This window comes from Sciurus carolinensis, chromosome 1 (assembly GCF_902686445.1).
Source record: "Sciurus carolinensis chromosome 1, mSciCar1.2, whole genome shotgun sequence".
NCBI classification, from domain to species: domain Eukaryota; kingdom Metazoa; phylum Chordata; class Mammalia; order Rodentia; family Sciuridae; genus Sciurus; species Sciurus carolinensis.
The window spans coordinates 1,766,233-1,824,876 of NC_062213.1; the positions used below are offsets into that span (position 1 = coordinate 1,766,233).

The 58,644-nt window shown below is 58.1% G+C and overlaps 3 protein-coding genes and 1 non-coding gene across 19 annotated transcripts; all 4 read right to left on the bottom strand.

The window, feature by feature from the left end:
- Positions 1 to 3,612: 3,612 nt before the first annotated feature.
- Positions 3,613 to 14,571, bottom strand: Rhpn1 (rhophilin Rho GTPase binding protein 1). 11 transcript variants are annotated; one of them, XM_047516202.1, is made up of 17 exons: positions 14,490 to 14,563; positions 12,942 to 13,931; positions 10,396 to 12,290; positions 8,889 to 9,004; positions 8,501 to 8,629; positions 8,309 to 8,384; positions 7,565 to 7,642; positions 7,138 to 7,262; positions 6,890 to 7,056; positions 6,605 to 6,798; positions 6,062 to 6,218; positions 5,878 to 5,988; positions 5,428 to 5,622; positions 4,901 to 4,977; positions 4,534 to 4,680; positions 4,289 to 4,450; positions 3,613 to 3,949 (listed from the first exon to the last, which is right to left on the bottom strand). In XM_047516202.1, exons 4-17 carry the CDS (start codon positions 8,915 to 8,917, stop codon positions 3,758 to 3,760), a joined length of 1,839 nt encoding a protein of 612 aa, XP_047372158.1. In that variant the 5' UTR covers positions 8,918 to 9,004; positions 10,396 to 12,290; positions 12,942 to 13,931; positions 14,490 to 14,563; the 3' UTR covers positions 3,613 to 3,757. The 11 variants fall into 11 exon arrangements, 10 of the variants coding, with proteins under 10 accessions (XP_047372158.1, XP_047372109.1, XP_047372101.1 ...); XM_047516153.1 differs by lacking the exon at positions 10,396 to 12,290 and having other exon boundaries at positions 6,062 to 6,188; positions 13,222 to 13,931; positions 14,490 to 14,568; XM_047516145.1 differs by lacking the exon at positions 10,396 to 12,290 and having other exon boundaries at positions 13,222 to 13,931; positions 14,490 to 14,565.
- An 11,053-nt stretch (positions 14,572 to 25,624) lies between these two features.
- Trnaa-cgc (transfer RNA alanine (anticodon CGC)) lies at positions 25,625 to 25,697 on the bottom strand. The gene has a single exon. It is a non-coding gene; the product is annotated as a tRNA-Ala (tRNA).
- Positions 25,698 to 30,530: 4,833 nt separating this feature from the next.
- Znf696 (zinc finger protein 696) lies at positions 30,531 to 45,096 on the bottom strand. 4 transcript variants are annotated; one of them, XM_047562414.1, is made up of 5 exons: positions 42,144 to 45,096; positions 39,146 to 39,435; positions 38,171 to 38,266; positions 36,247 to 37,318; positions 30,531 to 32,065 (listed from the first exon to the last, which is right to left on the bottom strand). In XM_047562414.1, the coding sequence occupies exons 3-4, from the start codon at positions 38,184 to 38,186 to the stop codon at positions 36,258 to 36,260; spliced, it is 1,077 nt and encodes a 358-aa protein (XP_047418370.1). In that variant the 5' UTR covers positions 38,187 to 38,266; positions 39,146 to 39,435; positions 42,144 to 45,096; the 3' UTR covers positions 30,531 to 32,065; positions 36,247 to 36,257. The 4 variants fall into 4 exon arrangements, with proteins under 4 accessions (XP_047418370.1, XP_047418351.1, XP_047418364.1 ...); XM_047562395.1 differs by having other exon boundaries at positions 38,842 to 39,435; XM_047562408.1 differs by having other exon boundaries at positions 38,409 to 39,435.
- Positions 45,091 to 52,767, bottom strand: Gli4 (GLI family zinc finger 4). Of its 3 annotated transcripts, none has more exons than XM_047562385.1 (4): positions 52,689 to 52,767; positions 51,225 to 51,382; positions 49,083 to 49,178; positions 45,091 to 48,405 (listed from the first exon to the last, which is right to left on the bottom strand). In XM_047562385.1, exons 2-4 carry the CDS (start codon positions 51,343 to 51,345, stop codon positions 47,480 to 47,482), a joined length of 1,143 nt encoding a protein of 380 aa, XP_047418341.1. In that variant the 5' UTR covers positions 51,346 to 51,382; positions 52,689 to 52,767; the 3' UTR covers positions 45,091 to 47,479. The 3 variants fall into 3 exon arrangements, with proteins under 3 accessions (XP_047418341.1, XP_047418332.1, XP_047418324.1); XM_047562376.1 differs by lacking the exon at positions 52,689 to 52,767 and adding an exon at positions 52,133 to 52,168; XM_047562368.1 differs by lacking the exon at positions 52,689 to 52,767 and adding an exon at positions 51,913 to 52,147.
- Between the last annotated feature and the right edge of the window lie 5,877 nt (positions 52,768 to 58,644).

Sequence of the window (58,644 nt, forward strand, 5' to 3'; positions counted from 1 at the left end):
TGCCATTGTGCTGGTGAACGTGGTGAAGGGGTTGGTGCTGGCCTGAGTGACAGTGGGGATGGAGCTGTGATGCTGGCTGGGTGACGAGTGGACTCCGGGAGGCTGAGGGTGGTGGTGGAGGAGGCTCTCCACCAGGAGGAGGGGAGACGCCATGAGGGGCAGGAGGGGGAGGGAGGCGTTCTCAGCAGCGGGGCAGGGCCAGCGCGGGCAGCCAGAGGACTCTGGGCGCTGCCACAGCTGGTCCAGGAGTAGGTGGGCCCGGCTGGGGACTCCTGCCCAACCCCACTGCCCGTCACAGCCCAGCAGTGTGCTGCTGCCGTCTTTGGGTTGTGGGGCCTGTCCTGAGGGCCCTGCTCCTCCTGGACATGCTGGGGTGACTGGCCTTGTCCCTCCTAGGGAGCCAGGTCTCCTCTGCCCCCAGGAGTCTGCCTGCTGTGCCCAGGCAGGGCTCCAGGAGAGGCCGTCTGTGTGGCCGGTGGCAAGGGGACAGTTAGCCCACCCCCACTGGCTTCACTGGCCTTCTGGCCAGGCCAGTAAGGCCTAGAATCCTACTTCTTCCCCAGGAGGAGCCAGAGGAGCCAGAGGGGCAGAGAGGGAGGCCGCCATTGGCTTTACCAGCCTCTCCCAAGGCTGGGAAACGGGGGCAGAACCCAGACTTCTCGAGTCTGTCCTGCCCGCAACACTGGCACCCTTCACTCCCAGGTGACCTGGGCTCCCTCTGTGGTCCTCACTCCACTGTCCGCGGCCTGGACGCTGGCTGAGGGCTTGCTGCTCCTCCACCACGTCCCGTGCCCTCTCCTTCAAAGGGCACGTGGGCCCCACTCCCCAACTCAGCCTGTGGGTGTGGAGTCCATGGCCGGCTGGGTCCTGTGCCAGGGGCACCTTGGCCCCACATCCTCAGACGGCATTCATTCAGGGATACTGCTCTGGGAGCCACGTCCCTCAGGAAGGAGCTCGGCGGACGGCCCACCTCCCCATGGCCACTGTGGCCCACCAGGCACTCGCCAATCCCTGGCCATCACGAGGAAAGGCCAAAGCAAACCGCTCAGGGGAGGCGGCCGGAAGCCACAGGGTGCAGAGCGGGCTGGGGGCGCAGGGCTGGGCCACGGGCGGCCGGCCCACACTGGGGAGGCCGGGGTGCGGGCTGGGGTCCTACCACTGCTGGCAGGCTGGCCGGGTGGTGAAGGGCGCCCTGCAGCCTCCGCCCCCAGCGGCCCTCGCCCCGCGCCTGCCCGCCGCACTCGCTGTCCCCACATCAATCTCCGGCTCACTGCTGACCCAAGCGGAACAGTCTGCCTTTCCCCTCTCGGCAGTTTTCTGTTGGCAAAGCAAAAAGGATCTGCGCACACTCTCCTCAACCTCCCGCCCAGGGAGCCCCAGGAGGAAGCCTCCCTGCCCACCAAGCGCTGGGGCTGCGCACAGCGCCACGCGTGCAGCGACCCCTGGATCGACCCGCACTCTCCCGTCCTCCGTGGCCCTGGTTCTGCGTGGGCACAGGGGGAGAGAAAGGAGGCGTGGGCACACACTCGCGTCCTCCCACAGGTGTGCAAGGGCCTCGAACACCCAAACTCCCTGAAGGCGTGGCACTTGCCCACGACCCAAGGGCCGTCTGACCTGCAGTGACAAATGTGACATGGCTGGGCCAGAACCTGGGAGCGAAGGCCCTGGAGAAGGTTGGCAGGCAAGGCTGCCTCAGGAAGGGGCACTGACCTGCCCCTGGAGACTGAAGGCCAAGGGAGGCAGGGCAGGAGCTGTGCCGCAGGGTAGAGACGTCAGGGCGGAGAGGTGGCGCCAGGCACAGGCGGGCACCCTCGCCCAGGCTCACGCTGCAAGGACGCCTGTGAGCCCGGCTGTCAGGCAGCTGCTCCCCTGGAAGGCCTTGGCCGGGCAGCCTGTCCCACCCGAACAGCTCCCCTGCCAGCACACGGGGGCCGCCTGTGCCACTGGGCTGTGTCTGTGTGGTGGGCACCTGGGCCCACGCCTGGAGTGCCGGCCGCCACCCCAGGGAGGGCAGCTCTGCTCCCTGTGGGGCACAGCCCACTGGTTGGCATGCACTGCCCGTTCTGCTAAGTTGCCTGGTCCCCGAGGCCTCCTGTCAGCAGCCAGTGATGCCACCCACTGCCCAGTGTCTGGGTGGGCAGGAGGCACCTGGGAGGCTGGACAGTGCACTCCAGCCCTGTACGCCCTGAGTGGCTGGCTGTGCCACCTGTGAGGGAGGACGGGCCAAGGCCTCTCTGACTGTCCCCTCACCGTGGCCACGACTGCGCAGGCCTCTGTAGCGTGGCACTACAGTCCAGCTGGAAAGGGACTTCCTCTCTGCCTGTGCAGTGCCCCGAGCCGGAGGTGTGGGCCGCCCGGCTGGCTGGAGCTCCTCACTCACACTTATCCACACACCCACACGCTCACTCACCCCCACTCACCCACATAGACACCCACTCACCCACACTCACATGCACACTCACCCACACACACTCACACTTATCCACTCACCCACACACACTCACCCACATAGACACCCACTCACCCACACTCACATGCACACTCACCCACACACACTCACACTTATCCACACACCCACACACACTCACCCACATAGACACCCACTCACCCACACTCACATGCACTCACCCCCCCACACTCACACTTATCCACACACCCACACTAGTCTGAGGCTGTGTCCACACTTGGGACCTGGCCGTCAGTGCTCACATGTGCAGGGAATGGACAGAGGGCCCAGGACTGTGGAACCAGAGCCAGGGTGCAGGGTGGACGGCATCCACCAGGGACCCTCAGAAGGGACTGGACAAAAGGACAGGGGTCTCTCGAAGGGGGCTGCCTTGCTTTCCTGTGTCTGCTCGTCAGACACTCCCCTGCCGGCAGACCCACTGCCTCTACGGCTGTGTGAGTGGTTGGTGGCTGCCCCCTGGTGGCCTTAGAGAATAACACCAGTGACCAGAGTCGCATCCTCGATCCCCAAGGCCCCTGGTGGCCCCTGCCAACCCATCTCCCATGCTCCCATGCTCCCCTTCTCACTCCTTCCTTTGGGGCCTGGGTCTGAAGCCCACCCCTCCAAGGGACCTGGGCATTAGCGCTCCTGCCAATGGCCCTGGGGGCCCATGCTCCCCGCAGGGCCATTGGGGCCTGGGTGGGGGCAGGTGGGGCTGGCTGCAGAGACAGCAGGGCCACCAGGAGGCCTCTGTCTCATTGCCAGTGCTTCCTGGGCAGCAGGGGAGAGCGGGGGGCCATCAGCCTTGCTAGAGCCCTGCTCAGAGAGCAGTTGATCATGAGGGAGCTTAGCTTTGTCCAGCTGGGGTGGGGACGGTCCAATGTTCCCGAAGCAGAACTACTTGACCTTTGCAGGGCTGGGCCCTGAGGTTCAGTGCCCAGGGCAGCTGGAGGTGAGGCTGCAGCCAGGGCATCAGCAGGGTGGACAGGATGGTGCGGGGCCAGGGGAACTGCTGCAGAGCAAAGCCCCAACCCAGCGCGGAGGGCACCTCATCAGGGAGACGCTGGTCCCACCCCGTGCCCTCCTCAGGGAGGTGCTGGTGCGAGCACTGGGGTGCTTCCCCTTGGTGAGGTGGCTGTGGTCCCAGCACTGGGCGCAGATCTGGCTGACCAGAGTCTTTAATAGGTAGCTCTGGCACTGAGCAGGACAGGCACAGCCCGAAGGTCCCCAAGGGCGAGAAATGGGATGGCTGGGTCAACTTCCAGTCCTCAGACACGCTGGGTATTGGAGGGTGCAGGGGGCACGCCTGGCTCAGGGACAGGTGCCACAGTCCCCACCAGTACAGGGTGGGCAGTGGCCCCGGGTCTTGCCCTGCTTGGCCTTGCGGCTCCAGACAAGGAGGGGCCGGTGACTGGCACGTGTGGGTGCGGGCATCTCGAAACCACACTCTCTCTGGCTCCTCAGAAGCCTCCCTGGGCCCAGCAGAGCTGGTTGGTGGTCCCCCTGCAGGCAGGACAGAGATGTGGTCAGTCACCACCTACCCTGTCTGGCTAGCTGGGGAGGAGGCAGGCATGCTGGGGGCATGTCCAGGGGTTCTGTTCCATTTGCTGTTGTCACTCAGTCCTGGGTTGGTCATACTAGGTGGACAGGTGGACATAACCTCTGGGATGAGCCCAGCTGGAAGCTGAGGTGGGCAGCAGCACAGGTGGCCATGCCCCAGGCCACCCCAGGGAGGGCCACCTGCCCACCACTCCTCTTTCTGAGGCCTCTTGAGCACCCAGGAAAGGTCCAGGCCCAGGTGGGACAAGGAGGTTGGGGCTACCCCCAGGACCCTGGGCTCACCGTGCTGCGAGGCTCCCATCTGGGCAGCAGAGACGCCACCTGCAGGCTCACACCTGCCTCGCCCGCCTCCCTCAGCCTCGCCACCACCTCTGCGTGCCTCCACCACTTGCAGGGCTGCCCGTCCAGGGACACGATGTAGTCACCCTGCTGGAGGCCAGCTGCCTGTGGGGACGCAGGCCAGTGAGGCAGCCGCAGCGGCTTTGGCCGCGTCCGGAGTCAGCTTCAAAGGCCAGCGGGGCCCTTACCGCAGCCTGCCCCCCGGGAACAACAGCAGCAATAAGGACAGGTGAGTCTCCCCGAAGCGTGAAGCCGAAGCCGCCCTCTCCTCGGGTCAGGTGGATGGGCCCCACCAGCTGCCACCGATTCTTGGCTGAGAACACGGAGAGGGGACCCTGGAGGAGGCAGGGGTCAGAGGCCTGGCTGGCTGCAGTCCGAGGGCCTGGCCTGGCAAGCGCCTGCACATCTCAAGACAGGAACCAAGGAGGTACCAGTAGGAGGGGCAGGGCTGGGCCACCCCCAAGGAACCACTGGGGCTCTTGCCAGTGGACACACAGGGCAGAGCCTCACGCCCAAGCCTGCTGTTCTGGGAGGAAGGGGGTCAGTTGTGCTCACCAGACGGTAAAAGATGTCAGCCACCTTCACTGAGGATAGTCTGGGTGTCTTGACCTCCAGCTTCTGGTGGGTCTTAGCTGGTAGGGGCGGGAGGAAATGGAGAAGCAGAGCTATGCCCAAGGCTCAGGGGCCCACAGACCCCTGGTTGCACCAGTGGGACTTGGCTCAACCCCATGGGAGTGGGTGACCCCATGTGCCTGTGGGCCCTCCTGGCAGCTGGAGGGTGGAGCTGCCGCAGGCCCCTGAACACGCGCCTCCACCTGCTCCAGGACTCCCTCCCTGAGGTCCCAGTTGTGTCTTTCTGACTGTGGGCTCCCCCTGGGCAGGAGTCAGTAGGGACAGGGCAGTGGTCTTGGTCCAGGAGCCTCCTTGGGCCAGCTGGAGTTCCCGCCCTCATTGAGTCCCGGCATGTGGCCTTGGGGACTGCATCTTTGATGGCCACTGCAGGGCTGGGCCATCTTCTCTGGCCAGGACTGCAGCTCTGCCCGGGTGGGGCACACCCATCTGGACGGGCCCAGGTTGCTCACGCTGGATGTCTGGGGCCTCGGCGGCCTCGAAGAAATCATCCTCCCGCTCCAGCTCCGAGTACTTGGCCAGTGAGCGCCTCAGTGCCTGGGCCACCACAGGCTGCAGCAGGTCCACCTTGCGCAGAGCGCCACACAGAGCATGCAGCTGCAGGGCCCCCTCCTGGCCCAGAATGGCCCGCTTCAGGTGGGCCTTGGCTGCACACAGCACAGCAGTGCCACACGCTGGGAGGCCAACCCTGCCCTGTCCCCAGGGTGTAGAGGGCAGGACGTGGGGTCTGCCAGGTGCAAACTCAGGGCTGGGGAAGAGCTTCCCCTAGGGCACCCCCACCTGCCCAGGGTGGCCCCACTTCCCAGGGTCGCCCACCAGGGGACGGGGCTGGGGCATGTGGGGGTGGAGCGCCCTGTGGCAGCTGGCCCAGGGCCTGAGCACCAGAGCCCTTTGTGCCTCACCAAGCTCCCTGCGCTCCTCGGGCTGCTGGGGCAGCGTGGGGCCGCGGGGCTCGCCAGGGGTGGGGGGCTGGAAGACCTGCTCATGTGGGGGGACCGCTCCTTCAGCCGCCACTGGGGGTCAGAGAGGCCATGAGTTCCAGCAAGCGCCTCGGGGAGGCACACAGGCACATGCGTGGGCACTCACAGGCGCCACTGCAGAGGGCCATGGCCGCGTGGTAGTGGGCCAGGGCGTGGAAGTGTTCCGCCTTGACATGCACCAGGGTGGTCCAGGAGGCAGGCATGTAGTCCTGGACGGGCGGCTGGGCCATGGCCTGGTGCACAAGCCTGTAGTCAGCTGCCACCTGCCAGCAGATTTGGCACCTTGGAACTGTCTGCCCTCCCTGACAGGCCACGGGGCTGGAGACAGCTCGCGGGGCTCCATGCGGCAGCTGTGCCTCCTGCCTCTCCGCACTGGGAGCTCAGGGCCCCCCGTTCCTGCCCTGATCATGCTGTCCCCTGAGGCAGGGACTCAGCAGCCCATGAACCAGGACAGCAGTTGGCTTTGGGGATTGACACACAAAGCAAGAGGCGGGGGCACCCCACCCCTGCTGTGCTCGCTTGACCCGGCCGCCCCGACCTCTTGTCCCTGTCATGTCTATTCCTCACTCTCCAGGGCTGACCCAGGCCTCCTACCCATGGAGGGCCAGGTTGTTGAGGGTCCTGGGCAGGGCTGGCTCCCTGGCCTCACCTGGGCGGCCTCCTGAGCCAGGTGAAGCTGAGCCACACAGTCGTGGGGGGCGGCCAGGGCTGGCAGTGAAAGGCCTTCAAAGACACACTCCTGGGCCTGGGCAGCCATGAGTTGTTCCAGCGTGGAGAGAGAGGCGGTGCTCATGTCTGGGCTCGGTGCCTGGGAGAAGTTCTCCCTCAGGAGGCTGAAGGTCCCTGTGGGCAGTGGGTACTCACGGGACAGGCCCCCAGGAAGGGCCAGGAAGGAGGGGAGGCGGGCCTTCTGCAGGGTCTGGGCTGCCCTCACCAGCAGCCAGCTGGAAGGCCTGAGCGGCACGGCTGGCGCCCTCGGCACAGGCGCGGTCCTGGCAAGCCCCGATCTGCGTGTGGAGCGCGCCGATGTTGAAGAGCACACTGCCCTTCTCAAAGGCCAGCGTCCTCTGCTGTGCTGGGACCCCCGCGAGCGAGTCATACCTGCAGAGGGGTCGGCTGGATGCAGTCCCCTTGGCAGCCAGGCCTGCCTCCCCAGGGTTCCCCACTCTCCCAGGCCCCTACCAGTGGAAGACCAGCCCGAGGCTCCCGGCAGGGCTGAAGAAGCGTCCTTCCAGGAAGCAGAGCTGGTTGTAGTAGGCTGCCAGCAGCCTCAGGCCCGCCTCGTCTCGGCTGGGGGTCCGCATGGCCTGCAGGGCAGGAGCTGGTGGGGCCCACTGCCCAGTCCCCACCCCACTGCGCTACCCTGGAAATCCCCTGGGCATCAGCCTGTGGCGCACATGCTGTCCCAGGGGACCATGGGCACCAGGCCAGGCAACCCGAGTCCCGAGGACAGGCAGGGCTCTGAGGAGGGACAGGAAGAGTCCCGCTGTGGCCATCTGTGGGCCGGGCCCTTCTCCCACAAGGGGGCCTCCTGCTGCGCGAGGCTACCCTGACCTCCACTGCTGTGCTTCAGTGTCCCCACCTGTCTCAGCACAGCAGGGTCACCCACCTGCCGCAGGTCCTGCAGCTCCCTGATCTCCGCCTCGTAGGAGGCGCTGTCCTCTCCAAAGTGCCCTGAAATCAGCTCCTGACAAAGGGACAGGTGTTGGCCTCCCCTCAGGAGGGGAAGGCCCAGCACAGAGCAGCTCCACATGGGTCAGGGCCCTGGAGCCCCTCAGCAGAAGGCTGAGGCTGAGGGTCTGGCGAGCTTGGGTGGGCTTGCAGTGTCTGCCTGGGGCTCCCACACAGCAGGGAAGAGGTGGATTCTCGCTGGTGCTGGTTTTACACAAATTCCCTTATTAATCCCATGGCTATACCGAGAGGCAGGTGCCATCTGTCACTTGGAGACTCAGACACTGAGGCACAAGGCCAACTCATTTTTCCTGGGGCCATGCCAGGCGTGGCATATGGGACACAGCCCTGTTGTGGGGTCTGAACCCTCCCCAAGCCCTGGGGAGCTGTGGCTTTCACAGCACAGGATCCAGTTGGGTGGGTCCATCCTGACAGGGAGCCAACCACAGGAGAGCCCCAGGCCCCTGCAGTTTACCCTGGGCTCCCAGCAGGATGACAGGCCCCATCACACTCATGCTAGGGCAGGGTCCTAGCTCAGCAGGAGGCCTGCCCAGCGTAGGGTACCGGGTCCCTGGTGGCCCCGAGTCAGCCCAACTCCCTCTGGTCCTCGGTTTCCTCATTTTGCTATGAGACCGCTGGACCAGGGCCGGGCTGTCACTCAGAAGTTGTAGCCAGTGCTTACCTTCAGGGGTGTGGCCCAGTCCAACTCCTTGGTCTCCTTCAGGCCCAGGGGGATCATGGGGACAGTGACACCTTCACTAGAACCAGAAGCATCGGCTGGGACCTGCTGCCTGCAGCACCTGGAGTCCACTCTTGGGCCCCACGCCCCGTCCTCCCCCGACGGGAGCACGTGTGGCCAGGCCGCATGCCGCACCCCGCAGGCCTGTGCACATCTGGGCCACGGCCAAGCCCCTCCAGCTCCTCCTTCAGCAGCTGCAGGTTGGAGTTGACGCGGCTCAGCTCCAGGGCGGCAGTCTCTCTGACCTGGTTGTTGCTGGTGGCTCTGGGGGAGGCCAGGGGAAGTTGGGGCTGTCAGCATCTGGGTACGGGTGGGGGCAGTCCTGCTGTGTCTGGGGGTGTGAGCTGAGCAGCGAAGCGCAGCGCCGGGCTGTTGGGACCCACGGGAGACCTGAGACAAGGCCTCTGCTCACGAGTCTCTCTTCGGGGCTGACTACAGGCCAACTTGCTAGGCCCCCACCCTCGCCCCATGGTCCAGCAGGGGCCCTCAGCACCCCCAAGGGATGGCAGCGGCAGGTGCTCACCTGTAGAGATTCTCAGCACCTGTCCGCATCCGCAGCTCCTTGCTGATCTGCTGGTTTATCCAGGCCCTGTGGCTCTGCAGCCAGCCATGCTGAGTCTGTGCCAAGGGGTCAGAGCCCTGCAGGGGTGTCGGGTCATGCCTAGCCCCACAGAGCCCCCCAGGCTGGCTTGTCAGGTTCGGGGGAACTTGGCCAGTGCTCAGGGGAGGGAGCAGTCACAGGGGCTACAACCTGAGCAGTGTCACAGAGGAGAGCCGGACCTGGCGCTGAAATGAGTATCCAGCCAGCACTGGGATCTACTCGCAAGGCTTCACGGATGCCAGACCCAGCTAGACGGGCCACACATCAGGTGGCTTCCCTGCAGTCGCCCCTCACGCCAGGTCCCCGATGACCCACCTTTTCCTTTATAGATGGCGTCTCCCTATGTTGCCCACTGGTCCTGAATTCCTGGGCTCCAGTGGTCTTCCCACCTCAGCAGAGACTACAGGTGCTACCACTGCACCTGGCTCTCAAAACACAGGTTATGTGTTTTTGTTTTTTTTTTTTTTTTCCAGTGCTGGGGATCAACCCCTGGGCCTCTTGTGTCCATAGAGTTGTGCCCATGTCCCCATGGCCCACCTTTCAAGGCAGGGTGCAAAGCCCTACCAGGAAGCCCTCCCTAATGCCCTCATTGGACCCCTCTTCTCACTCCTTGGGGACCTCTGGCCCATCCACACAGGGAGCGCAGCCCACCTTTCCAGTGGGCCCACAACAAAGGCCCAGCTGTGAGTGACTTTAACAAGAGGCCCAGTCTGTGAAGCCTGGGGACATGGTGGAGCTTGGCTCCAGGGCTCTGCCCACAGGGCCTGCAGGGCAATGTGGCCATAGGCACCAGGCAGCCATGGACACTACAGCCACAGGCTGTGGGCCTGCACTGTGTGGGCGGTCACTGCACCAAACCGTGAGATGGGCAGCAAGATGTTGGGTCCCAGTGTCTCTTTGCCAGTCCCCGGGGAATGCAGGTTCCTCCTGAGTGACATGAGGGAAGTGGCCTGGGTTACTCCTGACATTCCTCTTTGGCAGGCTTCCCAGCACTGCCAGGGAGTGGGCATACAGGAGCGAGGTGCAGCCTGAGGTCAGAGTCCTTTCCTGGGCGGCATCCCCACAGGTGGCAATTGATGCCCTAACACAACAGGGAGGAGGCCACAGAGCCTTGCAGGGCCATCTGGACAGCACAGACAGGAGGGGCTTTATGTTGTGCAGTGCTGATGCCGGCCACACATTCGAAGAGGTGTGACTTACTGTCACTCTAGGAGGCTCGGACCTCCCAGGGTCCTTGCTCATCCCCTTGGCATGGAGGAGGCTCCCTGCATGTGGCCACCATGGCTTCGGCCCCAGATCCCCTCCTCCAGAGCCAGCTCCTCAAGAGGGGCCAATCAGCAAAGACTTCCCGCAGAGGGGCACCTGGGCTGGGGCTTGAAGACAGGAGGCTCCCAAGTGGTCCTTGGGTGACCAGTGAGAGGCGACTCACCCCTGACAAACCAGGTTGGAAAAGCAGCAGCTGAAGCACCTCCCTCTGGGGACCTGGGCCACCAGCACTGCAGATGGGGAGAGGCAGAGCAGACAGGGGCTTCCCTCCTGGAGACAGTGGGCAACCACTGCCCCAGTGGTTGCTGTCCAGGTCCTGTGAGTCTTCACAGCAGCCCTTGCCTGCTGTGCAGGGGAGGACAGGTCCTGGCAGTCTCCTTGCTAAGGGGCGGAGTCAGGAGGAGGTAGGCCACTGCTGAAGGTACACACCCCTTCTTCCAAGTGTCCCACTGCAAGGTTCCAGTAGGCTCTAGGAGCTGGGCAGTGGGCCTCAGCTCAGCAGGGTGAACCTCATCTGCATGATAGCCCCTGACCCCCCTTCTGGAGGGACATTGCAGCCAGGCCACTCTGGGTCCTGAAGGCACCAGTCCAGGTGCTGGGTCTTGCCTTGGCCTCTCTACCCTTAGTGTCCCCTCCAGAAGGCCAAGCCAGTCTTCTAACCTGTGTGGGGAGAAGGGAGACAAGCAGGCCAGAGCTGGACCTCAGGGCTGAGTGGACTCAGGAAGCTGGTGGCCCCCACACCCAGTTTTCCACACTGAGCTGAGGGATGTGCCTAGTGGGGAGGGGAACAGCCCTCATCCTGTGGAAACAAAGGCCACCTAACCCTCCATTGTGCCATGATCCCCACGGCGACTATTCCTGGCTCTCTCCAGGACAGAGTGAGCCTCTAGTGGTCTTTGATATCCCCAAACGGGTGCACCAAGCAGGGGCAGGCCTGGAGAACACAGACAACCCCCACTCCACCCAAGAAACCAAGGGTCTGGTGTGAGCAGTGGCTAGTGTGGGCTGACCCTGGGACTAGCAAAAGGGAGGAGATTCTTGGCCTGGCACAGGCCTGGGAACAGCAGAACAGCAGAGTGACCCTACGCCCTCTCCCAGGGGCCCCCAGCTGGGCCGGCTCCCTGGGAGGAAACCCCATCCCTGACAATAAGCCTCCTCCTCCCTGAGCACCCAGCCTGTGAACGCTCCTCCACCGCTGGGGGCCCCACCCTCCCCTCCTGAGGTCTCACCTAAACAGAGGATGGGCCGCTCAGCACCCACCAGACCTGCCACCTCTGCCCCCAAATGGGGCACCTGGAGCACAGTGGCATGCATCCAGCTGCAGTGCGGGCACATGTCCTCAGGACACTGCTCCTTCGGTGTTCACCTGGGTGCCATCCCACATGCCCCACTCTTAGGGCTTAACCTAACTGGGCTGGGCCCTGGAACCCATGTATGTAACAAGCACCCAGAGGGTGCTGGTGCCCATCCAGGAAGGAGAGCGGCAGTCTTGAACTAACCAGTCGGGTGCACTAGAGACCCGACGAGAGGCACAGCCCTCCCTGCCCAGCTGCTCTGTTGCTCTCTGTCCCCAGTCCCTAGTCCTCTCCCACCTCTCCCAGTGCCCTGCTCTGATCCCTCAGCCCCTTGGCTTCCCAGGAAACCATGGGACTCAGCCAAGTGGCGCTTCCCCATTCAGCCAGTCGGCGCCTGCCTGCGGTCCTCCCCTGGAGGATGCTGGCACTCAGGTCTGGGTGCCGCAGACCCCGCAGCCCTCCAGTCAGCCTCCAGGTGACTGGCTCTCCAGAGGGGTGACAGGCATTTTCTGGGGTGGCAGCCAAGAGAGAGCAAAGACAGGGCCTGGCCACAGCCCACAACCCACAGCCTGAGAAGTCTACTAGGCCCTCTGGCACATCTTGTTTGTGCAACCTCCCAGACATTCCTTCCACACAAAGCAACATGTGCTCCCTCCAAAGGCCACCTGCAGGTATGGCTACCCTGCCAGGGAGAGTTCACAGAGGACAGGAGACAGGTCACTTCACTCTCCAGTGCCTGCTAGGTGCTGTGGCATCTGGCATGCTGGGGTGGGCAAAGAGAGAGAGAGAGAGAGAGCTCCTCAGGGGTCTAGACGGTCAGCATCACCTGGCCAATTCCCTGCAGCTTAAGTCCTGGCTGAGGCCTCCCTTCCCTCCTCCCCTAGGAGACCTGAGACCCAGACACACAAAAGCTTAATAGAATCAGCAAGCAACAATGTGTTGTCTGATGCTGGTGAGGACAGAGGGCAAAGCACCATGGAAAATGGTGGGGACTAGCAACAAGAGCCACTCTGCTTAGCAGATCCTGACTGAAAGCCCTTGATGCAGAGCATGGTGCCTACAGCCCACATGAACACTGGGGCTGCCCCTCACTGTCCCCCCAGGGAATGCCCATGCTCAGGCTGCAGAGCAAGACACAGGCAGGATGGTTCATCCCTGACCCCACTTCCCTAGAGCTCCTGGAAACCCAGGCACAGTCACACCTGCCTTAGGGACTTCAGAGGGGGCAGAGGTTCAGGAAATCAGGAGAGGGCACACTGCCCTGCCTGCAGTCCAGCAGGCTTCGGCTGCCTGCTCCCTTCAAGCTACAGCAAATGGACACTCAGTTCCGGAGTGGGCGCAGAAAGTAAAGCCAGGAAAGGAGGCTCTACAGGCGCCAGAAACAAAATGGGCTTGAGCGGGAACTGTCACTGACCTGAGCCAACACGTGCCAAAGAAGTGGTCCCTGACTTCAGGGAAATGATGTTCCGGACCTCCGGTCCCACCGATTCCTGGAAGCCTCCTCCTGTCCCCCTCTGGGATCCCCAACAGGGACTGGCGAGGACCCCAGAGGAGGAGGGGTGCAGGCTCTGGTTCGCTCGGGGACTCAGTTTCCCTAGCAGTAAAGCCCGGTTGCCTGGAAGGCCGTGCGCCCGACCGAGCCTCCAAGAGCAGGGCAGGAGGCCGGGGGCCTGCAGCCCTCACTGGCGCCCCACCTTGCGGACGCTGCCGGTCGCCTGCAGCTGGGTGCTGTCCTCTCCGGCGCCCTGGCCATCTGGCCTCTCCTCGAGGATCATCGCAGCCCACCTGGAAGCTGGCCCCGTGAGGCTGCGAGCGGCAAGTCCCTCGGGTGCCAGGGAAGGCCGCCCTCAGTCACTGGTCCTGGACCGCCTGCGAGGGTCCTCTGCTGTCCTCTCCTCGCGGGCGGGGCCGCGCGGCGCGGCTGGGCGGGGTGCGGGCTCCGCCTCGAAACTTGCCGCTGACCAATAGGCGGTGACGACAGCTCCGACGGACAGCAACTGCTACCAACCACAGCGCAAGAGAGGCGGGCTCCAGGCCGCAGCCCCGCCCCGCGCTCGGGGAATCCGGTAACCCTTGGCGACCGCGACCCGCGCGCCGAGCGCAGTGCGCAGGCGCCGCGGCGGCGGTTCTTGCAGCTTGCGCAAAAGTTGGGATAAGTTCGCTACGCAGACGGCGGGGACTGCGAGGACTGCGGGGACTGCGGGGACTGCAGGGCCTTCTCCGTCACCCCGGCAACGGGAACCTCGAGGACTGCCCCGACAACGTCTGCAGTGGGGCTTTAGATGGCGGGCCCTGAACAAAGCCGGCCGCCTTCCCCGCCGGGCGCAGCGGTCCCGGTGCCTCCACGACTGCCCCCAGCAGCCCTTCAGAGCGCTCGCTTCCGGAGCCTGCCTCCAGCGCTGACCTGTTTCAGAACACACAGAACCGTCTTGCCCGCGGGACCTCAGCTTGCAGCACTGGACTGTGCCAGAACCTGCGCTCCCTGCAGGGCTGTCCCAGCAGTGCCTCCCTCGGGCCCTTTCATCAGTCTCCAGGTTCCCTGTGGGCTGTTCTCCTGGGAACACGCCCTTTGTAGGCAGGACGACCAGGGCACAGGTAGTGACTGCAGGCCTCTATGTTCAATTCCTCCGAAGTCCCAGCCTCTAGTGCTGACCTCCTCCCCTGGCCCCTCACCCAGCAGGGGCCCAATCTCTATGCCTCCTCCCCCAATAAACACACCTGGCCCTGTTCTAAATCCTGTAAGCAAAGCTCCTTGACCTGCGGGGCCATCTGCAGTGTCCCCCTCAGCGATACCCATCTCATCAGGCCCCTGCCAGCCACTCCGAAACTCCTGGCCCCCTCCTCCTCTTAACATAAACACTGGGTATTGACACCTGGACAATTATAACATGATTCCCTTAGGAGCAGATGGGATGGCGGCTTCGGCTTCCCTATCTGGGCTGTATCAGTAGGTGACACCTACCTTAGACAAGAACTCCAGAGCTGGGGGGTAGCTCAGTAGTGAAAACAAAACAGAAGTTCCAAGAGTAGGAGGAGAAGTAAGGTGGGTGGAGTTGTGGGATTAATCACCGGACCATCTGTTCAAAAGTTAACAAGAGGTCAGCCCTGGGCAGGAGCCGTGGGGGCTGCTGTTTGGCTAAGCAGGCCTTGTAGAACTATTTGCTTCATCAAGCAGACCGTACATGTATTCCTTTGATAACAGCGCGGTTGCAAGCTTGTTTTTTTAGAGTGCTTGTCTGGAAATTCACAAGGAAAAAGTACAAAATAAAGTATAACTATTTGGAAATGAGATGTTTTTCAATAAGGCTTGAGTTAAAGGGAACTGAAAACAGAAATTGCAGACTATTTTAAGTGGAACTAGGAAGTGAATGTTATATAAAATTTGTAGAATATGGCCAATGGAAATTCTGTAACCTTAAGTGTTTTGTGTGTGTGTGTGTGTGGGGGGGGGTGTCTGTGTACACAATCATACACAATAAATTAACCAAATCAAAATAAAGGAGAAGTAAATGGCTAAAGATTGAAAGTGGATATCACTAATAGCAAAATAGCAGATTATTTGGGATAAAGTTGATACATTTCTTGGAGAAGAAAGATTTTGTCAGTGAGGATTTGCCTCTGTCTACATGGGGTTGGATCCAGGGGCTCAGGTAGGGATCAGTTGCTTTCTTGTGTCCCCTAGATCACTCTGCAGAGGCCTCATGCCCAGACACAACTCCACCTGGCTCTGGAGCCAGGGAAAGGGAAGAATTATCAAGATAAGCAAAGCTAGATGCAGTGACCATAGCCTAATACCAATGTTTCAGGAGGCTGAGGCAGGAGGATCCCAAGTTGAGACCTGTCCAGGCTCTTTAGGGTTGGGGATGTGCTCAGTGGTAAAGTGCCCTTGGTTGGTTCAGTCCCTAGTACCACAAAAAAAAAAAAAAAAAAAAAAAAGAGAGAGAGAGAGAGAAAACACCCCCAGGAGTCCCTCAGAATGTGGTCACACAGCTATGTGACTGCAGGGAAGGCCAGGACTGCATTCTGCCAGCTGGGCACACTGCTGTCCCCACACATTTGGAGATTTAGTATCGGAAAGAAAGTAAGAAGGGGCTGGGTCGGTGGCGAGTAGTGGCTCCACAGAGTGAAAACAGGTGGTCACATGAGGGAATGCCAGGCTGCTGGACAAACTCAGGGACTGAGAAGAAGATGAACTTGAAGATGTAAAGACAGGGCCGCATTCGGCTCAATGGTGGAGCTCACCTAGCCTGTGGGGGGCCCTGGGTTCCTCCCTAGCACCACACACACAAAAGATGATGACAGTGGGTGACTTTGTACCAAAATATAAATGACCAAAACACAAACGATCAAGAGGGTGAACAGGCCAGTGACCACAGAGAAGATGGACCACTGGCAGGTCCAGGGAGCTCTGCCTGCTGTTTGGACACTCCGAGCGTGATGGGTGGACATCCACGCTGCTTCCCACGCTGTGGTGCCCGACTCTGGGGAAGAGAGGGCAGGCAGAACCTTGTGGCCCAGGAGCAGGAGCTGCCGCCCTGTTGGGGTCCTCTGTCTACACAGAGTCCATGTGGTTCCTGGGACCCCTGCCTCAGTGAGGCCACTTGCTTCAGGAAAGGCAGGAAAGCCCGGCCCCAGAAGGTAGAGACCCAGGGCATCGGACCAGCCGGTATCAGAACCATTTTGGGGGCTCCTGTGTCAAAGCCGGGCATGCTAAGTGTCCTGCGGTGTCCCTGTCCCACCCCAAATGCCAGTCGGACAGACTGTTAGTTTTCTGTCACTCGTTGTATAATGAGAAAACCCTTATTTTGGCTCATGGTTTTGGAAGGTTCCATCCATGACCCGTTGGTCCCACTGCTTTGGGCTGTGGGCACATCACCGTGTGAGGCATGGTGGAGCCAAGACACCATGGCTGGGTGAAAGAGGAAGAGAAGGGGCTGGGGTCTCAGGGACCCTTCAAGGGCATGCCTTCTTCCAGCGACTGGAAGGCCTCCCACGAGGCCCACCTCTCCATGCTTTCGCCACCTTCCAACAGCACCTCGCTGGGCACCAAGCTTTTACCACAGGGCCTCTGGGGACGCTTAAGATCCCTGCTATGGCTGACGGCTACGGCCGTGCGTCAGTCCCACTCCCTTGGCAGGGATCAACCTACATCCATGGGCTCCTCGTGCAGACTCAGCGGGAGGGGAGTGCTTGTGCTCCTGGGAGAGGTTTCTCTGAGGAAGACTGTCTCTTCCCTGGGCACATCATGGCCAGGCTGACCCCAGAGCCTGCAGTTGTCTGCCGACATCCTGAGGGTGATGACGGAGGCTGCTGGGAGCCCCTGAACCTGACCCTCCTCCATATCCTGTGGGGGAAACAGATTCCCCTTAGTTCGCCTCGAGTGGGCGAGGCCAGACAGCGTTCAGACAGGTAAGACGCCTTGTCTGTCGAGCTCTTCAGACCATGGCCCTTAGGTCAGGAGGGCGGTGTGGACCCACCTCCCCTTTCCCTTGGAAGTTTCCTAGCTCCTAGTGAAGGAAGTAACACAGGAAGCTAACTACTGGGAGGGAGGAGGCACGGTCTCTTTTTATTCAGATGACATGATTATGTGACCTTAAGAAACTCAACCGAAGAACTTTTACAGCTAATTCGAGCATGTGCTTAGGTAGGCAGTTTTAAGCTGACTACATGTTTTGGACTGAAGGTTAGTGGCTAGCCCAAATGAACATGCCGAATCCCCAACCCCAGTGGGATGCTGTTTGGAGACAGGGCCTTTGGGGAGCAGCGGAGAGGAGGTTCCAAGGGTGGTGCCCTGCTGCAGCAGCGCTGGGGCCTGCTAAGAGACTTGGGGTGGTGCTCCCCGCCGCGGGTGAAGCCATGGTGAGAAGGCCACCGTCTACAAACCCGAAGGGGGCCCTGGGCGGGAATGAACCTGACAGCACCTTCGTCTTGGACTTTCCAGTTCCAGAAAACAAAATCCTGTTGTCCTGGTTGTGCTACTCTGTTATGGCGGCCCAAACTGAGTGATGCTATAGAACATATGGATCCACACTTAAAAATACTCGACATGGAAATGAAGCTATTTCATTCACAAATGTGGCAAGTCGACAAGATGTCTAGGGAGATACTGAGTGGGAATGTACGTGCTCTAGGAAATGGGTCCCTGCACGCCTGTTGCAGGGCCAGGCCCAGGGCCTCAAGCATGCCACCCAGCAGTTCAGCACCACTCTGCCTCGCCTCAGCTCTGACATGGACTCGATTTTATTGAGCAACTTAAAACCAGATTTGAATGGTTGGATATCATCATGGATCTTGAAAATAATCTACGAACATGCCAATCCTCCCTAAAGATGACTTAAAGATTTCAGTGCAGATAATTAAATGATTAGACGTGTTAGAAGAAATAGGAGATAATTTTTTTACCTCAGCATTAAATGAAACTTCTGTATTAAAACAGAAAATCCAGGTAGCATAAAGGAAAATATTTGAAGATTTTATGACATGAAATTTAATATTCCTGTTTAGCAAAAGTCATCAGAAATAAAGGAGAAAAAAGTAACATGTGACAAATGAGTTAACACCCCCAAAAAGCTCCTAAAATGGATTTTAAAGTAGTCAAAGAAAACTTCAGAAAAAAAATGGGTAAGTTTATATACTATTGTATGTCCACCCACAGGGCAGACCCCACCCCAGATACTTCAAAGGAGGGGTTCGAATATAGGAATTGGCATAGGAAGGGCTGCAGGAGAGGCTGGGTGGGAAGACCAGAGACCACCGGGCTGTGCTCCAGCCAATGCGTGGAACCTTGGGGGGCCACACCCCACCATGCTGCTACTGCCAGAAGTCAGTGGCTGCTAGAGAGGCAGGTCAGTGCAGGTGTCCAGCTGGAAACCCACAGCTGATATCCTGCTGGTCCACCAATAAGCATTTCCGTAAGAGGAGGACGCAAGGCACACTCTACATAACAGCCTCCTGCAGGAGCTGAGCAAGCAGTCAAGCACACGGGGTACCTTCTCTAAGTCAGCCCGGCTCAATGCCTGCAGGACCCGGAGCTCGAAGGGAGGCAGGGGTGGGGAGGCAGGCAGTCCAGACCTGGAGAAGCCTGGGAGGAGCCATGGATAGGCCAGCTCTGCACACTCTGCTTTAGCACCCTCCCTTCCAATGTCAGAATCAATGGCAAACACAAAACCAAGCAGTATCAAAACTGGGGACACATCCCAGGGTTCTTTGCAAAGGAGGGGACAGAGGAGTACTGACTGCCATGTTGTGGGGCGCAGCCTTTACTCTGAGGTGAGAGCGGGTGTGGCCATCTAGAGGGTGCAGCTCATGTCCTGCAGCCAGCTGAGGAAGACCAAGCAGGAAAGCATGGATGACCACAGGAGAGGGTCCTTGCTGGGAGCAAGTAGGGCAGTCGGGACACTCGACGCCCCTCTGCTCGTCGACAGCCTCGCAGACCCCTCATGGCGGGGTGGGGCGTCCTGGGCCTTTTGTACGTGCTTTGGTGTTGCTGGCTTGTCACGGGAAAAGTCCATCACTATACTTTTGAAGGTAAAAAAACCAGAGAGAAAGGAGAGGAGAAGGTGGAGGACTTTGGTATGAAGAGGCAGAGAGTGGGACAACAGGACAGGGCTGTTACGAGCTTCTTGTGGACAGGAGGTGGCAAGCTGGGCTGGAGCTGCCTTCTGCTCCTGTCCAGACTGCGTGAGCCACACCCAGCCTGCTGGGGTCTTTGTAGTACTGGGAACATGCAGATTTTCCAGTTGGAAGGAAATGGGCTCCTCTATGGCCTCTGTTTGTCCCAGGGGAAGACACAGATGTCCTGACAAACTCACCGACTTGCCTGAGATGTACTGGTCTGGCAGTGTGGGGACTGGAGCTGGGATCCTAGCAGCACCTGGCTCCTTCTCATGGACGAGCCCATCTCCCAGCCTGTACCAACCTGGGGGATGCCAACTCACATTGGGAGGAGGTGGTCTAGACAGAGCCGTCTGGAGAGCGCAGCTGCTGCTGGAAAATCTGCCTGGCCTGGGTGCGGCTGCTTTCGTGACTATCCTCCAGCGTGTGCTGAAGATTTGGTTCTGGGGTTTTTGTTTCAACCTCTATCGCTAGGATATGAAGAGCCCCCAAAGGCCCGTGTTGACGGAGGTAGGGAAGCTCCAGGAGGCGGGCGCAGTGGTGGCGTCCAGAGCTCAGCAGCCAGGCTGGCGGCGAGCCCCTGTCTCAGCTGTCTTCACTGTGCAGTCCCTGGGGAGCGGCCCAGACAGTTCATGGTGGTGGTCCGAAGAGGAAGGGCAGCCTGGAATAGCAGGGATGGGAACTGGTGGCCCCACAAGCTCAGGAAGGGATGTGTTCCCAGCCCAGCCGGTGACCTATGCATTGTCTACCACCTGTGGGCAGGAGGGTGGGGTGCTCGGTGGAGACCCCACTGCTGGGGACCACGTGAGCCAGATGGGAGAAGCTGGGTGTCCCTGAACTCTGAAACTGACACCAGGCAGGCTGTGAGGTCAAGGGAAGGCTGAGGCTCCGGCTCTTACACAGGAGGCAGCGCAGGACGGGAGGCAGAGGAGTGAGTGCGGAGGGCAGTGTGGGTGGGTGTGGAGGGAGCAAGGTCCCTGCGGAGAGCAGCCGGGAGGGGCTGCTGGAGGCTGGAAGAGAGGCAGGGAGCACAGTGGAGGGCCAGGCTCGGCAGGTTTGCTCAGGGGCCTCTTAGATCCTGTGACACACAGCAGGAAGAACCCCGGGGGGCTGGGGTACAGCTCAGTGGTAGAGGCTTGCCTCACATGCGTGAGCCCTGGGTCCCATCCCCAGCACAGAAAGAAAAAAAAAGTGAAGTTTTAATTCCAAGGACACATACTCATTAGTGACCTAATCTAGAAAGACTGTCTGAACAGAGGTGACTCTGATGTCACTACTAAAGACTGTGCTCAGACATTTTTTAATATAATTCACAGAATATTTTGATACTTGTCTCAGCCATCAACTGACAAGGCGTTTTAACCCAAACCTGAGACCGCCTAGACACAGCCGCCCTGGCAAATATTTATCATCAGGAAATATGTATCATTTATTTACCAAGCAAACGAGGGGGCATTATTCAGTGGAACCACAGCCTCCTTCTCCCTGAAAGCCTTTTCTATTTTCCACGTATGAATACTTTTTAATCTCGGTGACTGAGTGGAGACGCTCTCCTCCCAGACGCTGCGGATGGCTTTTGGCAGGTGTGTGATGTATGCTGCCTTCCTGGGATCCTTCTGGGGGTGGTTCCTGTAGCGTTCTGCGTAACTTGAGTGCAGCCTGGTGTGGCCCCAGCAAATCCAGGCGCGAGCACAGATGGAATGCCTTCTCTATGGGAGGACGGCTAGCTTGCCCAGGACCATGCTCGTCGGTCATCACTCACCAACACCAGCTGCGATCTGCCTCGGCCCATTTGCTGCAGGGGCAGGAAGATGGCATGGCTATTACCTCAGACGGGCACCGCGAGTGCTGGAACAGCCTGCCTGTGAGGCGGGGCGGTGCCGGCCTGCTCCCCGTGTCCTTCTCAGGCAGTTTTCCTGTGGGGGGTCAGAAGACAGCATCGACCATCTCGTACCTGTCACAGTCCTCGCTCGCATGGCAATGAAGGCGCGCCCGCCTGTGGTTGAGGTTCCTGCTGTCCCTACCCGCAGAGCAGGTCACCCCGCTGCAGGGCAGCCCGCCCATGCCTCATCCTCCAAACGCACGGCGAAGGTGCGTCCCCACCCGGCACGGCCTTTCCCTGCGGACATGGTCCCTCTGCCCTGAGCCTCCTGGGTGCTGGACCCCAGCGAGTCCTGCCGGAGTGGGTTCCCAGGGGCCCAGGAGGGGTGAGCCCAGGTGCTAGGGCAGCACCCCGCTCTGCAGCGGGTGCCCTGCCGCTTGCTGGCCACCTGGCCCATCTGCGTGGCGGGGAGAGCCCTTTTCTGAGCCTCCCAGCCTTCGGTGCGCACGCGCAGCCCCCTCGCCCCAACCCCCCGCCTCTGTCCGCTCCCTCGCCCAGGCCACTTGCTATCCAGATGGGATTGAAGGTCGCCCCTCAAGCTTGGCCCGCTGCGGTGGCAAAGCGGCCCTGATGCCGGCGGGGTGGTCTGCATAGCAGAAGCTCTGATGCACCTGCGACCCTGGCAGGTCCCCGCAGCTTCTCTGCATCACGGTGCACCCACTGCTCAGGCGCTGTGGTGGGCGGGCCCTGGTGCCCAAGCTGGTGGGGTGCCCTCTGGGTGCTGTGCCTTGGGTGGCGAGGGCCCTAGAGGAGCTGCAGAGGAGGCAGGACCTGGCCCGAGCTGCAGGGCTTCGCAGGAGTGGCTGGGAAGGTGGCCTCCTCTCCTCCTCCCTGGGGACCTGGCCTGCTCCTGGTGCTCCCACCCCGGGTGCACCTCTTGCCCCTCCAGGTGTTCCCCTCCCAGCAGTGTCCCCTCCCCCTGGAACATCCCACCCCTCAGCGACCCGTCCCTCTCGGCGCCCCTTCCCCTTGGTGTCCCATTTCTCTGCCCGACTTTGTGGCCTGCTGGGCATCCGTCCTGGCCCAGTCCCAGACCAGGTGCACCATGCTGGTCGCCTAGGGGGAGGGCCTGTCCAGGACACAGAAGGAAGTTCTGCTGCGTGCCCGGTCGACAGCCCCTTTGGCTGTGCTTGCTCCATGGTGGTCCCTGCTAAAGGGCCCCCTGCTGCACCTGCAGTCCCCCTCCCACTAGCCCAGGAAGGAGATGCGGGTGGCCCTGCTGGTCTTCCCTTGCCCTCTTCACGTCCTGCCGCTCCCACCGTCCTCCTCCCCCTTGGGTTGTTGAGGGTCCTCCTGTGGCACCCCAGCCTCAGCAGCTCTTGCTTTTCTTTGGCTTGACACATCGGAAGCCCTAAGCACTCAGCTGAAACTGGACACCTGTTGTCTTTGAGGAGTTTATACTTGTGTTCAAAGTGTTTGATACTAGAATTGTGAACATGACGTACAGCTAAGAGCATCACTGGGGACAGGTAACTGAGACTTGCTCTGCAGGGACTGGTTACCTGGTGACAAGTTCAGGAATAGCACCATCACCAACTCTCAGAACCAGAGGTTTCATGAGCAGGAGGCCTTTGCTGATCTCTGGGTGGTGGGGGATGCAGGTTAGCCTTGCTTTCCAGATGGACCATGGGCTGTGGGCACAACAGGTCACTCCATGTCCCTACCTCGGGGTCTGTGTGGGCCTCCTGCAGAACCATCCTGCCTCTGGCCCTGAGGGCCTCTGTGAAGCCTCCTGGCCCATGTACTTTGCTTTTGTATAGCTAGGGACACAGATAAGAGCCAGGGAGATGGCCACGGGTCATCTCTGTGAAGGATGAAGCTGCTCCTGTCAGGTGACAGCCCTTGAGGAAGAGGTGGCCTTTGCTGGCTTCTGAATCCTGATTTTTGCCAGCGGGAGTTCCTTGCCTGCGGCTCAGCTTCTGTAACAACCTGGCCTGTCTGCACCGCATCCCCACTCGGTGGGAAGAGGGGTGGGACAGCTCTGGCCTGATGTAACAGTGGAGTGGAGCCCTCGGCCTGGAAGTCTCGTCGGGGGGCAGGAGGAGTGGGGCGCGGCTGCCGGGGCGGCGTCTCTTCCCGTTAGAAGTGCCACCCTGCTGCTGGCTCTGTGGTTCCTCCCTGTGGAGTCACGTTGATGTATGTTTTGGTTAAAGGAAGAAGAAAAATCATGAGCAGATGAAGCTAGAGACCACAAAGAAGCAGGACATGAAGGAGCGGGTGGCGGGAGGTGGAGGGAGGGCCCCTGTTCCTGGGGCAGGGGCAGCCTTCGATATGCCGCAGTCTTCTTCAATACTCATGGGCTTTTTTTTTTTACCTTGTCTGGCAATAAATATTTTAAATTGTTTCATTTTTATGATGACAAATCGTTTTCAAATTTATTTCCTTTTTTTGTTTGTTTACTTAAATACAAAGCTAAACCACAAACAGGTACACCTGAGACATTTTATCTCACATTTAAATACTCCTGTCGGATCCTCTGCCCATTTGCTGACCACTGACCAGCCTAGTGGGGGTGGGGGAGACTTTCTTAGGTAGCACCACCATGAGGCCCAGGGTGAGTCAGCTCAGCCTCACATCTTCCTTTCTCTCTGCAGCCTTTGGCTTCACCTGCTTCCCCCAGCTCTGGCTAGATCCTCCTTACAGTCTCCAGTAGTGGTGGAGAGAGCGAACTTCCTGGTCTTGCTCCTGGCCTGGGGGAAGTGACCAGTCATCTCCCATTGAGTGTGAGCTTGGCTGTGGGACTTTGGCTGCTGCCCTGTGTCTGATGGGGGAAGGTGCCTCCTTCCTAGCTGGTGGGATGGGTTTTGTGTTGTGCTGTTGTGCTTTTTATCACGCAGTCGTTGGATTTCGTCAGGTGTGTTTTCTGTGTCTGGAGAAGTGGGAGGGTTTCCGAATGCCACACTCCTTACAAACCTGAGGAACCTGAGGTGGAAACACGGGCTTCAGGGTCCCATTGAGGCAGCAGTGGGTGTGCTAGGACTTAGTTCTGTTTCCTAGAAAGGAAAGCACAGGCATCCTTTCAGTACACCTGGTGGGAGGTGGGCTGCCAGTGTCATGCTGCCGTCCTGCGTGTCCACCTGCAGCAGCCATGCTGCCCATCCGACCATGGTAGGGCTGCCTGCAGAACCGCCTGGGTTCTGGAGCCCCAGGAAAGCTGGGTGCAGCCCGGGGTCTCTATTCCTGCCTCTCTGGCCACTAGATGTCAGTAGAAACCCGAGCAGCTGGTGCAGTGGGAGGGGCTGGTTCACAGGTGGTTTTGCAGGACTTCTTGTGAGGCTGTCCAGTCGCTCCTGGAAGCTGCGTTGGCTGGACAGCTGGCCTGCCAGTTCTGTCCTGGCTGTGCTGGTGTTTGGTGTTATTTGCTGGTTAGGTTGCCTGAGTTGCAGGTGATGAGCTAGGGCCCTCTATCGGTGTGGAGTCCCCTTCACCCCGCTGACGAAAGACCTTCCCGGTGCCGCTGCCCTTGGCAGATGGCAGGCACAGGAGGAGAGCACCTGCTGCACAGACCTCCAGACTGCCAGGCGAGGCCTGGGCGCCGGGGCCGGAGGCGGGGTGGGCGGGGCCTCCGGGGGCGGGCCTTCTCTGGGGGCGGGGCCTCCCCTACCAGGCCGCTGGGCGGGAGCGCAGCGGAGAGGCCGCGGGGGACTGCGCAGCTGTGGCCCAGGCTCTGGCGGGCGGCGCGAGTGGCAGGGTCCGGGCGGGGTCCCGCCGCCCGGCCTTCCAGGGCGCGCCGAAGGCGGGCAGAGCAGGGTAAGGCGGGCCGGGCCGCAGCTATTGCGGAAGGGGTGCAGTCCTGCCAGATCGCCGCGCTCTGGGGTTTTCCTCGGAAAGGTTAGGATTAACCCGGGAGGATGCGCCGCAGGTGCTAGTGATCTGCCCTGAGTGGCCGGCCCCTCGTCCCCAGTTTGGGAAGTGTCATCCTAGTGGCTGTGCCTGGGCCTCAAGGCTGCCGTGTTTGGGTTGGAATCTGTCTCGGGGTCTGGGTTTCCAGGCCGGTTCCGGAACCATAACGCGGCAAATTCGTGTGCTCCCGGCGCTGTGGCCATGGCCTTGTGCCAGGGCCCACCGCACGTCCTCAGCCTGCCCCTGTGCCTTCCGGGGGACTGCGGGTGAGGCCCCGCGGGCGTGCTGGGGCCGGGAAGGGCTGCTTCCCGGCCCCTGCTAGGGTCCGTGCAGACGGCGGTGGAGTCTTGCGCTGGTGTTTAGGACCCGCTTCCTGGGCGTTCCGTCAGCCGCGGGAGCAGCGACTTAAGCTGCTGGAGTCTAGCTGGGGCTGGATAGCCCTTGTCCCTCCCTAGTGCACAGATGGGCAGTTCCCGCGAACCCGTTGGGTTGCAGTTACAGTCAGGGTCGCTGGGGTTGCGTCTGAGGGTGGTGCTTGGTACCCTGGTCTCCGAAGGGACAACAGTGTCACCCAGTCCACAGCCTTCCTCTGCTGCTGGCCAGTGAGTTGTTTAACCTGGACATCAGTGTCTTTTTTTTTTTTTTTTTTTTTTTTTTTTTTTTTTTTGATACTGGGGCTTGAACCCAGGTACTCTACCTACCACTGAGCTACATCCTCCACCCCCTTTTTAAGAAACAATTTTTTTTTTTTTTTTTTTTGGCGGTGCTGGGGATTGAACCCAGGGCCTTGTGCATGCGAGGCAAGCACTCTACCAACTGAGCTACATCCCCAGGCCCCCAACCCTTTTTATTTTTTATTTTGTGATGAGGTCTTGCTAAGTTGCCCAGGCTGGTCTCAAACTTGAAATCCTCTTGCCTCAGCCTCTGGAGTTGCTGGAATTAGGTGTATACCACTGTGCCCTGCTGGACCTGAGTGTCCTTATGTGCAGGATAAGGATGATAGAATCTGCCCAGAGGCCTTGGTGCTGAGTTCAGTCGTTGGTGGTGCCCAGGCTGAGATGCATGCACCCTGGAGCTGGGGTGACTCCTGGAATTCCTTAGGAAAGCGCTGTCCTAGTTTGTGTTCTGTTGGCCCCTCACAGCCTATCCTGCTGTCAGCGCCCACAGTAGGCAAAGCATTGAACACCCTGGGACCTGTGAGAAAAGTGGCCCATCTCCACTTGACCCTGGGACCTGTGCAGTTCAGCAGGGGCCCTTCTCTCCCAGACCCCTCTCTCTCCTGTCTTGTACACATGACACCCTCTTGGGCTTCCAGTCTGGCCACTCTGCCAGAGGTCAGGGTGCTTGTGAGGCCTCACCTGTTCTCGTCCAGGTGAGGCTGACAGTGTCTGCCTCACTGACATCTGCCCTGTGGCTCAGGCCCCTCCCTGCCTGCTCTGCCCGCCCCATCCTCACCAGGCACAGGGTCACACATTCAGTGGCTGCAGCTCTGGCATTCTTCCCAGGCGCTCTCAAACCCACCGGCTTCCTGGGAGTCTTCAGCTCTGCCAGATCCCTGGGCCCAACCTTGCCCAGTCCCTTCTCTGCAGAAACAGCCAAATGTCTGTTGCACTTGACCCTTACTTCTCAGTCTATCAGAGACCTCCTGCTGCTCCTGGGATACTCAGCCTAGTCAGCAGGCCCACCTGCTGGAGGCCCAAGTGGGCCAGCTCTGCAGGTCAGGTGTACCTTGTGCACACGGCAGGCCCAGCAGGGCCTTAGGAGGAGTTCCCACCTTACTTTCCTGCCTCCCTCTGCCTGCTGCTGTGCTGTGCTTGCCAGGCTGCTCTTCTCCCCTCGAGAGCCCAGCCCCCCATCTTCTAAGAGTCTTGGGATCTGAGTCCATCTTGTGTCCTCCCTGCAGTTCCTGGGTGTCCTTGTGTCCCAGGACCTCACACAGTGAGTTGCACATGAGCCTGGTATAACATTTGCACCTGGGTGCTCTCCTGGGATTTCTGCAGAGTCTGGGAGCTCAGCCCAGGCCAGGTTGCCTGTGCACAGCTTCTCCAGCTATGCGGGCAGAGGCACTGTGGCTGCACTGTGCTCCTGCCCATGCCCCTGTTCACAGTATTTGGTCATTTCCAGTTCTAGCCATCACATGTGAAGTGTTGTGAACATCCCACGGTGGGTGGTGTGCACATGTGGTTGCCCTCTCCAAGTCAGGAGAGGGGTCACTGAGTCACCAGCCACACGTCTGGCTCACTCAAAATCACCAGGTGACCACTGTGGCTGTCCCTCCCATTCTTGCGTTTCCCTAACAACTGACCATGCTGAGCATGGTTTTATGCACCTTTTTTGTCTTTTTTTTTTTTTTTTTTGTATGTTTGTTTGTTTTGTTTTTTGGTACTGGAGGTTGAAATGAGGGTACTCTACCTTGGAGCCACAGTCCCTGCCCTTTATTTATTTTGGTACCAGGGATTGAGCCCAGGAGTGCTAGCCACTGAGCCACACCCCCAACCCTTTTCTGTATAGACCAGGTCTCACTGAGTTGCTTAGGGCCTCTCAATCCTCCTGTCCAGTCCTTTTTTTTTTTTTGAGGTAGGGCCTTGCTAAGTTGCTGAAGTTGACTGAGAACTTGGGATCCTCCTGCCTCAGCCTCCCAAGCCACTGGGATTAACAGGTGTGCGCCACTGTGTCTGGCTATTATGTTTTCATTCTCTTAATTGTCCTTGGAGACATTTTTAATATGGGTGAAGTACAGTGTATCATTTTTTGTTATGGGTTGTGCTTTGGGTCTAAGAATCTTTGCCTAATCCAAGGTCACAAAATTTTTCTTCTGTGTTTTTCCCTAGAAGTTTCATGGTCTGTTGTTCAGTGTAATGTCTGAGTTGACTTGCAGTTTGCTGTGGAGAGCAGGGTCTCCGACCATCCCAGCGCCATGTGCAGACCAGGCAGTCCTGTCCCTGGGTGGGGTCTGTGACCATCTGTTCCTGCATCACTGTTCACCGCTCTGCCTTGGCAACCATTGGGTTAGCTGGTCGCCCAGCGATGCTGCCTCTTTTTCTGTTAGCACTTCTCTTGATCATTAACAAAGACAGGCAGGCGGGCTGTCCTGCTTGCCAGTGGGGCAAAGCAGGTGGAAGGTAAGTGGCTTGTGGCCCATCCAGGTGGTGTCTCCCCTGAGCTCTGCAGAGGAGGAGGATGGGATGAGCCAGGAACTGGCCAGGACCGGATGGCTGTCTCGGTGATGCTGGAGAGGAAGTCCAAGGAGAGCCTCAGGCCCGTGTTCCCTGCTCCCTCTGAGCACTGCCCTGGCCAGCTCTCCTGGTGTCTGCAGGCCTTGTGCCGCTTTCTGCTGTGGTTGCATGCTCCTCCCTCCCAGACTCCCTGGGATACATTCAGCAGTGCAGCAGCGTCCAGAGGCAGAGCCTTTGGGAGGCGGTGGGCCGAGAGGGCGCTGTGCACCAGGTGGTGGCTTGTGCCTTGGGAGAAGCTAGAGGGCACCTTCTGCCCTCCTGTCCCCCACCCCCCACCCCGTGAGAATGCAGCATCCTAGCACCACCTTGGCTGCAGAGGGCAGCACACCTTGATCTGGATGCCAGCCTCCAGACTGAGAAGTAAATGGCTACTTTTTAAAATCACCCAGGCTCAGATATCTTGTTACAGCAGCAGATGCAGGGTAAGAGGTTTTCTTAATTCCTTAATATTCCATTGAATGAATTTGCTGGGTTAGTTCTTCTTTTTCCACATGCCTCTAACATTATAATTTATAACTTATTTAGGATAGGATCTCAAACGTTAAATTATTGGATCAGAGGCTTTAGTAATTTTCATTACTGAAATGTTGCAGAATTGTTTTTGGAGAGTTGTGTCCTGGGCTACTCACCCTGCTGCATTCACAAAGGGGAGGGGACAGAGAGCAGACAGACTCCATCAGTGCCCAGGACTGAGGGCTGGGGGCTCTGACGAGGTGATGGGTCCCACGCCCGACTCTGACACCCCAGGTTGGACCCACAGGAGCCACCTGTAGTTTGGGCCTCAGCTCATGGGAGCCAGCACTGCCTGCTGGGTGGCCAAGTCCCGAGGAGGAGGGAGGCGCTGGCCTGCAGGAGGGCTGTGGCCCGAGCCGTGTGGATGCACCCTGGGAGCACGATGCCCAGCATCTGCCCCTGCCCCCCTCCCATGCACGGAAAGCACTGCACTCTGCAGGCCGCCTGCCCACTGCCCTGGAGGGGTATCAGTTCACCCTGCATTGCCATCTTCTGGCAAATGGTGTCTGGGTGGTGGGGGTGGGGGCTGCAGCTGTTCATGCTCCTGGTGGCATGGGACCCTGGGCGTGCCTGTGGCCCAAGCCTCACGAGGCTTTTGCTCCTCTTTGGTAAACACCTGAGAGTGGAGTTGCTGGGTCTCTGGTAGCCCCATGTTCATCAGTTTAAGAAAGTGCCACACACTCCATGGTGGCTGCACCGTGTTGTGTTCTCTCAGTGCTACATGAGGGTCCCGATGACTCCACACCCTGCCCATACCTCGGCCAGGTTCCTGTTTTGGTGGTGCCTAATAGGTGTGAGGTGGCTTCTCTTGGTGGCTTGCTTCTGTTCCCTGATGACCAGTGATGGTGAGCATCTTCTCAGGTGCCTGTTGGCCGTGGGGTTGTCTTCTGTTCAGGGTAAGAGCTCTGTGTTTGTCCTTGGCCCAGTCCTTCATCAGATCTGGGAGCATTTCCTCCTGCTCCTTGGCATCTTTTCACTTCCTTGGCCACCCTCTCAAACACAGTGTTTTAATCTCAGTGATCCACTTTATCATTTCTTTTCTTTTCAACACTAGGGATTGCACCAGGGCCTTGGGTTTGCTAGGCAGGCTCCCCACCACTGGGCTGCATCCCAGTCCTTTTTTCTTTTTGAGGCAGGGTCTTGCTAAGTTTCCCAGGCTGATCTTGAACCTGCCTTGGCCTCTCAAGCGGTTGAGAGGCTGCACCATGGTGTCTGGCCTGTTACCTGTTCTGTCAGGGCCACGTCTAAGGCGGCTGTGCCTGACCTGCTGCCGTGGGATCGATCTCTAAGTTCTCTCCTAAAAGGGCTGTCGTTTTGGCTCCTAGTGTAGGTTGCCCTGCATTGCTTGGGGCAGGTAGTCAAAGCATGGGTCCAGCCTCACTGAGCAAGGATGACCACATGTCCCAGGTCCTGTCAAGGGACAGTCCTTCCCTGCTGAGTGGCCCTGATGTTCTCGTTGGAAGTCAGTTGACTGCAGACCTGTGGATTATTTCTGGGTCTTGGTTTTGTTTGGTTCCCGATGTTCTGAACCGGCACCCTTAGTCCTGTGCTGTGACCAGCATGGCCAAACTCTCAGTTCCAGCAAGGGATGAGGAGGAATTAGAAAATAAATATTCACAAACACAGATCTTGAAGATTATGCTGGGATCAGGTGGAGCTCTGCCCTCTAATGGAGATGCAGATCTAAAGAGTGACACCAGCAATCTTTATTTATATATGTCTCATTATCAGGTTAAAGACTATGCAAGCTTTATTCTTTGTATTCAGGAAAGTTACAGAAACTAGAACATCTATGTAACTTTTCTGAAGTTGCAACCCACAGTTGCAAAGTGCAACGTTAGGAGCTTTGTGTAGCTCTCAAGAAAGTCCACTGTTAAAAGTTACTATAGGCGCTGGGGCTGTAGCTCAGCGGTAGAGCACTTGCTTAGCATGTGTGAGGCACTGGATTCGATCCTCAGCACCACATAGAAATAAAATAAAATAAAATAAAGGTATCATATCCATCTACAACAAAAAATATTTTTTAAAAAGTTACTGTAAAGCAGTCAGGAACCAGAGCTGCTGAAACATTGTGGTTGTCTAGCATAAGAGCTCCTTCTGAGATATGTGCCTGAGATCAAGGTCTGAGCTGATAGCCTCCTCCTGCAGGGCGTTGCTACAGCAGCTAAGCATCCTGTGCCCCTGCACAGAAACATTCCCAGGCACCAGGCATGCCAGCCATGAGGTCATCAGAGACCCCCAATCTCAGTCACTGCTGTCCCATCCTCCGTCACCACTCTCCGCAGTTCTGATTACCCTAAGTTTGGAGGTCAGGAAGTCCTCTTTTTCTCTTCAAAGATTGCTTTGGCTCTTTGGGGTCCTTTGAAATTCCACATGAACTTAGGATCTCCTTGTCGGTTTCTGCAGGAGGGATGGGTTGAGTCTGCAGGGCATCTGGAGGAGTGAGGCCGTCCTGCAGTGGTGCAGCTGTGTACGAGGTCTTCGTACCTAAGACTTCTTTAATTTCCTCTAGCAAAGTTTTACAGTTTCTCAAGAAAAAGTTTTGCCCCATTTTAAGGTTAATTTTTTTCAGAAGTATTTTATTTTTTCATGCAGTTGTAAATGGAATTCTCTTTTTCATTTCCTTTTTGGATCATTCATTGCTAGTTGGGTTGAGGTCCCTGAGACCACCCCAGGCTCCATGGTTCACCAGGGTCACAGGGTTCACTGTATGGTGTATTCATGGCTGAGGCTTATTATTCAGAGGACACAGAGCAAAAGCCAGGAAGGAGAAGGTGCTGAGTGGGGTCCAGAGGCAGCAGGTACAGCTGCAGAGCCTCCGGGAGCCTAGTGGGTGTGGCACGTGACTCCAGAGGCTGTCGCTGCCCTGCCACATTGTGTGGCTCTTCTCCTCCCTTGTTATGAAATCAGTGTCCACATTCAGAAGCATGACTTTGTGCTTCCCTGCTGGCCCCCTTTCTCCCCCAGGCCCTTCTTCTGAACTGCTGGATACAAGAGGGACAAAGCATCCTCGCTGAAGACTGGAATCAGGAAGTTGGCCCCGGTGGGAGGGGGCAGGTGAGGTCCTGAATCCTCCAGAGCTCTGCAGGCCCGTGCGACTGCCCCAGGCCCCCCGCCGGCTTGGGCAGTGGTGTCTGGCAGCCACGCTGCCTTCCCAGGGAGGGAGTCAGGCTGTCGCGCAAGGCTGCACACTGCTCCACGCCCACAGGCGCAGTCCCCACAGGGAGGCCACTGTGCCAAGGCAGTGCGCAGCACCACAGGCAGGACGCTGTGGTCTCTGTCAGAAACACTCATGGTTCTGGAGGTTTCTATCTTCCTGCAGGTTTGTCACTATCTGATGTTGGTGTCCAGCTGTCTGTGGCATCAGTCACCCTCTGTGTCTCCATGCTGATGTACCCACTCTTGGTGACGAGTGTCCCGAGGTGCAGAGGCGTCTTAACGGTGGTGTGTCTGTGGAGCAGAGGTCACAGTTAGACCCTAGGCCCTGGTGAGGAATGTGGCCGTTGCAAACCCTGGACTCTGTGCCCTCGTGACTCTCCCAGAAGTGCCCTGCCCGGCTGTGGCCACTGTCTGCCTGGCACTGTGTCTCCGTCCAGGCTTGAGGGGCAGTGGCTCATACTGGCTGCAGCGCCTGGGCCGGCCCAGCCTCTGGTTCAGGTGTTTGCAGCAGGGGATGCGAGGTCGCCAGGGGCGTGGTGCATCCGTGTGTCCCACCGTCGCAGCTGCTGGCAGCCTGGTGGTTAAGGTGAACGGAGCACCTGTCTTTTCAATCTGCTTTAAGAGGCAGGAGTAAGGTTGAGCACCTTCTCAGGCTCCGCTGCACCCAGCCCCCAGCACTGCCTCTCACTGCCAGCTCACGGCTCCTTCACCACCTTCCAGGAGCAGCCTGGGCAGTGTCCTTCCCCCCTCTGCAGGCGCCTTGGGGCTCAGGCAGCATCTGCTGGGGCTGAGGTGGCAGTGGTGTCGGTGGGTGTGTGGTTGATTCTGGCCTTTGATCATGATTGCTCTGTTCCCCTGACTCAGTGACCGGGAAGATGACAGGCGTGTGGCAGCGGCAAGCGTGGGCTCTGCTGGCCCAGTGCACCGAGGCCTCTAGAGTAGAAGCAGCACCTGCTGGAGAAACTGGAGGAGCAGCTGGCCCAGCTGAGCACCCAGGTCGCGAACAAGAACAAGCTGGAGGGCCTGCACGTCCAAGCTCAAGCCCCTGGACCCCAGGGTCACAGGGCTTGTGGTGTGGGCCTGAGGTCAGTGCCACACATGCTTGTTTTCCAGGAGGCCCAAACTTGGTCCCATTGGGGCCCCCACCTTGTCATCCCTGGTGGGCACAGGTTCTTCCTGTGACAGGAACCTACCTGACCAGATGTCCCTGAGGCTGAGTTCCGTCTTTCATCCCCTTCCTGAGCTCTGGGGTACCTTGGGGCGAGGTAGTGGCCTGGGTATGGAGTCACGAGGGTGCTCAGCCTACCCGTGGGAGAGGTGGCAAGGTCCAGGGCTCCCTGAGTGTCCTATCGCTGGATGCCTGGGCTGCAGCAGGTGCAGTCTTGGCGCCCTGGCGTGGGGGTGTGCCTCTGGCTGGGGGTCCCAGGAGCAGCAGGCCTGGGCTGTGCACAGTGACTCTGCCTCCCAGCTACAGAGACCACTGCCCTCTTACCAGACCTTGGTCTTGGAGGTGGACAGGTGTCGGGCTGACACTGTTTCCCACAGGTGCAAGAGGTCTGGTGTGCCTGTGGTGAAGGCCTACAAGATGCAGAGAGCGCGCCTGGGCCCTGGACATGGCAGGCGGGGACTGGGTTCTAGGCAGCGTCTTTGTGGTTCGTCACTATTGAAGTAATGCTGGGGAGCTGGGGAGCCACGTACGATAGTGTCTGGTGTGAGCGCTGGGCACGTGGTGATCTGGAGCCAAGACCCAGACGCGAGCCGTGTGCTTGTCGTGGTCGTCCTGGCTCTCACCTGCTGGTGGCCCATTCAGACTTCAGACTGGCCGCTCCTACTTGATGAGCAAGACCGTGTCCATGCGCTCTGAGGACAGGCCCTGTGAGCTGACTTGGTGCCTCCTCAAAGCCTACTGCCTCCGCTTGGTAGGAGCCTCATCTTCACACCTGGCTCCTAAGGCCACAGACCGTCTTGTCCCTGTGCCCAGTGGCCGGCCCCCGTCTCCCTTGAGCTGACTAGGCATCGTGCATGCCAAGCTCACACTCTACCATGGAGCTGCCTCACTTCCCTGCTCAGATGCCAATTCATGCTGCCTGCCTCAGTTTCCCAACACTGTACTCTTCCAGGTCTCACCCACCCTCAGGGGCTCGTCGGCTTTGGGGTGCTGGCCCCTATGTGTTTAGTGCTCTGCTCCCCGACTCTCTCAGCCATGTGCTTCCTCAGTGGCGCTCACCCTGGGGCTCTGCCCGCCCATGCTTCAGCTAGATCCCAACAAGGTGGGCTCCAGTTCCCTGTGTGAGGCCCCTGGTCAGCCCAGGGGGACTCTTGGTGGCTGCCAGCAGTCTAGCTCCTCAGAGTCCCTGAGGCGAACCTGGCTCCTGTGGTGGTGACGACTCTGGGAGCCCGAGGCTGCCCTACCCTCTCGTGGAGGGGCCTTCCTGTGCTTGGACCCGAGTGCAGCTGCAGGAAAGGTGTTTCTGGATGGTGGAGGTGGTGAGGACATTGGCGTGGGACCAGGCCCTGGGAGACGAGCCAGCGTTGAGGGCAGGCCTGACACGTCTCAGTCTGACCTCACAGCAGGGTCAGGCAGGCCCCTGCCTCCTGTACAGATGAGACTAACTTCACACTTGGAAATGAAGCCCAGAAATTCCTGGCTTGAGTCTGCTCTGTTCTCCAGGATGTGTGGCTTGAGCCTGCCCAGGACAGTGGGTAAGGCTGTGGGTCAGCGGGAGGGCTTCAGGGCAGAGGCCAGGCCTTCTCCTGCCGGGTTACACACCCCGGAGGCTGTTCCTGTGGTCAAAGCCCATGTGCACACCACCAAGGTCCACCTCGAAGCTGCAGTAACTGCACTTGCCTCTTCGGTCTGCCAAGTAGAGGCTGCCAACACGAGGTTTGATGGTGGATTGTTCCTCAGCAAATGTTAACATAAAGCTGGTTCCAAAAATGGAACAGTACAGCTGTCTCCCCAAATTCCTATGCTGAAGTCCCAATCCCTAACATGATGGCACCGAGAGGTGGGGATTTGGGGTGCTCATTAGACTGAGAGGTGGCCAGGAGGGTGGGGCTGAGGCTCTCTGCGAGGAGGAAGAGCTCCGGGACTTCCTCTCCACCAGCACGCTGCAGGGAAGGAAGGGCCTCTACCGGCCAGGAAGCAACCGTCACCGGGACAATCTGCTGGCACCCTGACCCTGGACCTCCAGCCCCTAGAACTGGGAGAAATAAACGTCTGCTGCCTAAGTCACTCAGCCTGTGGATCCATGACAGCCAAGACAGGTGTGGAAAAAGCCAACACCCAAGTCTCACACAGCAGAAGAGAGCCTGGGGAAACCAGGCTCTTTGCAGTAGCAAAGAGGTGGGGAAACACTGCTTTCAGTCACCTGGGATCCAGGAGACCGGTGTGCATGAACAGAGTGTTGGAAGTGTTTCCACTGGTACAGGCTTCAAGGAGATATAAGCTAGAGAAGGAACCAGAATAGCCTGCAACCAGAATATAGCAACAGAGCTAGAGTTGATATGCCTCAGAAACAACACCATTTTACATCTTGTCTCTGGTCAGCAAGACTCTTGAGGTCAAAGAAGCAAGGTTGTGCCATAACACTCTTTTTATAAGGCCTCAGAAAGGTTTCAGATACTTCCTAGTACAAACTCCCTGAGCTAGACAAGAGGGTTTCTAAGAACTTGAAGGATGTTGTCCACAGCATTCTAACACACCATGCAAAACAGGAAATATTTACTCAAAATTTAAAGTGCATTTTGTCTAATGGAGTTGACTGTAATCCTCTACATTGGAGACATGATATTTTTAAGGGAGCTGTGTCAGTCTGAGTGAAAAGGGGCTGAGATTGTTCAAAATGAAAAGAGGTCTTTGGATCCCAATCTTTCTACAGGCAGTGAGTAGTGTGAAAAAGTATTCAATTGCAAATTAGTCTGTTCATCTTAATTTTTTTTATCATCTATCTGTTTACTTTTTTTGAATTTTCCTTTAAAAATAATAATCTGTTGTTATTCAATGGTATGGTTTCCTTTCAAACTTCTGGGCTCGAATAATTGTCCCGCCTCAACCTCCCAAGTAGCTGGGACAACAGGTGCCCCTACCACAGTGGACCTCCTCTTCATTTCTCTAGGATTATGACTTAAAATTGTTTCTCAGATGTCTATGAGAAGCAGTCTGGGGACATGTGCTTTGCATTCACATAGAAGAATGAGACTTAACTGGAGTCATGAGGACACAGGGAGGCCCGAGACCAGAGAGTCCTGGCACAGGACTACACACCGTCCCCTCAAATCTCCACCTTGGGGAAACCTGCGGTTCCCATCAGGGACACTGGCCTTTCCTATCCTCCTTTCCCCCGCTGGGCACAGACAGAGGCTTTCAGAGGCCGAAACCTTTATTGTTCTCCTCACTGCACACAGGTGAGAACAGACCTGCGATGTGGGCCCCTCCGATCCTTTCCGCCACGCTTTCTGCCCCAACTCACCCATCACAGGCTCACTCGGCATCATGCACTCGCTGGTGCTGGATCAGATGAAAGCTGAGGCGGAAGGCCTTGCCGCAGGCGGAGCAGCGGAACGGCTTCTCGCCCGTGTGCACCCTCTGGTGCCGGAAGAAGCCGGACAGCGCCCGGAAGGCGCGACCACACTGGCCGCACTCATAGGGCTTCTCGCCGGTGTGGATGCGGCGGTGCTCACTGAGGAAGGAGCTGCGGCTGAAGGCGCGTCCGCAGTCCTGGCATGCGTAGGGCCGCTCCCCGGTGTGGACCCTCTGGTGCTGGATGAGGTTGGAGCTCTGGCTGAAGGCCTTCCCACACTCCTTGCACTCGTACGGGTTCTCACCGTGGTGAATCCTCTGGTGCCGGACAACATTTGAACTGTGAATGAAGGTCTTGCCACATTCGCTGCACTCATACAGTCTCTCTCCAGTGTGGATTCTCCGGTGCTTGGCAGCATCTGACCTCTGGCTGAAGGACTTGCCGCACTCGGCACACTCGTATGGCTTCTCCCCCGTGTGGATTCGCTGGTGTCTGATGAGGTTGAAGCTCTGGCTGAAGGCCTTGCCACACTCCATGCACACGTAGGGCTTCTCCCCGTTGTGTGTCCTCTGGTGTCTGACCACGTGTGAACTGTGGATGAAGGCCTTCCCACAGTCGCTGCACTCGTAGGGCTTCCCCCCGGAGTGGATGCTTTGATGCTTCACCACATCTGAGTGGCACTTGAAGCTCCGGTCACAGGTGTCACACTGATAAGGCCGCCCTCTGCAGCGGCCTTGCTGATCTGTTCCGTGACCTGAGTTTCGTGTGATGTCTGATCTGGACGCACCATGCTCACCACTGTTCTGCCCTCTAGTTTTCTCCCCAGGCCTCTGTGCAGCATCCACGTGTTCACAAAGGTCACGAGATCCTGGTGCTCGGGGAAGCCCCTGCAGCAACCCCGGCACAGCCTCTTCAAGGCATCCTCCTGCTCCTGAAGTCTCCTGCTGTGGTGTCAGCCCCACGGTCTGCACTGCCTGCCCAGCAGCCAGTACAGCACACACTGGAAATGTACCTTTCACAGCTGGAAAAGAAATCAGACATGCACGAGTTCAGACACAAGAAAACTATCACCATAATACGTGTGAAACTGAGATGGCACTAGCAAGCTATGGCGATGACTGAGGAGTAACACTGAAGTCCTATGTGGTGGATACCTATTATTTTGCCTGTTTAGTTCTTGCTTTCTAACATTCATGGTCTGGGCTTAAGGGGTGGGTTCTGGACAGTGCATTTGGTACTCCCAGGAGAGATGGGCATCTGTGTGTGGACACAGGGTTGCCTCTGAGTTCTTGGGAGGTATGGGTCTGGTGTGTTGAATCTATGTGTGTTCTGGGTGGCCACAGTTGGTTGTTTTGACTCAGGCTTCCACTAATTAAGAATTGGCAAACTAAGTGTGCAGGGGCTTTGATGGTGCACACTTCCTTACCAAGGGAAGACAGCACCATTCTGAGCACTAATTATATAATGAAACAGGAGTAACAATAAAAAAGGATGAGTCCTCAACTTTTATGGACTTCAGATGTGGCCTTGCATGTTAGGGACAGAGAGAGCTTAGAACCTAGAGCCTGACAGGACAGCTGGCCAATAAGACTCACCAGCACCTCCATTCATCGAACTCTCCCTGGTCACCTCCTGAACCTAGGCCAACTAGCAGGCAAGGAGCCAGAAAGAGAGCATGAGACATGATGTGTGGCCAGGAGAGCACCTGGCAGAGGTAGTAGGAAATGGTGAAGATGAGGGGCAGGAAAGTGAGCCCTGGCCACATCCTAAGTGGTTGGGCAGATGGGTGGATGGGGGGCAAATTCTTAAGCTGCCCCCTCTCCCAGCAGCTCCTCTGAACCTCACTGTGGGCATGTCCCTTCACACCTCTCACCTGTGGGGGTCTCCATCGGGGTGTCCCTCTCCTTGGCGTTTGGAGATCAGGCTTGGCAGCACGTTGCAGGACAACAGGAAAAGGAACAATTCTTGCCTGGGTAAAAGAAGTAAAAATCAAAATGACAGCGAAAGCAAGGTACAGGGGAGGGTGAGGTGAGGTCAGAATGCCTTCAGAAAAGAGCCTGGGAACCGGCCCTAGGGGGTCCCGCGGGGCAACCCCACACCCCTGAGCCCACTCTCATCACTGGCCCTCCAGCGGGTCCAGGGCAAACGGTCACTGCAGTCGGTGTTCTGCCGCTGGGCTCCCTGGCCGTGCCCCAAGACGCAAGGCTGATGGGTTGCTGCGGTTTCTTGCTGCAGTGATGTACCCAGAACGTCAGTCAGCCCCGGGGATCTAGAGAAATCTCCATGGGTCCTAGCATTTTCTTAGTAATCATAAAAACTTGAACATAAAAACCTAAAACCAGAAAAGGTTCTACGGATGGTGCAGGTTCGGGTTGAGGAATGACTTCTCCAAGCCTGACACTCGGGGTAAGGCGAGCAGATCTAACAGGTCAGGACGCTGAACGTGCAAGAACGGAAGGGGGACCACCATCGGGCCGCAGGGAACTCCCAAGGCGGGGACTGCGGCCGACCCCGGGCGGGCCTCCGCGCAGCCTCCGCGCCCACCTGTCCACCCAAGCCTGCGCTCCGAGGCGTCGGCCCTCTGCACTCTGCGCCAGCTGCCCCGCCCCAACCCGGCGCACCGGAAGTGCCGCCACCAGGCCCCGCCCTGCGGGCACTTCCGGGGCGCTCTAGGGCGCGGGAGGACTGTCGCTCTATGTCCAGCCCCCCCACCGCCTTCAAGACCTCAGCAGCTCTGGCTCGCACGCGGGCCGCGCCTCTGCCCCACTAGCTGCCTCAACCCGCGGTCGGGGCATCGCGCGGGGGCGCCCTGGGCCCCACCGGTCAGTGGGCGCTGCAGCCTACAGACCATCTCCGGGAGCGGAGGAAGGCGGGGGAGCTGATCCGCACAGGGAACCGAGGAGACGGCGAGCGACGGCGAGGTAGGATCCCGGCTGGCGGGGACTTGCCACGTAGAGCGTGGCACAAAGGCAGAGCTGGAGCCGGGCTTCCTTCAAGCACCGCCGCTGCAGTGACCCGAACTTGACACCTGTCTTGTCCAGTGGTTTTGTAAAGGCTCTCTTGGAGCATCGAAGTACCCACTACGTCCCGGGGTCATCGGGCACGCAAACCTCCGTGAAAGGCTCAGGAAAAGAGAATCTGCAAGAGAAATAAAAGGGTGCACTTTTTCCACGTGATGGGAACCAGTGATTTCTTCCTCCTCTCTACGCTTCATTTTCGTTTCTCTAAAGTACACAGTGCGTATTTAATAAGTAAAATGTGTTTTATCAAAAAAGCGAAGTCTTGATAAACGGGTAAAACATGACATTTATAAACTTGTAAAAGTGTGAGGATGATGGGTGTGGTGTACACCTGTAATCCCAGCTATTCAGGACGCTGAGGCAGGAAGATAAGTCTGGGCAATTTATTAAGACTGTCTCAAAATAAAATAAAAAGGAGCTAGACATGGTGATAATCCCAGCCACTGTGTGGCTATGACATCAGGATTGTAAGTTTAAGGACAGCCTGGGCAGTTTAGCCTCAAATAAATAGGTCAGGGTGTAGCTCAGTGGTAGAACACTCGCCTCACATACTTGAGTATACTCAAGTACCACCACACTCAGTACCACAGAAAACAAACAAATTGTGAATTTTTATTTTTATTTATTTATTTATTTATTTTGTGGTGTTTGGGATGGAGCCCAGGGCCCTGTGCATGGGAGGCAAGTGCTCTACCAACTGACCTATATCCCCAGCCCCAAATCATTAATTACAAAAGAAGAGAGAGAAATTAATAAATACGGGGAAGAGCTGTTTCACGTCTAAGCCCCAGCAGAGTATGTTCTTGGATCAAAGGATAGTGGACACCAGGATGCCTGAGAGGATTTTCTTCAAATGTGCCCATTTTTCTGTCATGCAGATGTGTTGCTGACATTTGTTCATGAAGATGCACAAGGCAGATTCATCCATGGGATCTGTTTTGGATTTTCCTTCCCAAGAGTTCAGAGATGCATCTGGGAACCTGTTATTGGTTCTGCTCTGGCCCCTTCCTCACACCACCTGAAAACAGCATCCCCTCCTGTCTGGGATGGGGAATGCTTCCCTTTTCCCACCAGATTTTTCTGGAACTCTGCCCCTACCCGTACCCACCCAGGATGGGCCTTCTGCCAGCCTTTCCCCAGAGACCAGGAGAGCGGTCTCCATCCTCTGCAGCCCAGGAGTGAGATGGTGTCAGGCCTGCAGCGGCTGTGGACCAAGGCCAGACAGTTTTAGAGATGAGAGACCAGGTTGTATGAAGGCTGTGGCCCCAACCTGAGAACCTGAAGTTCCTGGGTTCCTGAAATTCCTCCTCAGATCCCATGTGCTGCCCAGTGATTCAGAGGAGCACTCTGACACTTGATCTTTGCTTTGGCAGGACCACCTGACTCCATGAGTTCAGGTTCAGAACACTCAGAGCTGGCAAGTTCCTGGAGAGGAGGCTGCAGGGATGCCAGGCAGGACTTGCGGCATGTACACAGGGAGCCATGTGTTTGCTGACTGGTTTGTGTCTCCAACATGCTATGTGGGCTCTCTTCCTCCACTAATTCAGACCTCAGGGGCTGTTACAGGCAGAGGGTCCTCATGTCGCTTCCAGCCATCACTCCCCTTCCACAGTCCATAGCCGTGGCCGTCAGCTTTTAATATTAGTAACCCCGAGAGTCTGTTTTGTAGATGAGGGTTTTGAGAGGGAGGACTGCAGGGATACCCCTCCTCAGCCAGGCTTTGCTGTGCTGAGACAAGTGGCCAGAAACTGGAGGCCACTTCTCATCCATAGCACCTGGGGTCAGCAGTTGGCAGGCTCTGCTTCTTGGCCCGTCATTCCATTCTGACAGGACAGTGTAACCCCTTAGGACATCACCTGCTAATGTGGAGAAGCCACTCTGGCTCTTCCTGTGTCCCTCTTTTAACAACTGGAGCAAGTCCCCAGCACAGTGAGTTCAATGAAACCAGACAGTGGGAATCTGCTGCAAGCTGGGGAGAGATGGCCAACAAGTCTTTTGGCTGCCATTTTGCCCATGGTGGTCAACGGCAGGCCACTCCTTGCCAGGATAGTTTTCTTTTCTGGTTCAGAAATAGCTTCCGAATGCAAGCTTTGGAGAATGCAGACCACAGGCCTAGGACCACAGCAGGGGCAAAGGGCGCCACCTGTGGGATACCTGCCCTGCTCACAGTTCCTGGGCGCTCATCCCCAGTGCAGAAGCCTGGGTCAGCCCCAGGGAGCTCTTAGCCACCTGCTGCCTGCTGCCCTGGAACTGGGCTCCTGTACCTGTCTCCCGCCATCCCTCACCATTGTGTGCTTGGGACTTTCTCATTATCTGCTGCATCAATAAAAACATCTGTGCATGCACACCCACCGCATGCTGCATATTTAATTGTAACAAATTATGCAGCATTACAAAACATAAAAAATCAAAACATCTAAAAGGGATGATCTAAAAAGTATAAAAGCCCTTTCCTCCCCTCTCCTCTTCATGGAACATCTTATATTCCTCCTCCCTGGCTAGCTATATCTTCTGTTTGATCTTGATTGTGGCTGGCTGAAGCTACCCACCACCCACTGGGCAAAGTCCAGGCCCCTTTCCCTGGGCAGGAGTCTCCTCTTTCCTGCTCAGCCCTCTCCTGCTCCCTCCACCATGTCCAGTACCAGCCCCTTTCACATTCCATCTCTCCTGCACCAAGCAGTGTGGCTCAGAGCCCTGTGGGGCCAGGCCTTTCCTCTCTCTCCAACTGCCAGGACCCGGCAAACAGCCCCTCCGCCTGGCGTCCTGGCGCCTGGCTGGCCCAGCATGTTCCTGGTCATTCTTGCAAAGGGTAGTAAACATACTTACTGCAGATTAATTCCTTTTTCTTTTAACACTTAACTGATGTCAAAGCATGGTTCACAGGAGGCGGTTCAAAGTCAGGTCCCATCCTCTCTAGCCCTGGTCTACGGCATTGTCAAAGGCCACCTGGAGGGCACGGCGCGGGGGCCGCGGAGCCTAATTTCGGTGCAGGCGTCTGGCGTCCACGCAGGGTCCTTTAGTCTCGCTGGGCCCGACCCTGCCACCCCCGCGTCTGTCCGCAATTCTGCGCTGCGGACCCGCCCGTGCTGCAGGAGTTGGGAGCAGAGACGGAAGGCCCTCCCGCCCGTGTGCACCCCCTGGTGCCGGAAGAAGCCGGGTAGCGCCCGGAAGGCGCGGCCACACCGCCCGCATCTCACCGGTGCGGATGCGGCGGTGCTCGCTGAGGACGGAGCTGCGGCTGAAGGCGCGTCCGAAGTCCTGGCACGCGTAGGACCGCTCCCCGGTGTGGACGCTGCGTGCTGGGCGAGGTCGGAGCGCTGGCTGAGGCCTGGGCGCACTTGGGGCACGCGGAGGGCTTCTCGGCCGTGTGGAAGCGCGGGTGCTTCACCGCGTCCGACCTCCGGCTGACCGCCCGCCCGCACTCGCCGCTCGCGTGCACGTGCGCCTGAGCCCGCAGGCGCTGCAGGAGCGGCGCACGGGGAGGCCCCATCCCCACTGGAGCCCCTTACCAGGCAGGCGACAGGGCTCCCAGGACAACTCCTGGTAAATCTGAGACCTCAGGTCAGGAGACTATTTTAGGGGCGAGTTAAGCGTTGAGTTTGGTTTAAAACTAAGAACTGACTGAAAATAGGGCAAACACCCCCAGACCACAAACAAAATACTATTGGGAAAAAGAAATTTGTTAAAAACATGCTTTGTTTTGGATCTGACTTCAACTTTCCTTCCCGAGGTCTGAGGCTGACCAGGTACCTCCCATCCACCCAGTGGGCAGCAGGCAAGGCTGGGTCCTGGCAGAGCCCATGGACGCTGCGTGCTGAGAGATGCGAGACTGCAGTCAGGGCTGAGCTGAAGGCCGAAGACGGCGCTGGAGAGGGAAGTACCGTGCTCTGGGGTCCTGGCTGCTTGAGGAGGAGAGTCTGGCCGGTCTCCCTGGGCAGGTGAGGCGGAAGGCAAGGTCAGAGCAGGTGCCAGAGCTGCCACTGGAGGGGATGTACACTTCCTGGTCCTGGGACAGGTCCTGAGGATCACAGAAAGCACTAGCCCAGGTGCGCTCCTATCGGCCTGCAGGAGGCAGGCAGCGGCTAGCTGACTGGCCAACAGACCGTGTCCAGGCAAAGTCCAGGAGGGTGTGTCACTTCTGGCCTCAACAGCAGGAGCATCCTTTTCATCCTGACTGGTATGCAGGAGAAGCTGACGGGGTCAGACGATTGGCGATCCAGACTTAAAAAGCTCTGTCCCAACATTCCAGAATGCTGCTTCTCAGAGAGGAGCACGCAGCGCAGCCTTTCCCTTAGCACTCGTTCAGGGCGCCCCTGCGGTGCGGGTCCCTGGCTGGGTGCAAAGGACACGCTCCCCACGTGGGGTCACAGCTCCAGCCGGCCTCAGCGCACGGGGCGGACCGGGGCCGGAGAGGCCCTGGAGAATGCGCGGGCCGGATCGGGCGCAAGAGGGGTGCTCCGCAGGCCCCGAAGGCCCGCGGTTGGGGCCACGCCCCTCCCGGCCTGGGTTCCAGGGGCGCGCGCCTCGCGCACGACCGAGACGGAAGCGCGGCCCGCAGGCCCCACCCCATGCCGCAGGCACTTGCGGGCACTCTGGGCAGTTCGGGTGCTGGCTTGGGGACCGCTGGGTCAAGGCTACTGTCCCAGGCGCCCTGAACGCGGCAGCTTAAAGGCCGGGTCTGCGCGCCTGGTGCTGTCCGAGGTGCTGGGTGGATGCGGTGGTGGGGCAGAGACTGGACGAGCAAGGGGACCCTAGAGGCCATGTGAAGGGCTTGGGTGAGTTGGGGAAAGAGCTCTGTGTGCAGGTGGGAAGAAAGGGAGCCCAACCCTGGATTGGGGCTGTGGTACAGGAGAGATGGCGGTGCTTGAGAACATTACCGTCCAGCACTGAACCCAGGCCAGCCACCCTCCCACCAGCCACGGGAACCCAGTGCTTAGAAAAGAACGGCCGGGGTGAAGATGGACTGCCTTCCACAAAATGGGTCAGACGAGCCGCTAGGGTCTGCCAGCATAGACATAGCTCCCAGGTGAGGAAGCCTTGGTACAGGTCCACAGCTAAACTGAGGCCACGACCAGATGAAGGAAGTACCCTGTGATGGCACACCCCTGGCCTCCTCAATCCCCCTTTAGGGCAGGGTTGCAACTGCTTTAGGACTGAAATACCAACGTACCCAAGGTCAAAACACTGAAAGCCCAACTACACATTACTAAACAAAGAATAGGTCCCGAGAAACTAAAAATTCATTTTACAGAGATAAGAGCTGTCCTTAACGTTTCAAAATTGACTTTCTTATGCATTGCACCATGGGGGTGTTTATGTAGAATAAAACCCTCATGTCCAACCACAGTCTCCAAATCCAGGGTTGATTTTGTCTGTCACAACCACGTGTAACCTGCACCTGTACCCAAAGCCCTGGGTACAGATTCAGCTTGACTACAGCCATCTGAGTCTAACCTCCATGATTGCCCCAGAGTAAACCTCATTGGTTTCTCCTGTATAATTCCCCAGAAAACTATAGTAGACAAAACCACGGAATCACACTGTTAGCACTGGGCAGGTAGTTAGGGGCAAAGGCCTCTGCTTCCAGGCAGAAGGGGTGAAGCAGGCAGCTGCTGTGCGGGTGACTTAGTGCTCCCTCAGGGGTGTTTTCAGACCCAACTCTCCAGAGCCACTTACAAGGAACAGGCCAAACTTCTCAGTGTTTCTAGGTGGCTAGGAGTGAACTCTGCTCGTTGTAATACTGAATTCTCTGCCCAGAGGCATCCCCAGCTGCTTTTTTTTTTTTAAGGCTGTGCTGTGTGACCTCAAACTGAACATGCCCAGCAGTGTGCTGTGCCCGCCTCTACCTGTGGCCATGAGTCTCCTAGGGGAACATGCTCATGTTTCCCCAGTAAAAGCCCCTTGCCTTGTTCTTGAGGGACACAGTGTTTTCTGAACTGGCTGTAATAACCCTCTCTTCACTCTTTATCTCCAGGTTGTGCCTAGTGGCTTTGCACTCACCAAGTGGCAAACACTGCATGAGGTAGTCCTTGGAGATTTACAAACTGACCCTGACTCCAGGGATGCACCCAACTCTTCCATATTAAGACAAATCAGGTACAGTTCAGCCAGGATGAAGTCACTTTGGTCCTAATTCATAAATATGCCCCCTTCTGATCCAAACTGTGAGACTCCAACTGGTCTTGTCACAACCTTGCTTTTGTCCGTGAGTCCCACAGTAAAATGCACTGTGACCCTGGATACATCTGCCTCTGGTCTCAGGGCACCTGGGACAGATCCTCACACCCTAACCCGGTGGTTCCAGGACGCCATCTATGACTTGTCAGCTCACGTTCCTCCCTCCCTCCCTCCCCTTGCCTGCAGCCCCTGAAAATTTCCTCACAAAACCTTTTTCCTGCAGCTCCAGGCACTGGAGGGCTTAGTGCCCCTCTCTAGGACCAAATGCAGACACCGTGCTCACAGAAACTGTCACTTCCGGTTCTGAAACTCACATGCAGTCATTTTCCTGGGCCATGCTGGCTTCCTACCCGTCTTTCACCTCTGCTGTGCTCAACCTGGCTCGAGGTGTTATTTTGCTTTGATGGTGTCAGATGTCCACTCCCACCCTCCCTGGGTGCGGACAGCCACTGCAGGAGCCCTTCAGAGATACCTGCAAGAGCTGGCTTGGACTGGATGCCTCCTGCGATGGATGCAGAGAATAAGCGTGAGGAGAGATGGTGTCCAGGTGCCTCTAGGGCACAGGGGATAAGAAAGGTGCCCTGATCAAATGGATGCTGACAGGGATGGGCAAGCTAAGGGGAAAGGCCCTGAGGAGCCCATGCCCAACTCCTGCCAGATCACTCTGCATTCCCTGGAATGTAGAGTGGACTCAGGAGGAACAATTGGGAGTCTGCTGACTGCCAGGGCTTGAACAAGGACACTGGGGGAGATGCAAATTCCACTTCAGCCTGCGTTGGTGGGTCCTGCCCAACAAGGGACAAGAGCAACCTTGCCTCGGCAAGGGTTTAGACCCAGCACGGAGGAGCTGCCCCGCCAGCCACCTGCACCCAGAACTAGTCCTGGGGCACCTGGTCCTGCCCCACGAAGTGCCTGAGGCGGCTGGGACGTCTGGAGCAGCACACGATCTCCCCTAGATGCTGCTAGGTCCACTACTGCAGATGGAGCCCCTCCATGGGGAGGCAGCGGGGCCGCCCTGCAGAGCCTGCTGCTGCCCACACACTCCTGAGGGGAGGGGAGGCAGGCAACAGCTTGACCTCCAGCCCTGACCCCTAGATTGGCTCTCAGTTGGCATGGGGATATAGGGTGGGGGTCAACCTTCCCCAAGGGACTGCATGGGGCTCCGTGACCCATCAGGAGACCTGCAGTTGGTCACTGCTTGTGACATGGAGCAAGCCATGGGTCACCTCAGAACTTCCATGTCCTCTAGTAAACAGGCTGGCTGAAGGCTGATGACACAGCCATAAAGTAGGCTACTGGATGCAGCAGGGAAGTACTTCACAGGCACCACAGGGACCTGGGGCCAGCTAGGAGCCCTGGACAAGTCCAGCAGTGGGGACGGGCTAGGGAGGTCACACTGTGGCACTGCAGTCTTGGGAGGGGCTTGCCTTCCCTAGCTGTACTGGAGGCAGTGGCTGTGGCTGCTGACAGCCTGCTTTCTCCACCAGCCCTGCCCTCCCCTTTTAGGACCCTCAGGGCAGATCTTCAGAGGACAAGAGCCCTAACCCTGTGCAGCAACCTGTGCCAGGCCAGCCCTGACAACCCAGGGCCACCTTCTCAGAGCAGGAACAGCATGGGAGGCCAGGCAGGGAGAACACAGGACACACAGGTCCTCCCATGGAAGCCTGCTGGCCTTGCAAACCCTAACTGCAAGAGCAAGGGGGCAAGGTGACGGACAGGTCTGAGGCTGTGCAGGGAGAACATGCTACGAGGGGATCCCATGCCCAAGGGGGAAGGCAGGACCTGGAAGGCAGCCCTGTCCTCCCGCTGCGGGTCTCCACCCGTTGGTCAGGTCTGACCAGCCCTTGGCGTGGCTCTGGAAGGGCTGGGACAGCTCCTGGCCTTGGGCCCTTCCCATGGCGGCCCTCAAGGTGGGAAGTAGCCCCTCTCCCAGCAGAAGCCAGCTCCCGTTTCCATCCAGAGAATGCGTTGGGGCCGGGCTGTGGCTACTCGCGGTAGTGCACCCTCTGGTGCTGGATGAGTTGTGAGCTCTGGCCGAAGGCCTTGCCGCAGGCACTGCAGGCGAAGGGCTTCTCACCCGTGTGAGTCCGCAGGTGCCTGAAGAAGTGCGAGCGGCCACGGAAGGCCTTGCCGCAGTCGGCGCACTCATAGGGCTTCTCCCCGGTGTGGATACGCTGGTGCTCGATGAGCACGGAGCTCCAGATGAAGGCCTTGCCGCACTGGCTGCAGGCGTAGGGCTTCTCCCCGGTGTGCAGCCGCTGGTGGCGCACCAGGTTGGAGCTCTGGCTGAAGGCCTGGCCACACTCACCGCACTTGTAGGGCTTCTCGCCGTTGTGGATGCGCAGGTGCTGTGTGAAGTGCGAGCTGTGGCTGAAGGCGCGCCCGCACTGGCCGCACTCGTAGGGCTTCTCCCCGGTGTGGACGCGGTGGTGCTGGATGAAGCCCGACCAGCCCCGGAAGCGCTTGCCGCACTCGTGGCAGGCGTAGGGCTTCTCGCCTGTGTGGATGCGCTGGTGCTTCAGCAGCAGCGAGTTGTACTTGAAGCTCTTGCCGCAGGCTTCGCAGCGGTGTGGCGTGATGCCCCGTGCACTGGCCTGCCGTGGACCCGGGCCCAAGCTGCACCCCAGCTCTGGAGCCTGTTCAGGGCTGCCCCCGGTGTGGCTCCCTGAGGCTCCCTGTGGCAGGAGTGCCAGGCGCCAGGCACCCCTCCTCTGGGAACAGGGCATGGCCCCTGGAGGCTTGTCTGCTGGCTGCTCCAGGCTGGACTTCTGCCCAAAGTTGTCCCCACACTTGGGCCTATGGGGAAAGCTCCTCAGGAGGCCCTCCAGTGACCCTCCATCTGGGTCCACCCCGGCTTCAGAAACATGCTGGCGGGGAGATGACGGAGCCTGCTCATGCTCTGGCTTGGAGTCTGAAAGGAGAACGGTAGAGACAGATGGTGCCCAGCTCCCAGCCCCACAGTGGCATTCTAGGGACTGGGACCAAGGGAGAGCAGAACCTGGTGGGAGGAAGGAGGAACGGGCAGTGGCTCAAGTGTTTCACCCCGAACAGCTGTGACAAAACACAAGGTGAGGAGTAGCAGGACCCTGTCCCTGCGTAGGGGCCTTTGGCTGGCTCCAAAGACACAGTGGTCACAGGACCTGCCTGTCCATCTCTGAGCTGGAAGGAGCAGCCTCAGGGTTGACACTAAGGACTGGCAAGGATCTGGAACTTTGAGAACTCTCCAAAAACTGATCCTTCAGGCTAAAGGGCCGGGGAGGGAGGGGCCTCCCTCTCTAAGAGACAAGGGACAAGTCTCTCTTGAAGCCTGCCACGCCAGAAGGGTAGGATCTGATAAACCCATACCTGCTCCAGAGCTCCATGGGGTGGCTGTGGCCTCAATAACAACTGCACTGTAGCCCAAATCCCTGGCCCACCCCAGAACCTCCTGGGGGCTGATCCATGTTGCCACCAGGAAGAAGGGGCCCCAGACAGTAGCTGTCACAGCAGTGGGAACAGTCAGAGTCTGGTGCTCAGGAGCTCCAGGGAAATGGGAAATGTGCTCAGCATGCAGGGTGGGGTGGGAGTAGGTCATGAGTCTTCACTCACCAAGCCAGGTGTCTCTGCCGGTCTCCACTTCCTCTACGTCTCGGAGATCCAGTTCTGATGGCTGGGAGAGTACCTCAGGGCTGGAGCGGGGACAGCCTAGGGGCAGGGGCTGTGGCTCAGGCCCCACTCTCCAGAGTGTACCTCACTTGCCCAGCCTGCCTATTGGGTGCCATGTGCTCCTGGGCCAAGCCCTTAACACACAGCCTCCGCCCCACCATGCACACACCTGCCCAGCACCTCCCTGTCACCCCTAGAAGAGCAGGTGAGCTTCACTCAGTGCCACTGTCAGGAGCCCCCAGTCAGGAGTGCCCTTTCTCTTCCTCCCCAGCTTGGTCGAGCTGTCCTGGGAAGTCCTCCTAGGACTGGCTTTGGGACTTACCCTCCCTTGCCCTGTAAGCAGACAAAAGCTGGGCAGTCTCTGGCTTGGCCTCCTTCCCGTGCCGTCATCTCTCACGGCTCCTGGCCCTGCCCTTGTTGGAAGGGCCCACTGCCCTACACTGCCCCTATATTGGGTACAACACACACTCTGAGTTGCTGTGTGAGATCCTCAGCACCCCAAAGCTGGCTATGGCTGTCCTATGTCTGTGTAGGGCCAGAGATGTCCTGGGAGAAGAGCAACTATATCCTGCCCCGGCTTCCTAGCCTGGCTTCTGTGTTCTGTGCTCTAAGAGGCTGGGGCCTGCCAGGAGATGGTCTCAAGCCTTAGACACTGGATCCCAGCCTGCTGGCCACAGGGACAGCTGAGCACCTTGCCTAATGCAGCTCCTGCATCCTCCATTCCTTCTGAGGAGGAAGGAGCCAGCTCCTCCTCCAAGGACACCACGTGCCCAGAACTGTGCCCAGCTGGAGAGTGTTCTGGAATGACTGTGTATGAGACGGGCTCTGAAGACTGCTGGGACTTGGGCCTCCTGGGTGGACCTCCCTGGAAACTCCTTCTGGCCCATCTCGGACTTTGGCCTTGGAGCTGGAAGGACTGGGCTCCAAGAAGTCCTGGCTTGAATCCTAACTGGCAAGGAAACCCTGGGCAGGTTCCAGACACACTGGAGTGTCTGTTAGGAATCAGTGAGCCTTAGAGCACTTCTGAGGAACCAGAGAGCAAGGAGTTAAGCGCTGGGCTCTGAGAGGCAGGTCCAAGGACACAGGCTGGAGGCCCTGGAAGGTCCAGAAATCACTGGAGAGGGGACACGGATGGTGGTAGGGGTGAGACTCCAAGGCTCAGCACAGAATGAAAACCTGGGCTGGTGTCTGGGATCCGTCCAGGCCCTCTGGTGTCTGGGATCCGTCCAGGCCCTCCACCTGGTCCACGGGGACAAGAGCAAGTTGCTCCGAAGGTGTACTTTCCTAGCACTCTCCTGGGCATGGGCAGGGGCCAAGGTGTCCTGCAGTCAGGGAGCAGACAGCAGGGCTTGGGGCTCCCATTCTGGACTGGGCTGACCTATGCTGTACCCTGTGATGTCCTGGCTCTCTGTCCTTATCTGTGAGTATGTGAAAGGCTGTGGCTGGCCTTTGACAAGCTCGTCCCAGACCCTGGTACTGCAGTCACGCTCCACAAGCCTCAGTGTTACTATGCCGATACCTGGAACAAGAGGAACTGCCAAGAATGAGAACCTCGGGCACCAGGCAGGCTGTTTTCCTGGGCCTGGCACCAGCTCTCCAGAACAGGTGTAGGCTGCCAGGACACACCTTATGTGGCACCTTGTCTTTGCTGTCATTGGCTCAGGCTCTTAACAGCACCAAGGCTGGCTACCTGACACAGGGAGGAAGGCTCAGGACACCATGACCTGGGAGCCAGGTGTGCAGGGGCTCTGTGGGACCTCTGTGCTCCCTACTCAGGACCAATGAGACCATACACTGGTGGGGAACCAAGACCAATGGCTCCATCCCTGCAGGTCCCACAGGGACCATATCCAAAGCAGCCTAGCAGCAACTCTGAGCTCCGAGAGCTTTTCTCTAGCACACCAGACATGGGGTGGGTTTGGCCCCCTCCCACTGCCAAGTCCTGAGCCCAGCACTGCCCCTCAGGGCCCTGCCTCCAAGGAGCTGCACAACTGCTGCTGCCTTTCAACAGCTGGGTTGCTGGGTCAGATGGGGCTCCATGGTGTGGAGGCAGGGCCGATGGAACACAGTGGGCCAGAGGAGTACCGTGTGGATGACCGTGGAGGTGGAGCTGTGCCGTGTGGTGCTGGGCTCCAGGTGTCCCTGATGACAGACTGACAGGGGATGGGACAGGAAGGGCTTCCTCAACAGCCCCTAGTGCTGCCATCTTCCTGAGACTTTCTGAAGGTGTGCGCACCTGGGACCTGAGGAAAATGAAAATCAAGGCAGGTGAGGGTGGTGGAGAGGTCTGTGGGGAGGGGAAAACACACCAGCTCTCAAGCAGCCCCATGTGACACGGTGCTCCTCACTCAGGAACATAAGGATGCCAAGAGGCAATGGCAGGTGAACCAGCGGGGCGGTGCCCGCTGTGGTAGGAGGTGATTCAGGGACCTGGGATGTTTGTTCAAAACGAAACCCTTATCAGGACGTCACCTGGGCAGCACCAAGCTCTTCAGCTAAGGATCCTGAGTGTCCTTCCAACCCGTGCTCTCACTCCCCCACACCCGTGGCTGATACTTCCAGAAAAACCTGCACCACACCCTGGGGTCCCCTGGCCCTGGGAGGGTGAAAACCTGCAGGCTCTGCCTCCCATCCCGCGGAGCCCGAGACCACAGGCTGTGACCCCCACGTCCGGCCTGCGCCACCCCGAGACCCATCTGGGGTCCAAGACCGTTCCTTAACCCGGTTTGCAAGAACTGCTCGCGTCCAGCGTGAGGGCGTTTCGCTTTCGTACCGTGGCGCGGGAGAGGCCAGCAGCAACGCGCGTTCTGCAAGGTGCGGGCAGCGCGCCCAGCGGCCGGGCGGGCGCCGAGGGCAGCGTGCGTGGCCCGCCCGGCCCGCGCTCCCCCGCGCCCGACCCGGGCCGCTCCCCGTGCCGCCTCCGGCCCGCGCGCGGCGGTGGCCGCGGTCACCGCGCGGGGCGTCGCGGGCCGGGCGGACCGCCGCCCACTCACCTTCCGAACCGGAGGCGGCCGCCCGCGCCGGCCGGAACTGCCTCGCCGGCCGCCGGTGCGCTTCCGGGACGCTCTGGGCGCCGGAGGACCGCGCCTCGGTGGCCTCCCGCCGCCGCCCCTGGCGGAGAAGCGGTGCGCCCGCGGGTGCTGGGCGGCGGAGGGCTGGCTGCGGCGGGCGTCGCGGGCTCTCGGAGTCGCCCCGCGGCCCGCGAGGAAGCAGTCCTCGTGGGAGGGGGCTCGCGAGTGTGCCCGAGGGAAAGGCGGCTCAGGGCGCCGCGCGGGAAGGCAGCTGCCCAGGCCGCGACCCCTGGCCCCCGCAGGGGAGGCCGCCCTGGCAGTTCCGCGGAGGACCAGCGAGGGGCAGAAGCGCCCTGCCGGACACCTGATGCGAAGCAGGAGCCAAGCGGCCGATCGGTGAGAACTGCAAGGGGCCCCCAGCCCTCCTGGCCAGCGGACAGCGGGAAGTCGGGAAGTCGCCCCAAGGGTGTACTCTGCCCTCTGCCCGAAGGCGACCCGCTGACTCTTGGGAGTGCGCTTTGCTTGAGCCGTACGTTACCTTCCCTCATAATAAAATCCTCTTGCTTGCCTTTTCGTGTCGACTGAATTTTCCTCCGACTCAAGAACTAGGTTTGGAGTCCCAGCTCGCCTGGGATCAGCGCCACCTACAGGGCAGGTATTCGAACTTCGCTTGTTCATCTGCCGGCTCTGGCTGAGATGGTGTCCTGCGTGGCCTCTGCTGTCTTGCCTTATCTGCCTTTTGCCTTGGATTTCTTAGGGTACTCTTTCTGTACGTCATCCCGTTGCTTTTGTTCAGCTTTTCGTGCATTCGGTGACTGCAGTGGCACCTTGTTTTTTCCAGCTGGTTCACAAACTCATCTGATACTTTTTTTTTTTTGCGGGAGCGGTGTGGGGGTTTGGTTACCAGGAATTGAACTCAGGGGCACTCGGCCACTGAGCCCCAGCCCCAGCCCTATTTTGTATTTTTTGAGAGGGGCTCACCGAGTTGCTTAGGGCCTACCATGTTGCTGAGGCTGGCTTTGAACTTGTGATCCTCCTGCCTCAGCCTCCCGAGCCCCTAGGATTACAGGTATGTGCCCACCACACTCAGCTCTCTTGCTTTTTGCACCATCTTTTTGAGCAAAGTCACTGCAGAGGTAACAAGGCCATCTCCACATGTGACTATTGTGTTTTGGCGTACACCTGACTCTTCATAACTGAGCATCATTACCATCTCCTTTTAGAGGCTGTATCTGGAATCTGGAGGGTGATTGGCTCACCACCTTTGTCTACTTACGAATCACTCATAACTACATTCTTGACTTTCTATGTCTGGCTTTAGATTTTCTTTCATCAGGACACAAGAACTGAGGTCTAGAGCTCTGGCTCCCTATTCTCCTGTGACAAGGTGATGACCAGAACAAGCACTGGGAGAGAGACTGACCTGCAGCTGGGTAGAAGGTGCCCCAGGCCTGGGAAGATCCCCCTGAAGAAAAGAGCCCCCAGGGTCAATTGAGCCCTAGGACAGCAAGCCTGGGACAATTCAAGATCCTCACTTGGGTTCAGTTCCTGAGCAGGAGAGTGGGTTGCAGACTGCTCATCCCCCTTGTTGATCCTGCTGAAGTCACACAGACTTCAGGACCCCTTCCTCTGGGGTCTATTCCCAGTGCTCCTGGTTCTGGGGGCTGCCCATTGTGCCTCACCAGGCCTGTGCTGCTGCAGTTGTGCAGTGACTTTGGAGGTGGCAGACACTGCTGTGGGCGAGAAAGTAGAGCAGGGGCGTCTGGGCCCGAGTCCGGCAGTCGTTGGCCATAGCAGGTTTGGTGACTGCCAAGGTGGCACTGCAGGCTGAGTGGGGTTCTGGCCCCCGCTGTGCTCAGAGGAACACTGAACACCCATGACTATTGTGTTGCTGGTGCTGAGGAGGGCCCAGCACCAATGCAGGAACTCAGCCTTCCCAGCAGGGCACTAGCGTGGGGACTGCCAGGGCTGGCCTGAGCTTCCTGAGCCTGTGCGAGGTTCTGGGGCCAGATGGGAGCTCCTGGACACATGCACTTGACCCTGGCCTCTCAGGTTGGAGGTGCCATCCAGGAAACACTGTTCCCACAACCCTACCATCTCTAAGGCGAGGGACAGGTGGTCGGGCATGGGCGAGCTGCTCCCACTTCTTGAGGTGGGGAAGGAGGAAGGTGGGAGAGGCCAACTCAGGAAGGTTTGAAGGTGAGCCAGAGCATAGTAAGTTTATATTTAATGGAGCTGGAGAATGTTGCACGCAGGACTCAGAGTTATTTCCTGGATAGTCGAGGTGATTGTAAGGCTCTTCTACACTAAAGGTGAAAAATCAGTGGCCCTGAACCCCGTTCAGCTTACAGCCACTGTTTGGGTTACAGAGTTTTGGTATTTTTTTTTAGTTGTTGATGGACCTTTATTTATTTGTATGTGGAGCTGAGAATTGAACCCAGTGCCTCACACCTGCTAGGCAAGCGCTCTACCACTGAGCCACAACCCTAGCCCTGTTTTTTAAGAGAAACTATTTGAAATAGTCATAAACATTTAACTTGAAGATTATGCAAATCACATATCTAACAGAGGACTCATTCCTTATTTATTAAAAATATTCTCTAAACTCAACTGTAAGAAAGCAGTTCATTCCAGTTAGAAAATTGGCAAAAAGGATAGAAAATGGACAAGAGATGACAACCAACCTTCAACAGAGGCCAGGGAGATGCAGACGAGGCTGCCAGCCAGCAGGGAGCCCAGCTAAGGCCTCCTGTTAAAACACCTGGCCAGCCACCTGCCCAGCATGCACACTGGGGCAGGGTCGCGAGCAGCTGCGCACTCACAGGCTGCTGGTGGGAACACAGAACGGCGTCCCGTGGTGGGAGCTGGTGTGCACCCTCCAGTCCATGAGTGCACCCTCACGTGATGCAGCACCCTCCTGGGCCTTTGCCCCAAAGGTGTGGAGACTAGCGTCCACATGAATGTGCAGTAAGCTCTGTGGTCACAGCCCAGAGCAGTAAGTCAGGGAATGCCACGAGTTAGCCAGCAGGCTGCACCAGGACCAGGTCTCCTCGGAGCTGTCTGGGTTTGTCTTTGGTGTAGTCCTATCAATCCAGCACCACTCGGGTTGAGCCTACCTTCAGCCCAGGCGGGCACATTGACACACGCCTGTAATCCCCTTTACTTAGGAGGCTGAGGCAGAATCACAAGATCAAGGCCAGCCTCAGCAATTTAGCGAGACCCTGTCTTAAAATTTAACAAATAAAATAAAGGGCTGGGATGTTGCTCAGTGATGAAGCACCCTGGGTTCAATCTCTGGTGCGGTCCATTGCAGCTGACCCGATAAGCCACGAGGATCCTCACCTCTGGATGGATCTTTAGTCTGGCTGGTTCACGGGAGTGACAGCACAGGGACGCACCCCACCTCGGGAGCAGGACAAGGGGCTCTGGAGAGAATGCTGGTTTCTGACTCGACAGCCCCGTGCCCTCATTTCTGTGCCAGCAGCAAGCCTGACGGTCACAGCCCCAGGGCTCTGCTCTTGGCTTCAGTGGGGTTGCACCCACGCTCTGGTATAGATAACAAGTTGGCTCCCTTGGAACCAACCTGGGAAGGGGCCGCTGAGCCTCGGCAGCTGGGGGACTGAGCCGCAGACTCAGGCGTGGGCCAGAGCCTGCGGGCCTGTTGCCTGGATTTGCCTTCTCCATGTACAGTGCAGACAAGGCCGCCACTGGATTCTTTTACTGAGATTAGAAAATCCACCCAGGATCCTGAACACCTGGCCTGCTTTAGCTGGTGCCATTGGGGAGTCTGTGGGGTGCAGCAGTCATCTCCATTGGTCCCGGCTTGCTCACAGTGACCATGTGAATCTTAGTTTCCCCAGGTGGGAGGGCTGGTTGTCAACCCAAGTCACTGAAGGATGAAGTGCTGAGAGCACTTCCCAGACCACATGGCTGGTAAGTGGCAGCCTGGAGAGTGGAGATAAGGGCAGCCAAGACAGCTTCCCTAAGGAGACAGCATTGAAGGTGATGGAGGTGAGGTGCCAAGCAGGCAACACTGCAAAGCAAAGGAGGAGCATGTGCAAAGGTCCTGTGGCCAAGGATTTGGGTCTGAAAGAGCAGGCAAACTCAAGTGTGGTAAGCAAGGGGAGAATGGAATGAGATGGGCAAGGGCCCTACCAAGCAGTCTTGAAAGAAGGGTCAGGAGTGGGGGTTTCATTTCAATGCCACGAGCCCCTAAAGATCTGTGTGGGAAAGAAAAGATGATGTCCTTGCTGTCTGTGTTGTGGCGCAGGGATGGGCCTGCTGGAAAGCCTTGCTGCTGAGCTGCACCCAGCCGCAGTGCGCTTGGTCTTCCCTCGACTTTTTTGCCATGGGGCTTTGCTACGCTTCCCAGGCTTGTCTCACACTTGCAGGCTGAAGGGATCCTCCTGCCCCAGTCCCCCTGTGACATGCATTTTGAGATCAGTTTTGGGGCTATGGGGAGACTGGATTAAGACAGGAGAATCATGCCAAGTAAAGTGAGTCAGACTTAGAAAGTGAGGGGTCAGATTTCTCCCCTCACATGCTCAAGCTGGAGAGAAACATGGAATAAGAGGAAGGGGGTGGGCCTCGGGAAACAGAAGGGAAAACAGGTAGAGCAGAGGAAGGGACGAGGGGGAGGAAGGGCAGAGAGGCTGCAGAGCCAAAGTGCCAGGCCGTGCCCTGCGCACGTACCAATGTGACAGTGACCTCCACCTTCATGCACATCTCTCATGCACCAATTAAACAGCAGTACTTAAGGGGAGGCCCAGGGGAGAATGGGGACTGGGGAAGGCGAAGGGGCGGGGAGGGGGATGCTGGGAACGGCAATGGAGCAGGCTGTTCCACACGCCCTGAGTGTGTCAGGATGAGCCCACCACCACGTGTAGGGACACCTATTTTAAGTGTCCAGTGAGTTCTGACACAGGCAGACTATTTCTCTCACTCTATGAAGTTCTCTTCTGCCTTTTCTCAGTCAATTCCCACCCCACTGTCCCCAGGAATGACTGGTCTCCTTTCTGTTGCTTTATTTTAGATCTGTCTTTCCTAGAGTTCTATCAAAGGAGCTGTAGGGTTTGTTTCTTTTTTTCAGCACAACTTTTTAGATTTGCCCATTTTTATTAGGAATTTGTTCCTTTTTATGGCTGAGTTCTTGTTCAGAAGATGTTATCCTATGCTCTCTTCTACAAGATTTATTCTTTCACACTTAGCTCCAATATATCTGGTACTGATTTTTGTGTCTGTATTAAGGTAGAGGAAAGTTTCATATTCAATATAAATATCCAAATTACATAACACTATTTACTAAATAAACTGCTCTTTACTCAAAAAATAAAAAAGAAAAAAGAAGAGCAGGAGAGATAGACATGGTGGTTCGAGTCAGTTAACCCCAGAACTTGGAAGGCTGAGGCAGGAGAACCACCAAGTTCAAGGCCAGTCTGGCCAACCTGAGACCCGCAGAATAAAAAGCCCAGTGATAAGACGCCCCTGGTTCGACTCCCAGCACCGAGACCATCACGCCATGACGCGGCCACTCCGTGCTGCTGGCTGGCTGTGGACCGCCTCTCCTGCCCTCAGGGCGACCGTCCTTTGGGGCAGGCTGCTACTGTTAGTGGTCATAGGGGCTGGCGTGTATGCTGCAGGATGCTGGGCAGCATCCCTACCCTTTGTCCACCAGGTCCTCCCAGTTGTGACAATCAAAGTTGTCCCCACATTGCCAAGTGCCCCTGGTGACAGAACTGCCCCTTGCTGGGAACTACTCAGGTCTGCATGTCACCTGGAACTCAGAACCTGGGGATGGCCTGCACAGGGTGCCAGGGAGGAGTCCAGGACGCCCCAGGCCTCCTCGAGGTCCTGACTACAGGCGTCACACAACTGACCCAACTGCGACCAGCTACCTGGAGCCAGCAGGGCAGGTGGGTGTTCCATCTCTGGAAAGGGGACACTGCCATCACATGGCAGTGACTGTTTTTCTGGGGCATGTGTCAGGCTCTGGTGACTTTGGTTAATGAAGCCTACTCAGGATCTTCAATGAAGGCAGTGGCCAGCTGGGGTCCTGCCCTGTAGCTGGGGGACCTGAGGAGTGGCACCCACAGTTCCCTGGGGAAGCCAGTGGGCTCCCTGGGGGAATCTTGAGTGCACCCCAACAGAAGGAGGCACAATGGCACACAGCAGACGAGCTGGAAGCAGGTTTACTCCAGGGAAGGTCAGGGTCCACAAGCAGCAGGGAAAGGCAGGCATGGTGACAGCCACGGTGAGCCCACCAGGCGGCCCTCAGGGGGAAGCACTGAAGCCGGAGCAGTTTTATCCCAGTGCTGAGGGCACTGAGGACACCAGCTGAACGACTGGCCAGCTGGAGAGCTGGATTTTTGGACAATACAAAACAACAGTGGGAAATAATGGACTAGGGACAGCATCTGCCACCGCACAAGAGGCCAGAGGATGGCTGTTAACAGAGCGCTCACAACACACGGGTCACCACGACTCATGAGGACAGG

What these genes read in the sequence shown, in the direction of transcription:
- Rhpn1 (XM_047516145.1), bottom strand. Translation starts at nt 13,302, where the DNA reads ATGATCCTCGAGGAGAGGCCAGATGGCCAGGGCGCCGGAGAGGACAGC. An exon ending in CGACCGGCAGCGTCCGCAAG is followed by an intron (nt 9,005 to 13,221) that starts GTGGGGCGCCAG and finishes ACACCCCTGCAG; the next exon opens with GGCTCTGACCCCTTGGCACA. An exon ending in GATGGGAGCCTCGCAGCACG is followed by an intron (nt 3,950 to 4,288) that starts GTGAGCCCAGGG and finishes TCCTGCCTGCAG; the next exon opens with GGGGACCACCAACCAGCTCT.
- Gli4 (XM_047562385.1), bottom strand. Translation starts at nt 51,345, where the DNA reads ATGGCAGCACTAGGGGCTGTTGAGGAAGCCCTTCCTGTCCCATCCCCT. An exon ending in CCTCCACGGTCATCCACACG is followed by an intron (nt 49,179 to 51,224) that starts GTACTCCTCTGG and finishes CCCTGCCCCTAG; the next exon opens with GCTGTCCCCGCTCCAGCCCT. An exon ending in CGGCAGAGACACCTGGCTTG is followed by an intron (nt 48,406 to 49,082) that starts GTGAGTGAAGAC and finishes TTCTCCTTTCAG; the next exon opens with ACTCCAAGCCAGAGCATGAG.